Source organism: Gallinula chloropus (genome assembly GCF_964237585.1).
Source record: "Gallinula chloropus genome assembly, chromosome: 16".
NCBI lineage: Eukaryota > Metazoa > Chordata > Aves > Gruiformes > Rallidae > Gallinula > Gallinula chloropus.
The window spans coordinates 6,714,372-6,786,460 of record NC_140101.1 but is presented as its reverse complement, the minus strand read 5'-3'; the positions used below and the strand labels follow the sequence as shown (position 1 = coordinate 6,786,460).

Here is a 72,089-nt window from a genome sequence, read left to right as displayed (position 1 = left end):
TGCTCTGGACTCGGTGAGAGGAGTTTTTGTCAGTCCTTGTCAGGAGTAGCCTGGTGCAGATATTTAGGAAAACAGCTACACTTCATTTTTTTTACTGACAAAGCAGTTTTACAGAAATACCGATTTTTGACAGCGATATGTGCCCAAGGTTAAGGGCATCCTGAAAGGCACTTGAGGTACCAACAATGGGAAAGGCAGCTTTGGGATTAGAGGCAGAACAAAAACCACACACCATTTCTGGGTAGAACAGGAAAAAAACCCTTTAGGTACAAAACTGCTGGGTCAGGGAAGGTCTGTCTGTCGCTTGGGGAAGGATGTGGTTACATGATCGGCCTGAGCCTGTTCTTCAGTGACCTGCTAAAGCAAGGCCTGATGCACCATGGCCAGCAAGAAGGATGTTTAGCTGTGTCTAGCTGTGCAAAACCAGGTGCATACACTGGCCTCCCACAGAGGCAGGGCTTTCCTTTGACTCCTTCCAGTGATTTACCACTGTTTGATGCCTTGGTACTACAGCCATTGTATTTTTATCTGTATTTTTATTTGATTTCTCCTGAAATGTTATTGCCTGTGACTCTGCAGCTCCCATAAGAACTTTTCCACTCTTAGTTATTCCCCAATGATAAGTACAAACTGGTCTAGAAAGACCTTTCCAGAAATATACTGAAGGCATTAAAACCCCCCAAGGTGTTAGTGAGGCCGGTGAGTAATAGCACCAGGAGAACCACTGTCTGATGTATCTTTTAATAGCATTGTCACCAGGTCTGTCTTTCCTAAGTTTAGGGCTTTCCAGCATGAAATCTTGCCTTTCTATGAGAATTTGGCACTAGAAACAAAAGACCAAAGAAACCCATGGTGTGTTATGTATCTAGCAATGGAGGGATGTCCATGAGGTTGATCCAGTTCATCTCTGCAGCTGAGGAGGTTGTATAGAGTGGTTGGTATTTTAAAGTCCTCCTTGAAACAGGATAAATTGAAGCTCCCCAATTTCAGACATAATACTTACCTAGGAATAGGTATTTTGTAAAATACCAGGAGTTCTGAAGTCAACTTTTTTTGTTCTGTGGGAGAATGATAGTCAGATCTTTTGCAATTGTTCAGGGAAGAATGTGAGACCTGCCCCAGATACCCAGAGCTGTGCAATTAGGGCATTCATCTGGACACCATCAGTCAGGGTGGGACACGACCTCAGATTTTCTATGTCTTACGTAAGTTCCTTCCCTCTCGTGCTTTGATTAGAAATTTTGCTTTGAACTTGGAACAATGTTCCTGTTTCAATGAATCAACATGTTCTGATGGAGGGGAAGAAGAGACTGTTTCCCTTTCTCATCTTTAGCTCCTGGGTGAACTAGCCTAGCTACATCAAGTGTGATTTTTCCAGAACCAAGGCCCCATCTTTCCATGCTTATACTTACTACGTGTCTGTTTGACCTATGTTTCCCTGGAAAAAATGGCTTAGCATCAAGTCTGTGCTCTGCTCCTTGTAGGCATCACATGAGGCTTTCAGGGACTTGTGTAGGGTGTAAGCTGGAAACTGTGGGTTTTTTGATAGGAACACTTTGTGCTGCCACACAAAGACCCTCACTCCCATTACTCCAAGTACTTAAAGCAGAGCTTAAATGAGTCCTGGAATGGTTTTTGCAGATTTTCTGTCTCAAGATGAATTTTACAATAAGACGGAGAGGACACAGGTTTCCTGTTTGCTTGCCACGTTTCTTTTTAACTCTTGAAATAAATCATTAAGTACTTGTGTAATACTAGAACTGTGAATAAGCCTAGAAGTGTCTCGGTGTCCCCTCTAAAGAATAAAACCAGGCTTCAGACTTTATAAATATGTTCTCTATAAATCCATGGTCTTTGCTAAGGCATTAATCTTCCAGTGGGGATGGGAAACCATTATCCACCATATGAGTCACACTGACACTATCTGATAAAAATAGTAAAGGAATTGGAATTGGCTTTTATCGGTTTAGTGTAAGTGAGAACTCAGATGGGATCCATTGTTACCCTATTCATTTGTTGTCTATTATTAGCAAAAAAATCCATTACTTCAATGGAAACATCAGCAGCAATGTATGTAATTACATTTCTTTTCTCCTTTTTATGCATGCATGAAAGGGAGAGACTTTATATTAAAGAACAGTGAAACCTGCAAATAGGAAGGGAAGGTGATTCTGCAGGGAGAAGCCCAAGTGTCCACACCCCCTAAATTTGTGGGAGCTGTTAAAGAGAAAAAAAAAAAAAACAACCAACATTTAAAGCTGGGAGAATAAGTGGATGAAACATTTCCAACAGAGGATCCAAGACCTTTCTAAACCATAGCAGAGATCTCACTGATGTTTTTATGAACCTGGATGGGGAAGCCATGGGGAAAAAGGCTGGGAAAAGCAGCTGTTGGAAGCTGTAGGCTCCCCCGGTGATTGTGTGTGTCCACTTGCTCTTCTGCACTGGTGAGGAACCAGTTGCCAACATCTGTTTTCAAGTCCAAGTACTATCAATCCCACTGCCTAGGGACATTTTTGCAGCTGCATGGGCAAAAGTGAGTGCCAGAAGGGTGACCAGGCTTTTAGATGTACTGCATTTCACAGTAATTAATATATTTGTGCAGAAGTCTGGGTCAAGGTCAACTTGGCCCATCAGAAATGGTTCTCCAAAACAGATGATTGAGACCTGCTTTTGCTGTAGGAAGGACCTCTGAGAGGGATTTTTGTCTAAGGAACAAAAGAAATGGAGGAAGATACCTACCAATATCTCTCAGTAGGGAACTGTGGTCCAAAGTTTAAGGTTGAAGACCTGTCTGCTTTTCAAACAGATCATTGAAGCAGTCAACCAATGCATCATTTTTTCAGCATCTAGAGTTGCAGAAAATAAAAAAAAACCCAATGAAAAGCATCTTCTTTTATCATAGAAAGTACAAATTTTCTGTCAACCTTGCAAATAGAAGAAAAGGGCTTAAGTTCTTTCTTTCGGACATTATTCACAGAATAATAACAGATGAATTTCCTCCCAAAGTAAAGATATATTATTTCAAATTGGTCCTATATTTAAGTATGAAATGAGCTGGCATTTTGTCATGTCAGCTAATGAAACTGCTGGGAAAAATCTGAGGATGAAAAATAGACAATTAAATGGTTTCTTTGAAAACAAAAGAAGGATTTGCATATCTCCTTATAATGATGAGTTTGCAGTTCTTTTCATCCAGTGTACCAACAAAGTGTAAATGTAAATCTGCACTGTGTCAGAGATCCAGAGCACTTCAGGTTACTGGGATAAGAGTGCTTTGTGTTATTGCTGTCATCTGCAAAGACAGACGCCCCAGGCCGGGAAAGACTGAAAAAGTAACAGATAACCATTCCCTTTCATGATGCCAGAACTATAATTCCATCAAATATCTGGCTTGCAAAAAAGGACTATAGGAAGTGAATACAATGGGTGAAGCTAAGAGCTCAGGATTCATTGCCTGAGGCACTTGTGGTAATTGTAACACATTCCTATACTTAAAAAAGGAGATACAGCAACTTGGGAGATTTTAACAGCTCCTGTGGTGTGGTTCAGTATAGGCAAGTCTAGGATGAGGCAGAGGAACTGGCATTTTGGGATGGACCCCGGTCTGTCTGTGCAGCAATGGAGCTCAGTGGGGCTGGGAGGCTGTGAGATGGGCTGTCATATATGTGACATTATGCCTATGGTGTGTGTGTGTGGAGGTTTAAGGGAATTGGTAGGTATGAGAGCTGTGTGTGTATATATATATATCTCATGTGTAAGGATGATGTAGCAGCTTGCCGTGGCAAACGTGGTAGGAGCGTGGCTAGGAACAAAGACCAGATCCAAGGACCCCTGCTCTGAACCACTCACATTCCCAGGTTCAGAAGAGATTTGCTGACACCTTTGTGTGCTGGGTATAAAAACCTACTGCCTTATTGGCAGAGCAGTCTTAATACCTGAGATACATTTTCATACAGCCATACGGATGATGGATATTATGTGTCTTCACAAGTTTGCCTTGCTAATCTTTCATGGTTTCCTAGGCAATGAAAAGGGAATGTACAATGGACCACAGATTTTCATTTAGTTTGTATTCAATGGTAATGGAAGTGTCTATATTGGCAATAAAAGAAAGAATGTAGAATCAGAAAAATAAATAAGATACATAAGAAAGTCAGCCAGTACTGATGGCCAGAAAACATAACTTTTATCTCATTTTAAACATGGGCTTGAAAACAACCAAGCACAAAAACAAAACACAAAGTAACCCCTTCCCAAACAAACAGAAATCTCTCCAATTTTCTAGCTTTAAAAAAAGGCATTTCAAGAGACTTCAAATGCACATTTCAGCTTCTGGTTTTCCCATTTCCCTGGAAGAGATTTGGTTGCCAGATGCATCATTGAACTCTTTTGATGAAAATTATATTTTCTCAGAGAAAATGCTGGGTTTTAAACAATCATTGTCACTGAAAATTCCCGTCTGCCTTCATCTTCTTTCTCCCTCTTCTTCCATAAACTTCCCTGGAATGAGACACTGGCTGCATCTTTTAGGATCCTTTTAAAGCATTAGATTTACCTAATATTTTTTTTGACCCACCCCTCTCAGATCTATAGAAAAAATATTACCAGGAGTGAACTAACCTCCAAGGGACACTGTTGGTGTCACCTGGGGAGTTAGCTGGTACCCCAAGCCCACCAAGGGGAAGCAAGTAAGCAGCTGCATGGGGCTTTGGTTGCTGACACAGTTGTTTGACTCTCACAGTGTGTTTTATGGAGGCATTTGTCTCAAATTAATGTTACATTTGCCATCAAGAACGGACTTCCATGCAACCTCACAGTCCTTAGTCTGCTTCCAAACCATTGCTATTCTACTGGCCTCAGCAGCATCATTTCTGATTTATCCAGGAGAAAATAAAGTAAATTCAAACCCAATGTACATGACCCTGGGATTTTGGAAATTGCCTAAAATCAAAGTGTTTGAAAATCTGTCTGTATCATGTGTAGTTTTGCACAGGATTTGAGTCCTTTCAAGTATTTGACTGTTGGGTGCTCATAAAATAAAGTCCAGATCCCTCTATTTAGTCCCTAGGCAGGAAAAAGTGACTGACTTTGAAGAGAGAACAGAACTGAGAGGCACAAGGGCATTTATGTAACTAAGGATACACACATTGGGATGGGCAAACATTGGTTGCTAGCAGAGTAGGAAGCTAATTCCCAGTGAAGTGGCCTGGATGACAGACCCTGGCACTTCTAAAAGCCTGATGATGAGGGTACCTGCTCTGTGGTGTTGTGGACTTACCTATAGCAATAGGTGACAGCTAGCAAAATACAGCCCCTGTGCTTGAGGCAGCTTAAAGGGAGCACAAGTGGCTCACAGGCAGGGAACGAGAGCTTCTTGTGATGCCACAAGGGATGAGAATGGGGCAGAGTGATAGCTGGGTCCCAGACAGTGTCAGCAGCAGCACTCTGCCCAGTGAGTGGACTCCAGGCAGTGCATCGTGGTCTCCCAAACACAGGTGCTAGAGTTGAAATGACAACTTTATGCAAACAAATCGTTGTTAAAAGTTAGGGTGATATGTCAGGGTTCCAGCTGTCTGTTCCTGTCTGGTTGGTCCATGCCTGGGGCCTCTCTTCAGCCTTTAACATTCAGTACTTGGGGAACACTGCATCCAGCAAACAGATCAGTTTTCTTTTTTCAGATGTGATGTATCCTCTCTGATTTTGCAAAAGAAGGGAAGTTAATTGTAGTTTGCCAGGTTGTGTCACAGTTGGCATTTTTTTTTTTTGGTGCTTTGAGAAATGGCTGGTACCACAGTGTAAACCACTTTAATCTGACAGAAGGCAAAGAGTTTTCACATGGCTTTCCAAAAACCATTGCTTTGGGCTGATACTTTTTTTTAAAAAAACACCCTGGGCACTGACTACTGGGAATGCCTGTTTCATGTATGAAGCTGTGAAACCATACAGTTCTTTCTGTGACTCTTTTAGTGAAGTCCAGAGTACCCACAGCAGGTGAGACTGTTGGACTGGTAGCTGTAGCGATGTGCCAAGCTATCTGATCTGTGTGAAGAGCTGCAGATGCTAAGCCTCAGAGCTGCACAAAGGTCTTGTCCCACATGGTTTGCCCGGTGTCACATAGAGAACAAAAAGAATGCCTCTGAGCTCCCCCACCATAGTCCTCCCTGATCTGAAAAGGAAGCGTCACAAACTTGTTCATCAAGACCTCCCAGGCTTAATTATTAAGCTCTACAGCGCAGGCACCCTGTGCCATCTTTATCCATGCCAGCTTCCTGGGGAGTGCAGCCACGTTCCCTCTGAACCGACTCTGCAGAGGCTGTGATCTCCAGCTAATTTGCTGCCAGTGCTGTAGAGAGGAGGCTTTTTGCCCACTGCCAACTGTGCCTGCTGGCATGAAAACCCTTTTCCCTGAAAAAAAATGCAGACGCATCAAGAGAGGGAACGAGATGGTAGAGCGGTAGTATTGTCAGGAGTTTTCCTTGTACGTTTGGCCATGAGAGTCAATCAACCTTTACTGATGCTTGGGAAACTCCAGGTGAGCACAGAACCGATGGTACTCAGGTAGGTGAGCCCCAACCATCTGTGTGAGCTGGGGAGGAGATGCTCTCCAGTTTCAGAAGCAGGTTTCTGTAGTGTGGTCTCAGCAGGACCTTCTTTAAGTGCTGGCAGAGATTCAGGCTGTGTCTGAGTATGCAAAAGGCATCGCTGCACCTGGCACATCGAATCAGCCCCTTCTCAACATGGAAACAAAAGAAAGACTGGCTGTACAATTTGAAACCAGTGTGTAAAGCAGATTAGCACAGGCTAGCTTAATAAAAACTGGAAGATATATATATATTTTTTGCTGCTGCTGACATTTGCTAAAGGATTGTTCTGCTCTCCAATGGCTTTTACAGCAGAAATAGAAAAGCTCATTCTGCCAGAAATGCTTGAATGTTGTATTGAGCTGGATAACTACTACAAATTCCTTCACTGTACGTTATACCTTTAAATCTCTAAGGAATCCTCTGGCTTTCGAGGGAGACATCCATTTTGTATTCAAGGCAGCACAGTCTCGCAGAGATGTACAAACACTGGGAGTTTTCTTAGGGGTGTTTTCTCTCATTTTTAGCCTGGTTCCCGAAGGAAATCCTCATGTCTTGGGGCTGGGTGGGAGGTTTGTGCATATACATCTGTCCTTCTTTGTTGCCTTCTAAAAATTCCCATTGTTTGATCTCAGTTTTCTCAGGCAAACAAGCAAGTAAGATAAGCTGCAGTGGGAGTTTGCAGCTTATTAGGCACCAGATAATCTCCACCACCCAGTAGAACCATAAATGGTTAAGGAGCCCAAATACTGGAAAAGCTTTTTTTTTTTTTTTTTTCTGGGGGCAGACAACAGAGTGAGCTCCAAAAATCCATACTGGGGAATGTGCAACCTGGGAGCTTCCCAGCTCTAAGCACATCTATGAGGAGACAAACCAGAGGCTGTGTAAGGTCCTGTACCAGGGACACTGGGGACTGTTCGCTGCTTGGGGCTGGTGGGATTGGAGGGAAAGAAGAGATGACAAGTTGCTGTAGTCCTTAGCATTCAGAAACCACTATTTATAGGGACTTGGGAGGGGCGGGCTAAAGCCAGGCTGCTCAGGGCTCCTCTGTAAGCTTAGCAACACCTGGCTCCTGGGGTTTGTCTATGCCAGAAAATATTGCAGGGAATCGATATATATCAATATAGCTAACTCGGGAGATGGAAACTACACGCAGAAACCGGTAGATGCAGATGACAGGAAACCTTAGCAGAATTCAGGCAGAATTAATTAACCAGGCAACACAAATCCATAGGAATCAGAATTCATTAGTGCTCATGCTCAGCAACCTGCCTGTTTTTCTCATTTTCTCTCATTCAGGCTGGATTTAAGAAGCTGCTTCTCATGAAGGCAAAAAATACAGATCCCCTATTCTAGATGTTGAGCACATCCCAAATCCTTTGAAGTTAGAATTTTGTTTGGCTCTTATAAAATGTATGTTCAGAGCCACAGCCTATTTCTCCAACTTATTCCCTGATCTTTCGAGAGGCCAGGCAATAATTACTTTCAAACAAGTTCCCTTACGTCACGATCATACCAGGCTCTGAGTTTCTGTGCCAGCATCGGGAAGGATGAAATCTACAGGTGGGGGGTTCTTTTCTTAGCATCACAGGAGTCAGATTCTTTCATTAATACCTACAAGTGCATCCACTGGCAGCTAAGCTTCAACCTGTGGTCTAGAGGGAGCCCTGCATTGTGCAGCCCTTCCTCAGCACAAAATCAAAGGGCAGGGAGGGCCCTTTAGTGTCCACCAGCACTTGAATGGCAGGGCGGGAGCACGATGCTACTGGCATGTAGCATTGGGCACCTTCTCGGGAGCAGTGCTGGGTCCTCAGCGTTAACCACAGGAGCTGTGTGAAACATGGGTGAAGCATCGCTTCACTATGTATTCCTAAAGCTGATGAGACAAATGGCTAGTAGGATCTTTTATAGGAGTTTTTAAGGACAATTAATTGCAAATCATTGTTTTTATGTGTCTTTTCCCTAATGAAACAGAGCAAAAAGTGAATTCCTAAAGTGTCAGGGAGAAGACATGAGAGCTTTTTTTTGATTCCCTATTATCCCTTCTGCTTTTACAGGTCTGACTTCACCAGTGATTCTGATTTCTTTTCCTGGTGTCTCTCATTGCCTTCATCCCAGGGCACCAATCCCTGATTATTGGCAGATTGTGAGATAAAAACTCAATAATCTCTCTTGATACATCCCCCCTTCCTCTCCCATCTGCTTCAATATTAGTACTTTCTCTCAAGAAAATACCAAGCCCTCCTCCTGTGCCTGTGAGGAGTTTCACTTACGAGAGAGTCAATTGGAATTGCATGCATGGCAGCATATAAAGGGATTTAGAAGGTGGTCGGCATCGATTGGTGCTACCCAGGGCTTCATCTAAGCTTACCAAATCCGTGCTCACAGCAGCCTCCTCACGCTGTCCGGAACAGCTTTAGTATCTCCCCTTGTAAGAGCCTTTGGCCCTGGTGAGGTAGTAAATACATACCAAAGAGTATCTGAGGCAGGATTACTGGGTTTAGTCATCAATGGTCCACTCCTGTCCACATAACTCTGAGGGGAACCTCTGTGCGGAGACTGAGGGAAGGTCAGATAAGCAACACCAGCACACTGGGAGTAAACTCATTGTATCCCTCTGGGGTTACCCATTTGTGACCTGGAAATAGCAGTAAGAACAGAAGTTGGTATTAACCACCATAGAGTCGTTGAATGTGTTCAGAATTACCCTTGTTTTCTGTAAATGTATTGGATACTTACTTTTAAATATATTTACATTGTAACAGTTACTTATATTTAAATCTATCTATCTTTTTATTCTGGAGTCCAAGGCACAGAAGCTATAAAAGCAGACCTCTTACCCTGTTATGTTCTCCACTACCTGTGGAAGCTGGATTCTAGGCTTCTTGGGACTAGTGAGGAGGTAGCAATATTTCAATTATTTTTTATAAAAACTGCACAATAACAAAAGCTATTGTAGGCTGATGAAAAACTTCAAACTAATTATCAATCTGAATATGATATGAACAAAGGCTTTTCAGAGCTTAATCAGAATAAAACTGAATAGGACTGAAAATTAAAGGAAAATTATAAGAAAAAGAGACTAAAACAATTTTTGGAAGAAGCCAGAAAAAAAGAACTTGGGAAGGATTAAGGTGTCTTGAATTGAATTATAAGATTCTGGGTTATATCCAAGTATTCCTTTAATTTAAAGGATATTCTGAAATAAAATACCACTTTTTACATACTGGGGGAAAAAAATGCTGTGGTTTTACTATCAGGCCCAGGTCTGCATTGCACTGAACCTCTGCATGAGAAGCTAGGACAGCTTGTATACACTTTCTTTGTCTTTTCACTACCCAAACTTTCTGTTCAAACAGTATTTTAGAGAGAGAACATCAGGGGCAGGCTCTGAAGAGTCCCTGTCTTCAGTGAGATATGCCCTAATAAACTCAATCCTGCAAACTTTGCGTATAGGACTTCACCTCCTGGTCCTCTTTCTGGTTCTCTGAGCTGGTTCTCAGCTTCATCAGAATTTTAACCACCTGTAAGAAGTACTCTCCTATTCCAGTACCAGTAGCCTACTAGCCTGGCCAGTATGATGAACCAGGCATCCACTCGTAACACATGCAGTGCAGAGCTAGGAGAGCAGCAGCATCCGATACGTGCTTGTTGAGCAGCGTGTGCGCCTTGTGTCTAAGCGTACTGCTGAGCTCTGTGCTCAGTGAACTCAGAGTGAGATTGGCAGGGAGACTGTGGGAAGCCCTCTAATTCAGCAAGGCTGTGAATCACACCTCTTAGGTGGTGCTAAAGTCCATCTTTATCCAGAAAGCCATGCATATGCACTTAGCACCCACAGGATGCGAAGTCGAGGGTATTCTTAAAATTATTCATATTGGAATAATTGGCTTTTTTAAAATCAGGGAATTAGGTCACAAGGAGAAGTTGGGTTCAGCTTTTCTTCCTTTGTTTTGGACCTAAAGAGACTGGTTTGTGGGCAAAGCAGGAGGAAGTTTGGTTCTTATCTCTAGGTGCTGGCATATCAGAGCACAGTGGGCTCAGTGGGCTTCTTCCTGCTTCTTATTGCCTGCAGCATGGCCTGAGCTACTACCCCAGCACTGAAAACCAGCAGACCCTGGCTCTGCTACCTACTGAATCACAGCCAAGGAAGTTTAATCTCTAAGCCAGCATGAAACTTTCATACTGACTTGAGAAAAGTGCAAAAAAAAATGAGTTTTGCTGACTGAAATACTTTCTGAATTAGCAGAGGCAGAAGATGAGGGAGTGCTGGATGCTCCTCTGGGTGTTATGATCCCGGGCCCTTTCCCAGTTCTGCCTAATAGCCTGCTGAAACCAAGGGGAGAAAATAGTTTCAGGGTGATCTTTTTTAATGTCTTCAAACTTGATACTGAAAATAGCACCTCTGAAGTCAATAGCATTGCTGCTGGAGAAAATACCTATTCAGCAAGGATAAGGGTATGAGAGTCCATCCCAAGGTACGGGGAAAAGGCTGCTCAATACAGTGTTTGTATCTAGTGTGTAATTTGAAAAATATCAGTGCTTCGACAGTACCACAGGAGTGCAAATGTTTCAATAGACTTGTTATAATTGCCTGGAGTTGCAAAAGGCAGTTTTCACACAGTCAAAATTGCATTTCCTGTTGATTAGCAACATGGGTTGTTTTTTTTTCCTCTGTAGCTGAAAAAGTGGAACAGGACATCAGGGCTGTCACTGATTCTCTTCAGCACAACTTCTGCCTCTCCCTGTTAAACCCAGTGCTGTGTGTTAGAAATGCAAAGCAGAAAAATCCATTACAGGTCACCTTGATTTCAGATGGACTGAATTATTCGAATTAATCACCAAATAATTCTTGAAGTAATTAAAGTTCTAGTGAATTGTCAGAGCTGCAGTCAGATTCCTCTCTGGATGCTAAGCAGGCAGTGCTGGCTGGTTACACGGTCTGGTTCCTTGTCCAATTAAACATCTGCTGGTCTGAGGGGCTTTGCCTCTCCTGTCTCTCTGGCTCGTGTCCTGGAGACAGGCCCTGCCCAGCACTCCCAGAACCGCAGCCTTCATCCCACTGCATTCCCATTCCTCTCCCATCGAGGCCACTGGGAGCTCCAGTTAATCCCTGGGATGCATGGCAATAAGAGCACCTACTGAGGCATCACCAGTGGGACCCCAGTGTACCTATAACTCATGAAATATGAACTAGGCAGTGTAGGGCTATGCAGGTGCAATCAAGGCCATATGATGCTAATACTGTCTCCCTGCTTCAGCCACACTCCATGACTTTATTTAGGCTTAGATCAAGCGACATAGACATGTCCTGTTCTCTCCTCCTACCTGAAATGTTCATGAAGCAGTGAGACCCACTGGGGACACAGGCAATGTTTGCCCAAGTGTGCCAGACTCTCAACACCCGCTCTGGGATGTTGCTGCTGCCAAAGCCACAGCAGGCAAATACACAATGTCAAAGTCAATAAAAAAGGATTTTCAGGAGTTTTTTTTAAAATTGAAAAGTTTGAGAACTTTTGGGTGGGGCGTGTGTATGTGTAATTCTGTAGTACTAGCGCAGTAGTTTTAGCTCATCAGGTGACAGCTCTGTGATGCTTGCGTCTAACTTGACAAGGTTTAAAAAGAGCTTTTTTGATCAGATTTGTCCAATGAAAAATACCAGTTTCGGTCCTGATCAGGACCTTTTGTGCATATTGAAAGGCTTCCTATTTACATCACTGAGAGCAGCATTTTGCCTCAGGCTTGTGAGCACAGTGAAAGTTATTTTATTATAATATAATTCAGAGTTACTGAGGTCTTGTTTTATTTATATTTACTTCTCTTTGTATGAGATTCAGGGAAGTTTTAAAGTTTAGTAGTTTAATTTTTAAAAATCTTTTATTTCCCTTCAATCTGTTCCATGGAATTGATCCCAAGTAGATTTCATATAAATATCTTCTCTGTGAGAAGCTGCTTTATACTACACAGGTACAATTTGGATTGGCTCTTCACTTCAGTGGGGCCAGAATTTCATCCTGAAGATTTAGGACTCAATCCAGAAAGCCTTTACTCATATGAGTGATCTTCGCTTCTGTGTCCCAATGACTTATGTCAGCTTGTCGCTAATTCTAATAGAAGTACTATTTTCTCTGCCTCTGTCTATCTAATGACAGCTGAGCTGCAAGGGATTCTCAGGCTGGTTCATATCTGAACCTGAAAAGCAGTTATGACCGCACATCATCTGGAATTTGCTGTGATTGTTCAAGCCATAAATAATAAAATTAGATGAATCTCATTAAAATTATATTCCACCTTTGCCATCACTGGTTAGTCGTAGTATGTAATGATAGACTTAGCCTTGAGAAAGGCACAGTGCAGTGCTGTCTCCTGGAAAAATAAGATGCTGTAGATTTTCATACCTCAGAAAATATATGAAACGGCCTAAATTTCTCATAATTACAGCAGGTAATAAAGATGCATTTTAATAGAAGAAACTAATAGTGGGTGATGTTTTTGCAGTTGATATATAGCTGTGCTCTGCGTAGCTTTTGTAAAGCAGTAGGGTAAAGGATTTGATTTGAGGCATTAATAAGTTATGAGAATGCAATAAAATACTGACTGTGGCTTTAAAAATATTTGTCCTTTTAAAATACCTCCTACAAATGATACAGAAATAAATGGATTGTATACAACAAGAAATGCTGGCTCTCCACTCCAGCAGGCATTCGTTTCTCTTTCTTTCTTTAGTAGCCCCACAGAATGAACCACATTTGGATTCTGGTTGCTCATAAAACAGTCGGGCTGGTACTCCCAGTCGTGTTATAACTTCTCTGACAAGCAAATCCACAGCGCAGGCTGGCAATAAAGCATGCTCCAAACAGTGAGTGTATCAAAGGCATGTTCATCTTGTGTTGCTGGAGACACAGAATCCCAACAGTGGTTCCTGGCAGGGCTCTGCTCCTGAGCATCGCCAGCGGCACCGGAGGAGGAGGAATGTAGAAATTATTTCCTATCTCTGCATATAAAATCTTGTAGCTAAACACTAGATGTTAGGGGTGAAAAAAAAAAAAAAACCCAAACCAAAAACCCAGGAGGTCGTTAAGGCTGTATTTTTTCCCTCAAAAACATTAGATAACTGTTAAACCCTCTAAGATGCCCAGCTGTATTCTGATACGTACTTTGAATATGACCTCAAAGAAAAGTAGCCTCTGAGTCTAGAGAAGAGACAATTTGACTTGCAGGAAGAAGTGGCAGCATTCAGCACTGGCAGTGACAAGTCCAAGGCTGCATTAGAAAGGCAGAGTTTGAAATTCCATTTATTTCTCCACGTTTGACAAAGTCTCGGTCTGATTTGAACCTCATTCAAAGAGCTGGAGGTTGATAGCATGTCACAGAATACAGAAATATTTCATCTGGAAGGAGCTAGCTCTGGGCTTGGCAGGCTGTGGCAAGGCTGAATCAAATGCTTTAGCGGGGAATGTATTTTCTTCGGTGGCACTTGATGCTTCCAGATGTCATCAGTGTTTCAGAAGAGCAAAATTGTTATTCTCGTTCAGCAGTGTCTGAATCAATTAACACAGGCCACATTACTGGTTTTAAGTTTGTAGAACTCTGAACAAGGAGCAATACCTCTGAAGAGTCTGCATAATGTGGAGTTTCGCAGTTTGGTATGAATAAATTAATTACAACAGGACCTTTTCACCCTAAAGACTCTAATTAATATAGAAAAATGGTGTCATTTCTTTGGTTTGAAAACATAAGCTGGACACCAGAGTTATTTTGCTGACAGACGTTTCAATATGCCATCCAGAAATAGTTCTAGAGGGTGGAGGATCACTGGCATGGGTTGCCCAGAGAGGTGGGGGAGACCCCATCCCTGGAGACATTCAAGGTCAGGCTTGATGGGGCTCCGAACCACATGACCTAGTGGAGATGTCCCTGCTCACTGCAGGGGGTTGGACTAGATGGCCTCTAAAGGCCCCTTCCAACCTTTCACGTTCTATGGTTCTAAGAGCTTGCAAGCTGTAGGCTGAGCCAGATGAATAGTTCTGTGGGTCATGACTTGTGCCCTTCTAACATTTTTCCCAGCAACTGCTGGGAAACCAGGAGAAACTGTAGGTCCAGTGGCTAAGCAAGCTACAAAAAAGTATTTTTAAAAAATGTTTCCATGGTCTTCCCAGAGTCTTTCTTCTACCAGGCTGTGTGAACCAGATTGCACTATGGACACAGGCCAGATGCTGAGGTTAACTCCATCTCCATGCTCTGGGCCCTGGTGGCAAATAATGTTTGATGTATGAATCCATGCAGAACCTTTGGCTGGACCTACCATCTCTGAATTTTTACTAACCATCACTGTAGGCATACTGAAAACTCCAGCTTTTCAACAGACATTAGTGTAGGGTGGGATATCAGCAACCTGTTTGGGCCAGTGTGTGCGCTGGTGTCTGCTGCTGGTCACTGGATCTGAAGCATGTTGTCAGTTGTTCATGTAAGGGACTCTCTATGGTTCAAAAGGACTCGTAAGAATCATAGATTCATACTATGGGATATGGCTGTGGAGACAGTTCGAGGCTGCTATCAATTACGAAGTCCCTGCTCCTCTTGCCCTGGCTTGAGAAGTTTCCGCCCCACATGCAGCTCCCTGATGCTACTGCAGCTAGGTCTTTAATTCTTCTTGGGTTTGTGTTAATTTTGGGTGAAATAAGTTATTTTCAATGAAACAGACCTTTGCAAATCTGTAAATATCATCCATAAGAGCTTTTCTGTCCAAAGAACACTCACGACAGTAGTGACTTGCAAAGCTTGTTTTGAGCAGTCTTAATTCCAGTGATTAAAGAATCTTTTATCCTTTTACTGCAAAAGGTTACTTTCTTGCGAAAATGGTGAGGAAATACGTGCATTTTTAACAAATATGGAAAAAAGTTATACTCTCATATTGACTATATTTAATCTTACCTCTGCTCTTATAAAGAGACAGATTGCCTTAAGGAATGAATTGGCACCACTCTGTAGAAGTTAACGCAGCTTTTGTCAGTTCATACCTTCTCAGAGTTTAATCCATAAAAATATAGCATCATTTCTGAGATCATTAAAAACTGAAAAAAACATTTCTGGCTCTGCAAACCATTGTAGTCAGGGGAACTGCCAGCACTGTTCTTATTCAAAGAGATTTCTATGTTTAAGTGATGATTAACAGCATTTAATGTGTTTATTCTGCTATGCATGCATGCACGCTACTTCCATTAACACTAATGTAGCTTATGCCTTTCCTATCTTGGAGATACAGACACCCCCCCTTTTAAAGATAATGTTAGTTGTTTTTTCCAATCCATAAAGTCTGATGTGGTATGATTAGGAATGTATAAAAATCTCCTGCAGCTTTGACTGATGTTAGTTTAGGTTTGTGTATCAGGCTGATGATAGAAAGGGTGGGGACCTGATTCCTGCCTATGCGTATGAAGGGTGATGCTAAAGCTCAGTAACACCCACAGCACTTGAACAACACTTTTGAATCAGGATCTCAAATCTGGATCTTTTCCTAGAGGCTGGAAAACATGGAGTCATTTTTATCTGCATCTTGACCTACCTAAATAATTTCAGAGGAAAGCTTTTGAAAAGGCAGAACCCATGATCATCCACACTGGGCACTGCCAGCACGCAGCATCTCAGCATTGAAGCTGCCAGAGGCTGACCCGTGTACATCCCTCTGCAAAGCAGGAGAGATACCAAGAGGCTCAGTACCTCTCAGAAAGTGCAGTTCGTTAGTGAGGAGGTGCCAGCACGAGCTGGGGAGGGAGCAACCAGCCCTTAAATATCTTGATATTGCTTTGTCATCAGCTGAGGGATAGTCCTATAAAATTCCCTTTCCTTTTTTCTTCTTTTTTTCTTAAAATTAAGTGAGGGTCACTTTTCATGCAGTAGTGAACAAGGCGAGCAGGGCCACAGATCATTTTGGATGGACTCTTCCCACCCTCTGCCCGGGGAGCCAAGCTAGAGCCCCCGGCAGTTCCCAGGCCCCTCACCCGGCTGAAGCTATTCATGGTTCAAAATAAGATAAAGATTTAATGCTTTACAAGGGATGGAGAAAAATCTTACCTTGAGGGGAAGAGTTCTGCTTCCAAATCATGTTCCAAAACCACCTCCTCTTTTTTTTGTCCGCGAGCACTTTGGGGCAGGTGTGGTTGAGGCCTTAGGTGGTAAAGCAAACAGATAATTAATTATTAATTCAGTAAAAGAAAAACAAAAAAAAAGGAATCTGACAAAACCAATAAAAGAATGCAGTAGAGGAAGAGAAACTGAGAGACATGAGAAGAATGAGCAACAAGGAAAGTTGTATCCTATTATTTTTCTATTGATTTCCCCTTAAATATTCAATTCTCCATACAAACTTTATATTTTACTGTTATCAATGGTGGATGAGAAGTAACTGGAACAGTGGGTGTTCTTTTAGCTTTATTAATTACATGAGATACTTATCTAAAATCCCTCCAGAAACTGATTCTTTATCTCAGTTTACAGTGAAAAAACTTCTTAGTTCTGAATGAGGAATGGCCAACACCCCCTTTGAATACAGCACCACAGAATGTATTACCAAAGTTAGATAAGGAAAACGCCTGGAGGTCTGATTCCCAAGCTGTTAGGATGTAAAATAGCGCTCTCTTAGTTCCCATGCACGGTAATTGTATATGCCAACTGGGTGACAGAAAAGATGCAAATGGGTATTTAGGTCTGCAATTACCTGATTGGGATGCACAGACATGGGAATTGCTTAATCAGTTTGGTTCAGTTACACGTGCATTTTATGACCTGCATAGCTTAACTTCACAGACATCAGTCTCCTGCGTTATTGAGGCTGGGCCCAGTGACTGCACTGTGATATGTGCAATATTAGTTCATGCCTTTCAGATTCCTGTATTTCCTTCTATGTATCTTATATCTTTCATCCCCAGAAAGTTTCCAGCTCTGCTTTTAAATATGAAAGAGCAAAGCTATGGGAAGGTGATCGTATCAACCACATTATTCTGTCTTGTAAATCTGAAATACGTGATTAGAAACTGGCTGGAGCTATTCCTGAAGTAAAAGCCAGCCCCGTGGTGGTCACTTATTCGGGCAATCAGAGCCAAAGCTGTGTCTTGCATTGCTCAGGGTGGAACCCATAAGATGTGGAAGAGTAGACATTTGTCATCCATAGATCAGCTGCTCACTCTAATTTGGATGCTGTTGCTATTTTCTAATTTTTTCAAGCCCTGTTTTCTCCCTGAGATTAGAGGGGTTCAGTGAACAGCTTTGTTCAAACCGACTCAGCTGACGTGGCTTCACAAGATAGCAAGGTAATGGTGTCAGTGAGTTACCCATCCACAGGAGGACCATTTCTGTCCACCATGGGAAATACAAAAGACAGAGCTTTTGTTCTTTGGGGCTTTTTTGAAATGGAAAGCATTAAAACTGTCTGAAGACACAGGAGTGAAGAAATCTCTGTTTAAATTCCACTTTCAAGTTTGAGTTGAGTACCTAAGGAATTAGAGACCCATAGACTCACACCTCCATGCATCCTACCTGTTCAAATTCCATCTAGGAATACTTTGTAATACTGATGGAATTACATTTCTATGTTTACTAATAGGGCAATGATGTATATTTGTGTGTCACTATGGCTTTGAGAATATAGATACTATCCAACAGCTACATAATTTTTTCTGATATAAAAGGAATGTGTGTCTGCTTACCTTTAGATACTTGGCTAGGTAGATCTGGGAAATGGTTTATATTCAAGCAAAATTATTAATAGAAAATAAGTCAGGCTACTGGAAAATGTTCATCTCTCTATTTACTATTTTTGCCTGTTTTTCAAAATGTATTGCCAACAAATCATGGTTATAAATAACTGTATTAATTAATGTATCAGTGTAAACAGATATAAACACTGAGTGGGAACCGCACTTCAAAGATTTATGTTATTCACTGAGCTTGATTCACCCTTGTTTAGTATGTGAGTTCATTTTACTTCTATTAAAGTGCAAACATATTGAACAGGGAGTATTTTCATTCAAAACAGAAAGATCTGTTCTCTGATTTATCCCAGTGGAAATTAGGAGCAATTCCAGCTCCACTGCAGGAATTCAAAGGACACAGCTCAGTTTGGGGCCAGGATCATCACACCTTTCTTGGGCTGGGTTAAAGAAAGTTGTAGAACCCTATCATCAGTATTAATCTTCTTGCCAGAGCAGAACGATGGTTGTTTAAGAACCTTTCTGAATACTTTGCTGGTACTTCAGGAGATGAGTGTTCATCTACCCTCCAAAAATACTAAAATAGATCAGTAGCTGAGTTTTTGTAGGTTCATCTTCTCTCTGGACTCTAGCAGTTTAATAAATTTTCTGGCACCAGCCTGAACTGTCCTTCCAGCTACAGCTGATACCACACCAAGAGCTCTTCTTATTTTCTTTTAATGGCTAAATCAATTTCTTTGAGTCTTTGCAATACTGCTAGATCACTCTGCAAGACAGCCTAGAGAAGGAAACCTGAAGAGCATGTGCCACATGGAAACCCAGTCCTTCCCCTTCTCCCTGGCATTCTCTGCTTGCAAATATAATTGATTTGGCAACGCTTGTTGATGCAGGTTACCTGGGTCTTCCCACAGAACTGAAGACATGTCTGGGAGCCTTGCCAAATGCCTCTCCCAGCACTGCTCAATGTCTGGGAAAGTGTGAGGAATTTCTCCATAGCCTAGTGCAGCTCAGGCACCTCTTGACAGCCCTGTGCAGGCTAGCATGGCTCAGGGACCTACACAGCTTCCAGAACTGTTAGACTACAATACGATGGGTTTAGGCAAAAATCACCCAAATTTAAAATGTGCTCGCAGTGATCCCAGAGTATGTCTTTGATATGTTCTGGTTTTCCTTACGAAAGCATGTCTTCCTCCTTGTCCCCAGCAGTTGCACCCCATGCCCTGTCCAAAGCTATTACCATAAACACAATAGAAAACCAGAGACTTCTTGGGAAAGTTGATGAGAAAATCTGCTTTCTACCTTTTGGTGAGCACAAATGAAAGTGCTTCCTCTCTCACATTGTGATGCCCTTACATAATATTATTCTTACAGAGCTCACGTGAAATGTGAAGCCCTGTTCAACATACCACATCTGCTATGTTGCCTACCAGAACACCCTCTGCACAGCAAGAAGGCAACGCTTCTCATGAAGGGATTCCTGCTGCTGGCCTTGGAACCTCTGCTGATCAACCTGTGAGACAGGATGTTTTTCTCCATCATAAGAGGCAGTAATTTATTTCCTTTCTAGAAGCTGGGTGACAGATCCTCAGGTGACAGAACTGCCCTGGTTCTGCTAAATCAGTTCAACAGTTCAAATCGAGATCATTTATTACAATCTGCTTCTGTCCTTAATCCAGGACACTCACCTGCTCAGCCAGGATAGAAGTTTGACTCAAGAGTAGGGGACCTCAGGATGAGTGAACCTCTGATTTATTAAGCTGAGAATCATTTATTTATTTTTCAGGTGTATGATTAAGGGCTGGACAAGACTATTCTGATACCCAAAACTTTCCTACTTGTCAGTTTGACTGCAAGAGGAAAGAATAAGAAGAGTTTCTCTGTTAATGTGTATTATATCACATATTTAATAACCATTTCTTGGAAACTGGCATGTAAAACAGAACCGTTGATCTTGGATCAAATGGTTTGTATTATTAGATTACCAGTGAAATCCACAAATGGCAAAAAATATGCTTAAATAACAGGGAAATTTATGTAGCAATTGCTGTATAATGAGGAGGCTCAATAGCAGTAATTGCATATAAAGTACTCTAATGCTAACTACCTACTTTAAAAATGGTTGCAAAATTGGGCTCATAATTAAATTATAATTATAAGCAAACACGAAACGGTGCTTATTCACAGAAATCTGAATGGTTTATTTTCAAAGTTCTGTAGCTTCTTTTTTCTGTGTGACTCATCTTGGTGTGGGTTCCTGTGTTCCTTGTCTTGCTCAGAGGATGCTACCTCTTATATCGATGTGTAATCTAGTGTTTCTATAACATATTATACGTTTCTGCTGAATTATCATTCATGAATATGGACATTTTTAGCTGCATCTAATTTGCAAGAAAGAAAAGGAAAAGAAAAAAAAGGATGGAAAAAATCTATTCCCTTTAGATGTGCTTAAAGTCAATGACCTCTGTTTAAGGAAAATCAGGTTCAGATATTCCACAAATGTAAAATGAGGTGACTTGGAGCTGCACAGCCTGGCAATGGTAAACCTCTGCTCGTCTACCTCCAAATGAAATATTAGCTGTTGGTCTCAGGGCAGCAATTCCAGAAATATACCTGCTCTGCATGGAGGGGAGAGGTGGCAAAGTTGCTCCCCTCGGAGGTGGGAGGATGATGTGTTTGATAATGAGGATGATGCTGAGCCTCAGAGGAAGATCCATGAGAGGGGAAAGACGGCATGTCTGGTACCTTCTTTTATGCAGTGCAAAAATCCAGCTGACTTGGGATCAAGATCACAAGGAAAATCCTCTTTCCTTCTTCCTTGACTTCGGATGAAAAGCCCCGGACAGTGTCTGGATCTGACCTACGCTGCTTGGCTTTTACAGAAGGAGCTGCTTTGTAACAAGCCTGTTTTAGAGCTGTGACTCACAAGGAGCTGCTGCTCCTTGGGTTTGGCTTTTTGTGAGGACTGAAACACCAGAGGAAAGTGATCACTTTGAAGTGAGCCCTAAAAGACTTACAGCCAGGCTGCAGGAGTTTTGCTTCCTTGCCTGAATTGGAAAAATTCCTCCACCCCACTTTTCCTTTTCCCCTTCCAACAGAGCTTGTTTGGGACTAAAGCATTCCTGGAACCACAAAGAAAATTCCCACTGAAAATGGGACCCTTCATTCCTTTCTGTTATTTGGAACTGTGGCACCAGTAACAGGAGAGCTTTCTTCCTTTTGCCATCTCCCACCTCATCTGTGTGCACAGCACATCCAGGTCCAACAGCCCTGAGCTTTATTCTGCTTCCTGTTTTATAAATGTTACCCAATGTATTTCCACAATGTCTGGGGTGGTGTTACATGCCAAGACACGATGGAAAGCTGCAATAGAGGAGAGGAACAGACCACTGAGTAAGGGCTTGTTTCCCTCTCCTCTCTAGCAGCCCTGGACTCTCTGTTGACACTTGCATACCTACGTGCTCTCACAGTGGGGGAACTGCAGCTACAACTCCCTTGTTTTAAGTAGTCTGCAGTCCTCACTCGCCTTTAGAGAGCTAATACAGCACATCATTGCTAGCCACACAGAAGCTGAAGGGTTCTGCTGAACCTAAAAGCTTGTCTCAGATTATTTATATTCCTCCAATAAGCTTCGCTGCTTTTACTCAGCAAAAACGAACCTCATCCCTTGAGCTGTGCTCAACATGAATTAAACCTACCACATTAATGTCAATAGGAGTTAGTCACACCCATGAAGAGATAAATAGCCTTTTCGGTTCCTTTCATGCACACAGAAATCTCTAAGTATTGTTGTAATGCTGCAATCTGATGAAAAGATCTCATCTGCATTATCAGACCTGGTCCTCTCCTTTCTCCCCTTTCAGGTGACACAAACCTGACCCATAGCTGCTTTTTGAAACAGCCGCGTAGCCAGCAATGTACCACTGGATATGTGGATGTGTCCTCCTCCTTTTTCCTTCTCTTATTTTTCCCACAGTACAATACCAAAGATTTCTCATGTGGAGGTAAAACATCAGTTCTGCAATTCCAGGGCCTAAATCAAGTGTCTATAGCCAGCAGTGATGTGAAAGCTCCCTTCCCTACATGTCCTCAAACACAGAGGATAATATTTTACCTAATGCATGTATCACGTGTTCCAGTAGTTAGAATTAATATTGGGTTTTACCTGTGGTCACTTGGGTGGGAAGTACCGAGAGCTCCAGGACTGCATCAGTTCTCCTTTACTGTGGGAAGTTCAAGTAGTCCCGGTTGCTTCGTGCAAACCCTGTCTTTGGGAGGCAGGGTCCTCTATGGACCCTCACCAGCTGATCACATCAGCTGTCACCCTGAAAATACGAGTGAAAGCACCAGTTTGGTACTAACATTGCCATGTCCCACTTCTGCCACAAACCCAGGAACAGGTAGCCCTGCTATAGCTATCAGCTCTCTCTGTTTTATTTATAGATAATCTGGTTTATTCATTTATTATCCCTGTTAAAACATTTTTGGTTGTGAAAGAGTACAAGCACAATCCCTTGTAGAAGACAATAAATGTAATAAAATGAATCAGTGTGCAAGTAAAACATTTTTGCTGAGATGCTCTTGGATTTGCATTCCTGCGATATGAATCTTTTTCTGCTCTGATGAAAGATGATTTCATTTTCTCTCTCTCTCTCTTCTTCCTCCTGCACACTCTCCATTAGCCCCAAATCGCTCACGTTGCATTAGAGGCTCGTTTTATTTATAATTAAGCAGTGATGCAGTCATATGTATTGTTGCATTTGAAAGATGCTCTTGGCTATGTTGGAAAGCTGGAGATTCTGAGCAGGGTGCATTAAGGTTAATTACCTAATAATTTACAGTATAAAATGCAGCTGCAGATGCTTTGATTTTCTCTAATTGTGGCACTGAACAAAGTAAATAAGAATTTGCTCATATTCCAGCACTGCGACTGTGGAAGTACAGAACCAAAACCAAACCCAAACTTTTGTGGCCTTTTGTGCTGCCCTTCCTTTCTCCTTGGCTTCAGTGGCACATGAGTGGCTTTCAGTAGGGCATCATCCAGCCAGCTGGGATCTCACCATATTTATTTTCTAATGATTTTCCTTTCTTAATACAATTCAGATGTCAAATGTAGACCGGCTGCCTTTCATCACACTATAGGATATCAAACATGTTATGCTACAAAGGCAATGCTAATAGGGTTTGATGTTGTCACAAAGGCAATTTTGAGGGTGTCAGGACAAAGTGGAAAGACGTGCAGCCACAGGCATGAATTGAGAGCTAGAGAAACTCCCAACTACAGCATCTTGCTCTCTCTTCTGAGACTGCATATGGTCCTGGGTCTCCAGGTGGTATAAATCTGTGCAGCTTCACTGCAAAAATATTCAGCAATTCACCTTGCCATCACAATTTGCTAGTATTTTACTCTGAAGTTTTGGTTCATTTGGGGATTTTTTATTTTAGAAGTAGTATTTGCAGTTTAAAAGTTCCATGACGTGTAAGTGTGATCTCCTATATATTAGTTCACATCATGCTTTATTTAGTTTTACTCTTATTTCTCCTATCATGAATTCTACCCTTCCACATCGCACCAGGGCCAGGATTTCATGTGTCTGCATTCCCACTGACACACCCCCTCACACAGGAGCTGCATTCACAAGTTTGGGAAGGGGCTTCTTGGTTCCTAACAGCTTTTTTCTGGCACTGACTCTGGAGAGTAGCTGAGTAACAAATTAGGATATTTTTGGATACTATAAATAAATGCATTTCACACTTTGTGGCAAACTGGTGGCTCTTTTCTGTTAGGTGTAAACAATGTGTGAAAGCATTAATTGTATTTAATAAATATTAATGTTTAAAGAATGAGGCTAGTCTGCTTCCCAGCTTCCTGTGCTCTGGTACAAGCAGCACAGGGAAGCAGCGAGCACAGAAACACCTCGCTTGGGGGACGCCAGCCTTCCTTTGCAGAGGGGATAAGATCACACTTCAACATTTCACGCTGCAGATGGTCAAATGCTTCACTTTCTTTTTTTCCTATAATGCTTTTTTTGGTGTTGAGAAATCCATTCAGAAATTTTCCATTAATGGTTTCTCAAAAGTTTCAATCCAGAAGGAAATAGGCCGCCTTCTTTCAACTGGATTCCAGTCTAATAATTTGAATTTAAAACTCGGGTCCTTTCAATTTCTTACGTTGGAAAATGGGAGCGAGTGGGGGAACAGCCTCCCCTCACCACTGCCACTATCTAACATTTCTTATGTCCATTTAAAGAAAGTTCTAACAAAGTCAAACAAGGTGAGTGTAAGGATTTTTAATTTTTTTCTCTTTCTTTTGTGGCAGGAAAAACTTGGAAGAAAGCAAAAATGGGATGAGGAGCCAGGGCCAGGTAAGAATACATTCTATTTAATATTTTTTTAATACTTTGAATGAAAACACTTAACAGATAGTAGGAGAACAGCTTTGGAGGTTTTTGCTTTAGATCTTCTCCAATATTTTCTGTGAAAAGGCTTAAAAAAGCGAGGCAAGGAGGAGCTCGTAATTGTTCTAACTTGTTCGTAGGTTGTTAATTGTTCATGATTCCATCAAGAATAGAAAGAGAGACTATTTTAAAAGAATAGAGGAAGCAAATCCCAAGAAGCCCAGCATAGATGACAGCTTTTGTAAAACAACCCCAAGAAAATCCCCGAAACCCCCGTGACAGAACGCAATGCATCTTCCTCGAATGACCAGGGAAAGGCAGGATCAGAGCAAAAGCTTCAAACTCATTGTTTATTGTCAAAAAGTCGTTGTTCTAAGAGCATTGTCTTGTGTTCTACCTGTTATCACAACCCCGTGCCCCTGGCAGCCTGCATTCCCACCCTGAGATCTGCTCCCCGGAGGAGGATGCTGGTGCACAGTGCTGGGTCCAGCCTGGCCACGCTGCCTCATCCCATTGACTGATCCTAGGATGGAGTCCAACACCCTTCACCCCTCTAAGAAAGTGTCAAATGCTCCTCAGGGTAAAGAGGTGAAGGTTAGGGTTTAGCACATGGAATTACATCATTCTGATGGTATTTTACTTAAATAAAAATTAATTATTAAAAATAATCCAGAATGTATATAGGGAGGCTTAAAAAACTGATAAAACCTTTGGTTTAATATTTGATGAAGCTTCTGCTATTAAGTATCAAAAGCCAGTAATTCATGAAGATTTATGCTAAACAAAACTGTTAAACAAAGGGTGATTTATTGAGAAGAGACCTTAACAAACCAGGCAGGCGCTTCATCTTTAAAATACTGCTGTTGCATCCAGTGTTGAATTGTGCAATCTTTATATTTAAAGGGAAATCAATATCATTGATTAAACAAAATAAAAGCCGCTCCATAAGAAACTATTACTAAATCTGGCTGTTGGAAAAACACATTGTTTTTAAATCAAACTGATGAAAATCAGCGTGAGTGTCTTATCGCTGGACATGAGGACTAAAATGCACAAAGAGAAGCAGGGAATTACACATTTTAACAAGAAAACATATGCCACGAGTTCAAAAAAGCTCCTTACATCATTGCTTCTGCTTCATGCAAACAGCTCTCTGTGGTTTGCTGGGGGCTTTTATTAAAGTGTAGCATTCTAATGGATTTTTTTTTCCCCCCTCTTCCAGAAGATGCGTACAGCAGTCAACCAAATTAGTGTCAAAATCCTAACAGCAATGAAATAGCCAGCTTAGTACGAGTCTTGAAGGCACAGCCCTCAGATTTAGCTCTTCATAGTGTGGTCGTGGGTTTCCTTTCAGCGATACTTACACCAAGCACCTTTTCTCTTGGTAGGAAATGTAGCGCTGCCAGGATCGCTGACAGAGCTAAAGGGCTATTTGTCAGTTTTAGTAGTGCCATTCCAGCCCAGCACCGAATTTCTGCTTTAATAGTTTTATCAGTCTTACAGAAGCTGACATTAGATAATTAAACTGGCATCCAGATCACCAATGTAAATGTACAATGGTGTATTTAAAGGCACAGTGTAAAGTAAATTATGGCCTAGGCTGACATAAACCAAAATTTTGTATGCAAAGTAGTTTCTCATAAATTTGTTTAAGGAGTTTCTTCATTAAAGCAACACAGTTCCTTAAAAAAACAACCTGTCTGTCAAAGATACTTCAATTATCTTTATTTTACATTGTTTTCCTTCTAGAAATATTAGCAAAGAAGGTGCTCTGAATGCTTTTATCTGAAGCAATAAACCTCCAGGATGTTCAAGTATAATTAATTGCATTGCTTAAAAGTAAGGGCTTCTAGCAGAATATACGGGCCTTGACATTTTTGTTATGCATAAACTCTACCAGGCTTATGCCATAATTAAGCATCAGGATTATATTTTCATTACATTCTTAAAATTTTCATTAAAACTAGAATAAGGAAAACTTACAACAAAAGCTAACACTTGAATAAAAGTGATGACACATTCCACAACTGAGGAATATAAGAACAGCGATGATAATGTCATAAATACCTTCCTTCCACATTTGTCAGAAGAGCTATTAACTTGAATTTTTTTTTAAAAAGACAATAAATGCTCCAAAAAAGCAAGCCAGGGCTTTGCACTTTGCAAGGAATAATAGCAGAGCCTTCTTTTAGAACACAGTTAAATCAACACAATTTGCTTCTGAGTTATAAAGTAATTAAATGTTATTAGGCAGTGGTGGAGATGGGCTTGGTTAGGGCACTGCCAGGCAGCAGAGACCTCATCGGGTTTTTGTGGGAGACTTCACATGTTAACAAACCTCTGTCTGCATCTGGCAGAGGGGTGAGATGGCACCACGGGAACAAGCTGCAACCTAATGCCCACTGGTGTCTGTGTTGCCAGATGTTGCTGCTCCTGCTCTGCTACATAAAAGATGTGAAGATGTACAATATGATGTGGTTTATTTTTTACCCAGATCGAGAGAGGCTGTGGCTTTGAATGGGGGCTGAATCCTGAAGACCTCTGCGCAGCTGAATCCGTAGGCATTGGTGAGGACAGGAAGAAGACAGGTGGGAATTTCAGCATTTAACTGAACAAATGACTTCCACGGGACTCAGGTTTATGGATTCTCCCTGTCTGGTATTTCTCTAACACAGGCTGGAGGATTTCTAGCAACCTGGGTTTCACCAGAGGTTTTTAGAGAAACTCTCTGCAATGTTGGGCTGCTCTTAATAAAGGGGTTTAGCTGCACAACCCTGAAATGTCATTTTTCTACTTTTACTCTTCTGTTTCAACCTTTAATCTGTCTGTTTAGATCCCGACTACACGCAGGTTGTGATGTAACATCATGATTTCCATTAACAGCAGGATTTTTCCAGGTATTATTAGATCAGTATCAACTTTCCTTGTCACATGAGGTGTCTCTCTGTCTTATAGCCCTTACAACCCCTCTCAAATAAGAAAACATCTATTCCCATAAGTTGAGTCATTTGTAAACTACCTTAGCTTGGGTTACTTACTGTCCAGCACGTGGTAGCAGCTATGGCTCTGAACTCCGACACGTACCGATGTGGTTACCCACATTTAGCTTTGGCTGTTGAAGACACTGGGCGATGAGCTGATGAGGACAGGGAAATAATCTGGATTCCTAATTGTAGCCAATTTTCCATAAGCCCTTTCCTGTCCTGTACAGCACACTCTTTGCCTTGTCCCACTCTTCACCCCAGCTCCTTCCTTCAGCGTGCAGCTCTTAGCAGATAGGCTGAAGATTATCACAGCAATCTGCTGTTTATTTAAGACTGACTTGTCTGCGCACACACAGCACGTTCAGAAAACCTTGGCAGACGGCAGTGAGTAGAACTTTATGAAAGCAGTCAGCAGGATGCAAGGGGGATGCTGAGCTCATCAGTGACTTGATATATCTTTGTTAGTGACTTGATATATCTTTGTTAACAATCATGACTAATTTTATTCTGGTGTTTCCTTTGTGTTGGAGAATGACGAATTATCAACCAAGTCCCTCCAAGTGTGACTTTTCTAAGCTGTGTCCCCACACCAAATGCCTCCATTATCCAAAAAAGGACAAGGCGAACAACATTATCACCACGTAAGGAAAGCAAGTGCCAATCTCACCAGACAGAAACACCCCATTAGAAGATATGTCTCTATATCCTTGTTTTCAAGTCTGTTAATTTGACTTCTGTTGTATAGATCTCTGCATTCCTTCTCATTAAGAAAAAGTATTAGCTGTGATGGTGAAATGTCATCAAATCTAGGGTTGGAAAAAGTAAATCCAGGTCAGTGCCAGGTTAGGAATAGGCTGAGTGTATATAGGTTTCAGATCCAAATTCAATAGAACATATCTCACGCTCTTGCTGAGAAATTGCAGACCCAGTAGAGGCTTTTACCAAAATCTCCTGAGAGCAAGTAAGGCGATTTTAGCCATGTCAAATGGAAAGCAGAAATAAGCCGAGCTGGCCCTGTTCACAGATCAGCAAGTTCAACTCATGAGAACCAGCCTCTGTATTTGCAACTACATCTTGTGTTTAAGAGGGTTGAGCTGCTATCATGAGCACACTAGCTGTGGGTCTGGAAAGGAGCTGAATACCTGAACCAGGTTATAAGTACTTTGAGCTCTGACCCTCACTTAGTGTATTAATATTTTTATGTGGCTTACAGGTGTTTCAGTAGCCTACAGAACCGTATTAATGAGCACGGAGCTGAGAAAAACTTTGCTGAAATGCAACCTTAAATTCTGTAACGGTTTTGTAAAACAGTAGCTGGGAAGAAAGCTGGGAGCAAAGAAATGTCCCTGTGCTGTCTGGTTCCTGTCTCTCTGTGACCAATTCCAAAATTCCCCAACTTCAAAGAGGAAAAAAGAAACCCCAATGTTGATGTACTGCTTTTTGCATTGCCTTTAACCACGTTACTCAGTGCTTAAGGGGCAGACATTGTTTTACTACAACTCTTACAGATGTGGAGATTCGAATTTAGAGTCTGGACATACCTTAAGATGACTTAATCCTGTTTTCATTTCAGGTCCTTAGTTCCAGTTTGCACTTAGCAAGGATATCCAGCCTCCTCCCATCAAAAACTCGTGTTGCAGGAGAATTAAATGCAGCCATATGACCAACGCTGAACACCAGCTGGAATTGTTTCTGAAGTACTGTTTTAACTACCTCTCAACCAGTGCGATGTTCAAGGCCAGTGACCTGGCAGCTCAGGTAAATTCATCTTGCTTACAGAAGAATTCTTAGCATGGTAGCCATTCTCATTACAGCTTCACCCAGGCTTACATTTATATGTCTAAAGGGGGACTCCTTATCGCTTGGTAAAAAAAAATAAGCATCTAGAAACCATGCTGCATAAATACATAAATAATCCAGTTCCAAACCATTTCAAAGATAAACGCCAAATGCTTGCCTCAATCTGTGTAGACAACATCAGACAGAATGCCAAAGGGAATTTGTGTATTCCCAATGCCAGGATGAATTTTGAGAAAGCATCGTTAATGCATTAAGGGATAGTATATTTTGTAACCCATTCCATGCTGCTAATTCTGCATTGACAATAACCTTGGTTATTTGGGAGAATAAAAATGTGTGAAATGCTTAGAGATGATAAAACAAGGACAGATTTCCAAAACCTATGTAGTGTCTCAGATGTATCATATCTAGCCTGTCTCTATACAAAATACAGGACTAGGTTGTAGACTCACCCTTGCAGAGCCTCCAGTCCCAGATGTACATGACCACGCTCTGCTTCATCACCTGGATCATGATCCATCCACAAATGATATTAAAATCCCATCTTGGTGAATTCACATGTCAGATTCAGCTGATCAAGCAGACTTTGTGCTCCTTTGTCTCTGGATGTTTTCCCCATGCTTCTCTGTGATGGAAATGCTTTCTTTTTCCCCCAAGCCATGACCCTGCTCAGCTCTCGGCTGCATTTTGGCACCTATGGGACTGCGTAACTCCTAATGTAAGTTGAGCTTTCCCTTCTTTACACCAAGCTTTGTGAAGACAATCAGTTAAAACAGTTATAATTACTGGAGACAAAGGAGTTGGTTAGAGCTAGGGGCAGATTTTGGGAAACTGAATTCCATTTCTGATAGTGGCTCCCTGGGTGATCTGAGACAAACCAAGCGCATAAATTGTCTATGACTCAGTTTCCCTGTCTTCACAGCTGCAATAAGGGTCTCTCTGCTGTGTTATACTATTTTGAGATAAGAGAGGTTCCACAGATGGAGAAAGAAGTATAAAATGTCGTATTATTACCATGAGTCATTCAAAGAATAGGAAGACTCTTTTGTAAAACTTCTCCACCTTTTTACAATAATACGAAGGAAGAAATAATAGTAAATTCCACTTGTAGGAAATCTTTCTGAATCTTTGCTTTCACCCTTTCTTTTTTTCTTTGAACAAAATAATTTGGCTTTTAGAAATCGTTAGGGGTCCATTGCATAATGCTTTGTCAGAGTATGCTTTCTTGTCACAGAGAAAAGCAGGGTGACAGCTGTCAGCTGGAGCTCTCTGCTTACCCAGGCCAATGGATCCTGTTGCTGTAGGAACATGCACCAGGATCAAACCCAGCTCTTAGACCACCTAGAAATTGGTCTTTTCATGACCACCCAAAGTGATTTAGGAACATCCCAGGAAAAGTCACTGGGCTTGGTACCTCTGAGACCAAGTGATCTGGAAAAAAATTCTCACAGCAGTCTTCTTGAAAACTGGAAGAGGGATTGAATGGCCTCAAGATAAAGCAAAGAGAAGTTCTGTGGGGCACATCTTCCACTGGGTGGGCAGTGAGGAGTAGTCCCAAGTGAGGGAGGGGATCACCAGAGCTGGCTGAAGGACTGTGGCTCTGGAGAGTGGATGCTCTGGTGTTCTCAAGAAACACCACCCTGTGCCATGAGCTTTGGGTGACTTGACACTGTCTTCAGTCCCACGAAAGGGCAGGAAACCACTGCAAGTCCCATCCTGGCATTGTGCCTCTTCCCAGCCAAAGTGGGGCTGGGAGGTGGGTGGCTGTGGCCCAGCAGCTAGTACAACATCTGCTCCCATTGCCCCACCCGGGGAACAGGGGGTGATTAAAAAGTTTCTTATCTTGTCATGTCCCTTCCTTTGCTAGAAGACAGTGGATTTTTTATGAATACTGATGTGAGTCATCTTGACTTTGTCCTCCTCTGAAGGCAGAGCCCACCCACACTATTACAGTTCAGCAACAGGTTTCAGAAAGAGGGGAGGGGCTTTCATCTCTGAGCAGTGTCCCTCCTTTAGCAGAGCAAGAGAAATCTGGTTGGCTTATTGCACATCAAATTACTTCTCACAGAACCGCCTGTCCTTGCAAAGTCTTTTCTGTGGGCACAACGAAGAATTAAGCAGGTGCATAACTTCAGACACGGGAGCGGGTGTATCAGAATCCCTGAAATCACTTCAGCTTTTGGCTTTATACTAGTGCTTAACTGTCTGCTGGATCTCCTCCTGCTACCATGTGTAGCATTATGTAAAGCCTATTCAAGATCTGACTAACAATTATATATAGCTGTGGGATCTTTTTTAGAGTCTTTATTTTTCAGTACCAGAAAGATTACGACTCTCAAGCATTTCTGCAGCAGACTGGTTTGCCTTGCACTGCTCAAAAGGCATAAATGGTGCCTATGCTTTCCAAGTTAATTTAAGTTGGATTCAGTATGCCATCAGTTTAAATCTCACTCCAAAATTGAATCAATCTTTATTCAGCTTGAAAATGTGTTAAATTGTTCAGATATTCTAAAAGTCTTCTTCCTTAAGGCTTCTGAGTGAAATTCTACATTTATTAAATAAAGCAGCCAGGATTTACTACACCAGTAGTGGTAAGCACTTTTTACTTTCCTCAAGATAGATTAGAGTTGACTGTATACTTTTTTTGCTACAACTGCACAAGTTTACAAGTCACAATTGAATTACCAAACTGAGGAAAAGAAAGATTATTCCTCTGGGTGCAGTGCAGGTTGCAGACTTGTTTTCTTTTAAAGAAGGGTTTAAAGAATTAGCAATAAATGTTATCAACTGCAGCTAGAAAATGATGCTGACTTATTACTTTGTGGGGACCCTAAGGGGCATCATGAAAACCAAATTCCTTAGCTGAGCTTTCAGGAAGAAAACGAGGGGGGGGAAATTCTAACAATGCCTTTTCAACACCTTAAACTCAGATTTACTATAGAGAAAAAGACCAAGCTCACAGGCATCCTGAGCTCGCCCCTGCAGTCACACGACTCTACAGTGCTTAAACGGTTACTGATTTATTTATTACTTAAACAATATTTCCCCACTGCCACTGACAATGTATGAGATGAAAGCCTTTCCATTGATGTTCATCCATACCAGGGGAAGGCAGTCGGCTTTCTCGCCTTCGGTGGAAACCTGCAGCAAAGCATCTGCTCTAATAGCTGAGAGGAGCACCAAGGAAGGCTCTGACTGTATTTCATGCCATGCTGGGGTCAACGCTCTGCTGATCTGGACGGACATCACTCCTGTGAAGATTTTCCCCCTGTTACCTACCACCAAATAACCTCATAGCTTTGAGGGTGTATTTGAGGTCTGGAAGAGACAAATTCAGGGCAAAGCAAAAATTTTCACCTGACTCCTTTCATATATCAGGTGGGTGGCCCTAACTTCTGGCAATATCACGGTGTTCTGAGAGACAGAGGTGTTTCTTAAAAGGCTCTTTGAATGTTATATTTCAAGTTTTGCAGGTTCTGTTGCACATCAGGGTGTGTTTTTTTTTTTCCTGTGTCTAAAGGAAAACAATATTGTGAGCCATCAATTTTTTTCCTCCATAAAAATGTACTTGCTACAATTTGTCCAGCTCCACTGAGCAGTCTTTCATCTTGAAACCCTTAGACTCTATGTGCTCAGTAAAATTTCTCATCTCAGGGTGAGTTTTTGACAAATCATCAGAGTTTAGAAATGTTCACAATTGTTATCTTGTATGCCATCATTACTGGAAACCCCGTTTAAGACAGCTCTATGTCCTAGCCAGGATTGACACTGACAAGAACACAAAAAAAGCCCTCACAGCCTTTTCCACCAAATGTATGTGCATAATATTCAATAAATTGGGGCCTTGGATTTCAGTCTGCAAGCCAGAATTTTAAACTCGACGTATTTTCTGTTTCTAACATTGTTATTCAATCAAAGTTATATACCCTCAGCTGTCTCTCAGCGACCTGAAGTGAAATATCTTCCATACTCATTCAGTTAGGTAATTCCTGTACAAAAAAGTCCATGACAGCTGAGACCTGCCTGGTGAATCACTGTTTACAGCAGAGGAAACCTAGACTAGATTACTTAACCTATATTGAATTCCAGGCAACTAAGAGAGACAGAGTTAGTTACCTTCTTCAGAAGACTGCTATTTTTGTAGGAACCCAAATCATAGAACCATCAACTGGGTTGGGATGGAAGGGACCTCGGAACCCATCTAGTTCCATCCTCCTACCCTGGGCAGCAACACCCTCTGCTAGCCCAGGTTGCCCGAAGCCCCATCCAACCTGCCCTTGAACCCTGCCAGTGGTTTAAAAAGTCTACAAAAATTAAGACACGTTATGGCAATGCAGAATTAATTTATTTTATACAGCAGTGATGTTCCTTAATATTTCTGTGGTTTGGGTATTCGTTCTTCAGGTGTTTTCATTATGTGGATCACAGTTTTGCTTTCTAGAAATGAACAAAAAATGAAAAAACAAAAAAAAATAAAAGCATGGTTTGTGAAATCTTTGTGCAGACCTCTCAGCAGATTAATATGCCTTAGGAAGGAAATTCATTTAATGAAAATAAAGCTCATGGGAAAATGTTTCCTTTTTGGGCATTCATTCTTCAGGTGTTTTCATTATGTGGATCACAGTTTTGCTTTCTAGAAATGAACAAAAAATGAAAAAAATGAAAAAAATCATAAAAAATAAAAGCATGGTTGGTGAAATCTTTGTGCAGACTTCTCACCAGACAGATTAATATGCTTTATGAAATAAATTAATTGAATGAAAAAAAGCTCATGGGAAAATGTTTCCTTTTATTTTTCATTCTTCAGGTGTTTTCATTATGTGGATCACAGTTTTGCTTTCTAGAAATGAACAAAAAATGAAAAAAATGAATAAAAAATAATAAAAATAAAAGCATGGTTTGTGAAATCTTTGTGCAGACCTCTCAACAGACTGTTTAATATGCTTTAGGAAATAAATTAATTGAATGAAAATAAAGCTCATGGGAAAATGTTTCCTTTTTGTTGAAAACATAAGAGAGATTTGGTAACGAAGTCATCAAAAACATCTGAATGAATGCCCAAAATTGAATAAATTTTATCCAAATTAAATCCTGGTGATTAAAAATCATTTTCAAGCAGTCTAAATGTTTCATTTCCAAATATTTATTTCAACAGTTCAAATGTTTTCTTTCAGGTTTAATTCTTTCCCTGTTCTATTTGAACCACTGTAATCTCACAAATAAAAAGTGAGTTTACAATTAAATAGAAAAGGGGTTTTGAACCAAAACAATTCTCTCCTTTTATTTGGGAGGGAAAAAAAATCCTTTCTTCTAACGCATCTGCTCTGTGCAAACAGTAATTGAATTCAAATGGCATTTCCATGCCCAAAAGGGAGTTTCTTCAAGTGAAATTTTGCAACCTGCTGTAGGTTGGAGCATTGCAGGTCAGGCCTGACAGGGTGCAGAGGCTCAGCAGGAGCTGTATCGAGCCCAGTTGTTCCAGGAAGATGCTCCAACACCAGTACTAACCTTGCTCCTGTGGAAATGCCTCTCACTAGCAGGAGCTGCACCACCACTGCCAGCTGAGGCTGCCCACTGGCTGTTCCTGCTACCGCTCAGTGGGAATAGCTGGAATAACTTTGTATAAAGCTTCTGAGCTGTTTTGCAGGTATGTGGGATAGATGCCAGAATCAATTTAGCTCCTTTATGTTTAGTTGTGTGGCAGAGCACAGATGCATCTTTATTTTTATTTGCTTTGCTACTTAATTGCATGCCTTCAACTTAAGAGAAATTTAGCCTTGCTATGTACTTAGAAGAAATTTCTCTTAAATTTATTTTCAGACAGTGCTAAAGACTGCCTTTGTCTGGGAATCCCATATGTTCACTGTAAATAGACCTTTGTTTGCAAAGAAAGGGATAAAATAAAACCCCCAAACATTGATTTTTAAATTGAGTAAAACTCCAGGATGGCAAACAGCATGCCTGCTTGCTGTAACACTGCTCTAAGGCTTCCACAGAGGCCCCAGCGCTTGGGTCAATACAGACCCTCCATCCCCAGGCATGTCTTGTCCCTCACGCAGAGCGTTGGCCACCCTGCCATGGAGATCCGCCTCCTTTCAGCATTAGGACCCCACAATGAGGTCAGGGTAAGGTTTTCCCCTATGTCAGCAGTAACTCAGACATATCTGTGCTCTCAGCTTGTTCTGGAGCGTGCCGATGTTCACACACACACCTGCCCTTCGCACCACAACGCCCTGGGGACCACAGACCTGCTTCATAGGAGTAAATTCAGGCACACGTGTGGGTACAGAGATAACGCTGGTTTATTTGCCAACCTCCAGTGCTCTGTGCTACACTTCTACATCTCTTTTTCCTCCAGCAGGATTAAAAACCATCAGATTACAATATGGTGGCCTCAGCAGGACGGGTTATATCATGCACTGTGGAAAAGTATTACGTGAATACGCAGACCATCTTTAGGGAATGCACAGAACCAGACAATAGGTCAAAGATGTATTTAGGTTAAGTCAAGTTTGTTATTTTTACCTCCTCTCCTGCTTGTTGGTTCCCCCCGATATGAGATACCTTATGAGAAAAAAAACCAAAAAACCCCAAGAAAACAAACCTTCCCCATCCCTCTTCAGACATTAACTTTTCTTACATCATTGCTGGTCACAGGGGTTTTTTTCAGCTAAGCTGAACCACAAGGCAGAAGAAAAAAATGGGGAGAAAAGGAAAAGAATTTGTTAAAAATGATGCAACTGGCTTTTTCCCTTCCCCCAAACTGCAAAGATTAAAATAGTGATTGCTTCCATCAAACGCCTTAGATCACAGCTTTCACTAAACAGACTATTCAAGCCACATTTCCATTATTCTCATCATCACTTATATAATGGTGACTGATTTTATCATTATTCTTTGTACCCATTCCCCTTAGTGCTCTAGGATAGGAAAAGGTGTCTGACCACCCCCCCTCATTCCCAACCAGCAACAGATAAATAACTTCAGCTCAGTCTCTCAGACAGTGCCTTTTCTCAAAGGAGCTTTTTCTGTCCAGACAGCAATAGTAGAAAAAATATGTTGTTGTGGCATGTGCCAGCCAATAAATTCTGTCACTGGGGATCTTCATTTACTTACATCGAGTCATCTGGTTAACATTGGCTTCACAAAGACAAAGAGTTTGAATATTATAAAGAGCTCTTAGAATATGAAGGGCAACTCTAATGAATTGCTAAGGTAAAACATGCTGCTACCAACTCAGAAACCCTTACAAAAGGAGGAGAACATATATCTGCTTCTCTGCTTCAGCCCGTATTTCATGTTAATGGCTTGGCTTCCTTGTGATTATGACATACTGCTTTTTGCATTTATCTTCTCTAGCCTAAAACCTGCTTTAAAAAATAATACTATACGTGCTGCAGCTGTGTTCCTGGGGGGGGAGGGGTGTGCCAAAAAAAAAATCCCACCAAAAAAAGCCAGAGTTGATTGCTAATTGTATCTTAAGTCATCTAAAACTGTCCTGCTTCGCTGCATTCATCTTCCTAGAAATAGACACCTAAATCACACGGAAGAGGAAGTACAGCAAGATGCCATCCACTCAAAAAACAGCCTTTGTTTTAAAGAAAAAGTCTTACATCAGTAAAAGGAACAATCCAGCAAACCAAACAGGACCGAGCACCAATAACAGGTAAGACAGCACTGGTGGTTTCCATCCCTGTCTCTTATTTTCTCAGTAGTATCACCAACATTTCGCTATTTATTCTGCCTTGGCTCAGCAATTAATTCTCAGAAAATGTTCAGATGCTACTAGAAAAGGACATAACACAACCCAAAAGTTTCTTTAAAAAAGGAGAACTGTGACATTTTCCTTCTCTGTGCTTCAAAGTTAGCACTTCCTTCTCATGCAGAGACAAAAACTGCTCATGGGATTTCCAAAGCCACCTCCATACCCTTCCCAAAGCCTCTCCTGCTACACAGGCTCTTTTAAACAGGATAAGACTCCATAGTCTTTTGGGATACGCAGCCTAAACTCTCCATGGCAAATCAGACTCCACAGAACCAAGGAGCTTTCTGCACAGAATGAATCCAGGACCCAGCCCCACCAAAAACATTCACATCACCCCAGAAGGACATTAGGCTGCTTCTTTTTTTTTCTTAGTTTTATAGTATAATATGAATAAAATATAACTATGAACAAATATAGATTAGATGGTCAAAATACTGATCTCCTTTTAAAGAGGCAAGTGATAATAACAATATACAAGTTATTCTCAGAAAGCAGCTGCTTTTTAACCTCTACCATGTGCAGTCAGAAAGTTTTCTCGCACATTCAGCCTTCCCTGTGAGCTCCAAAGCTGACTGCAAAGTGGCTGTGAGCTGAAGGACGTTGGTATAGATCCTCGGCATGTCCTGTAGCAGGGATATGCACAGAGTGGGAAATTCTCTGCTCCTAAAAATCAATAAGACCAGCGTCATCGAATTCAGCAGGCTCAGAAATTCAGCTCTAACCTTTACAGAGCAGCTCAATGGAGTTTAAAGTTCTCTAAGAGGAAAAAGTCAAGCCTCTAATCATAAATACCTTGTGAAACCTGAAGTGTCTCCTAGGCTGTGGGTTCTGAAGAAGAAAACTACTGTGGCAGTAGGAATGAGGAAAGAGAGAGAAGATGAACAGTCGGTCCCAGTCCCCACGCCGGCTAGGCTAGCTGATCTGCTTGGAACAGCTCTGCCAGGAGAGACTCCACCAACAGCAGTGGAGGGGCACATCCAATGAAGAGCTCAAGAGCTGGAAAGGCGCTAAAGCTGTGGGATAAAAACATGTATTTCATTCTTATTACCGTATCTAAATGTGAGCTAAGAGAAGGGGTGTGCATTGCCCATCTCCAGAGGCTGCTCCAAGCGGAGTCGGTGCTTAGCATTGGGAGGAGGTAACACAAGCTGCTCTACAGGGACCTTGTGTAGACTTTTTTTCCCTTTAACTAGGAAAATAATTAATTAGTAATTCTAATATTTAGAGACTGAGAAGAATAATTTAGGACACTCCCATCAGAACACATCTCCTTAATTTAATAACTTCCTAGGCTCTCTAGTTAAAGTTTAAATAACTGTTAATGACTCTGAGGCAATCAGAAATGTTTTGCCAAGGGGAAATCAACCGTGTATGAATATAGTTCAGTATTACTGCTGAGGGCAGATTTAAAGATCGTATGTTTACACACTAAAGAAGTTAAGATACATTTGGTCATTCTGAAAAGTATACTGACACCTTTAATGCCATTCTTCTGTGTAGGAACGGTATTTCCTTTACATATGTAACAATGGGCAAGGTAAGCTTCACATTTTTATCAATTTTATACAAAATACTCATGTTCCTCTCCGAAATAAACCCTTAGGACAAACACCCTCTTTGTAATATCATGCATATTATGTGCTGCAATCCCAGGGGTTTTTACATATACACATATATACACAGACACACATGTATTTTTGGGGTACAGCGGGGAGGTACATTTTCGTTAGTCATAATGGAAAGGGGTTTTTTATTATTGTTATTTTTCAGGGATGTAAATCCTTTGCCTTCTCACTGTGTCCTTCTGCTTCCTCCTAAACCACAGTGAAACAATACTGTGTCAAACAAATTACCTCCTTGTTTGACTTATCCCAGAGGGGTGCAAACACACCCACCTATCTCCCTGAAATTCAGCCAAAAATCCCCTATACTGGGTCCAGAAAAATAAGGAATTTGGGCATAGTTCTGTGCTGCTGATTCACTGACATTGTTATCGGGAGCATCAACCAGCTGTGCATTAGGCTTTAAATCAGCAAAATATCCATTTACAGGGGTTAGGGCAATATGGAACGCTGCACTTCACTAACAAGGGAAGGAATTGGCACTAGATTAGCTAAAACTGCAAATCCAAGCCCAAGCTGGCTTTTAGGTCCTGACTGCCGGGTATTCTTCTATCCCAAACATTTCTTAAGTGTTTTAGTTGAGAATTATATCCCTTGTGGTATTGCAAGGCACAAACATCCATTGAATTCAGTGTACATTTTGGGCGGGAGGGATGGAGGTTTCATTAGTTGTTCACGTGAAAATCGTTCTTAATTGATAGTCAATTTGATTGCCCTGCAGTTTAATGCTGATGGCAAAGCCTAAAGCACAGGTCTCGCCCCAAATCCTTTGGAATCAATGTGATTCTTAATGCGAACTTCAGTGAAGCCAGGATTTCTGCCTAAATGCTTTTTTTTAAATAAAATGCATAGGTTATTTCTAGGCCATTCTGATCAGCTCCAGGATCCTGCCAGACTAAAGTACACCGGTTTGCCTGCCTCCCAGGACCGTTCCTGTGAATCCCAAAAGCTTACACTTCGCATATAATAATTATATCCAATAAAAAAATAGCATGAAGTGACTTCCAAAATCCAAAGGTCAAAAAATTCAGCTAACATATATTCATCTTTATTATGTAGCAACGATGTAATAAATAAGTTGAGGAATTTGTATGACCTGTACAAAAAGCCAAAAAGATATTGCACCAGGTTAGGTACCGGCTATTTGGATTTCATATTCATTAAACACGTGCTCTAAAATTATGTGCAGTTGTGGAGTTAAGGCAAAACCAGATGATACCTATAACACAAGAGGTGGTTTGAAAAACAGACGTAATTACAAACAAGGGGATCTCATCTCCAGCTAATAAAGTGGTTGTGTCTAAGGAAGGAATCCCTTAGGTTTTTAGTAAAGCAGTTATTATCAATCACGTTAATTAAACTTGAAGAACAAGCATGAGGTTTCCTGCAGGGTGAAGCTCTTTTGCAAAGTTGTGCCTGAATGATCACCTTTAACCCTGGCAAGGATATTTTTCTTGATGGTTATAACCTGCTCTTCTTTTTCAAAAACAGCACGTGGAAAAGAGGAATACCTTACATATCCACCTAAAACACACCCATAACCTCTCAGCTTTAAGGAAGCCAGACTTGTGACCGGTGACAGAATATGTGGGTGAACCATCCAACACACAACACGCAGAGGAGAATTAAAGTCAACCACTTATCAATAATAATAATTACCTTTCTCAAGACAATGGAATAGGTCATGTCACTTAAGTCCCAATGACAAAAACATGTATGAGCAATATATCAATATACAGTTCTTTGGCAGCAACACACTAACTCTTGATTGAAGTCTGAACTCAAACTCTCCTAAATTATAGACCCAGTTGCCAGTCTTTTTATATTTAAAGAAAATCCACTTCTCCCATGAATCCAGTAAGTCCAGTAAATGAAATCTGAATAAATCTTGCAGGCATCTTTAGACTGTAACATTAAGCATAGATACTTATTGTCCGCTTTAGTCTCGATCCAAATATATTGTATTTAAACACACAAAATTCTGTGAAACTTCTGAGCAGTTCAGATGGGGCCAAAATCCATAAAGAGAATCCATATTCACCCATGAAAAAACCAATAAAGAAACATCAATCCCATGATGACAAAACGCTCTTCATGTAACAGAGGCAATGATGAGTCCACACCTGGATGAATGTCACAGGAAAATTGACTTTACAGGGGAAAGACCAGAAAGCCAGAAAACGTAGAATACTGCCATCCACCGACCAGATTACCTTTCTCCAACTTCAGGTAAACCTTGTCCTCCTTGTCTAAATAGAGCAGGACTCCATTAGTGGCAGCTTCACGTGTGACGTCCTTGTCCCCAGCAAAAGCAGAAATGACTGGCTTTCCGTTTAGCATCAAATTAACCTACAAGAGAAAAACCACTGAAAAGCCCTAATTAAACAGAAAAACATCGAGAGGCATCACTGAGCATTAGCTATGGTGTAAGAGGTCTGCTAAGGTCCCAAGCTTTTTCTTTCTTTCTTTGATTTTAAGCTAATAAGGACATTTTTTGGCATAAGTGCGTGATGGGCTCGACCCGCAGCTGTGTCAGGTCACTGGGATGCTGGCCACTGTGTGCCATGGTCCAACACAAACAGCATGGAAGTTCACACGCCATCACTCGTACACATTCATTTCCTGCAGCCCTGTCCACACTTACTGGACTGTGGAGCTGTTTTACCCCAGTTTTTGCTTCACTTTCCCAGCTTCAGGGGTGATTTAGAGACATTCTAGCAAAAAAGGCATTTTCAAGAAACTTAGGCACCCAGGGATGCGATATAGGCACCTAATGAGATGTCAAAGCTGGGAGCTTACACTTCATTGAGAGCCAAATATATGTCCCTTCCCTTACTGACGGTAGCTTCGAGTCTAGAACAGACCTGTAGCTTTATGAACCACAGCTCTGCGTTTTGGTACCAAACCTATTTTTCTATAAAACACTCCTGAAGGTGAGCACAGCCTCTGCTCTGAAAGCACCATCCCACAGACACCGTAAATAAAGACGGGCAGGGGCTGAGGGAACGGACAGATCCTGGCATTTTTCATTTCCCCAGCGGCAAACTATTAGCTTTCTTCTGCTTTTCCTTTTTAAGCAGCTATAATGCAGTCACAGAGGGGTGAATTATGAAACGCTTATTCATATCAAGTCTGCTGGCCCTTACATAGGCTCCCATCAATTTTAACGGGAGCTGCCATGGAATAAATTAGTGCTCTGCCCAAGTCAGGGTAGCAGAATCTGGCCCTGATTTGGGATTCGCCTATCTGGGAAATCCACTTAATCAGATGTCCCCAGGGAACCAATTTCAGTTTAATGATATTTAATGGCACTAACAGATGTTCCAGGGGCACGGTAAGATCACTTATGCAGGAAGCCTTCAGGTGATGTAGTGGTGTTTAAGTCTGCGTGTGGCTGAGACTCAAGCTGGTTTGCACCACTGCAAGGGCTTTTGGTCTTCCCCCCATAGTTACCATAGGTGCAAAAAAAAGGGCACTGAGAGTTTACTTTATCGCTTGGTTTTGGTTTACCTGCACCATCTCTCTGGGTCAGGTTTCCCTGCCAATCATCCTATGGCTATTATTTCAATCACAGCAGAAGACACATCACAAGTTTGCACCAGATGGTCTCACGTTAACAGTGCCAAACAGGAGCAAACACAACCCATCCATCACTTCAGAAACTCTGCATCTATGAAAGATTTCAGGTCACGTGGCAGGTTGTAACATTCCTCACCAGGAGCCTCAAACTCCCAGGTTTGGATACCTGGCACGTGACACACCAAGGCCTGCGCTGGACTGCCACAATCCAAGCCTTGACAACCTCCTTGGCAATAGGGATTTTAAATCCAACGAAGCTGGCTGACAGTTATTCTAGGCCATTTCAACCTTCAGCGTTGAAATGCTGAAATTCAGAGATTGAAAGGAACAAAGTTTGAGCATATTAAATAGCTTATAAGCTTATTATAGAGATCTTCATGAGGTCAGTATTTCATCTAAGACTTCTGTCATTGACCTGATGGGAACCAAGAAGTCCCATTGTAAACTGAAGGTGAATTTCACCAGGGATGGGGACATGTCTCATGCCACCTTTCTCTGCCATCTTTCCTCAGGAGCTTTACTGGCAACCCGACACCATAGCTGCTGCAAGGAAAAGGCTGATCCCTCTTCTGCAGAAACCGGTTTCAGCTCAGCCTCGTGCCCTGCAAACCCCAGTCAGGAGCAAGACGGGTCAGGGGAAAAGCCTCAGACTCTTCCGTGAACCTGGTGGTCTCCAGGGTGGAAGCGAGGGAAGCCAGAGATGCTATTCCAATTCCAGAAAGGCACTTTGTGTGTCACAGCAATCATACAGCCTGGCACGAAGATTAAGGAATGTACTTTAAGGAATTTACTGTTGGCTCAGCGAGAGGATGTTCAGGAACTCAGAGGCTTCTCCACTAAGCTAGTACATACTTGTATTTAATTAGGTAGTTCAGCTGCCATTAAGCTACAGAAGAAAGTGCAGAATCACACTCTTTTTTTTTTAATTTATGGCAGATCTTTTATGTATTACATGGTGAAAAAAACCTGCTATAAATGTTCCCCAGAAGACAGACAACCCTGCAGAGGCAGAACATTTCAGTGCAGTGACAGAAGGAGAAGACCACCTTAACTACCTGGGTGCAGAGCAGACTGGGGTCACAGACAGATACCTGGCAGCCAGGCCACAACATGTCACAGAAGTAAATCGAACCTGGTTGGTAGCCCCAGAACCAGTAGCATAATCAGGCTCTCCAACAGTATTTATGTAATGGAATGAAACTTAGAGCTCTGTTTTACTCTCAGGTGATTTCATTCTATTCAGTATTTTCTATCACCCCAGATACCCAGTTCCTGCGGTATGGAAGTGAAGCCATAGCAATTCATCTGGGCTGAGGATCTTGTCTTACTAGAGCTATTCAGTTTAAATGTATTCACCCCACTGTTGGGAACTCCACACCACAGGTTGCTTTACACTAAGCTATTTTTCCTTGCAAGTGTCTTAAATACTCCTGTGTTCAGCCAAGATCCTATTCTAAACAAACAGTTGAAGTAAAAGAGTTTACAGTCATACTTGATCAACGTACCTGAATTGTTTGGCTCTGATAGACTTTAATTACGTGAAAACTGAAACTGTAAATTCCTTTTCTTGGTGCTACAAAGACAGACTCCAACGTGAAAAAATTGCCCACATTTACTAGGATCTACAAACAAAAAATATAGCATGGGAATTAGTACAGGAATTCAGTGCTACATAAAAAATACAGACTATTAACTTGAGAAACCATTCAGCCAGGGAAATTTTTTAATCTACATCTATGCTCTTATATTAATTGTTCTCTCAATTAAGTTGGAATATTACTCATAAAAACGGATATTTAATTATACTTCTAGCACAACTTTACTATGAAGAAACTTGGGTGGAAAATACTTCTTACTTTGCTACCACATTACACTTTCAAGTCCTTTCTTCTAATACCTGCTTAGAGGAGATAAAGACAAGGTGTTCTTGTTCATCGCCTCCCTCGAAATAAAATCAAAACCCTGATTTGGGGAGTGGCATACTGGTTTTGGCTAAAAAACAATGGCCAGGTCAACACCATCTTCCAGAGATACTCAAGCTGCGAGAGGGAGGATGTACATGAATGATATCATTCACTCACCAGCTCACAGCCAGAACGAGTTACTGAAATACCTGGCACATCTGAGCAAAGACTGTCTGGGAGCTGTCACTGCCTTCCATGGCTTTGTAAGCACTAATAACAATTTGGGTTTGATTAAACAGAGACAAGCACCAGAGGGGAACATATTATATGTGCTGTCCATATGCTAAGCATCTTCTTTAATGCCTTTTGGGATTTTTTTTCTTTCCACTTAGTTATCCTTTCTTTTTAATTGATATTTTCAGGCTCCTTTATGCCAGACGCAGCCCTGGAAAGCCACGAAGTTAGGGCCAGCTACACTGCCAGCACTGAGCTGTGTGACATACCCAGCTTCGGCTGTCACAATAATCTCCTGTTCGTTATGACACATACAAGAAGAAAAATAACCATCAGTCTCAATTACCTCGGACTTGCACTAGGACAGGAGCTGGTGTATGAAATGCGTGCTGGCATCTGTGTGTTACTATTAGTGACTGAGGGAGGGAGGGGGCTGTGCTACCAACCTGGCATGATTATGGAAAAGTTAAACGGTTTTTCCCTAAAATTCGTTCTTCTTTCCCCTCTCAAAGCCCGCACAAGCCGCCTAAGATCTGCGTGGGCTTCCCGCACCCGAGAACACCCCGTCCCCACGCCCCCCGAGGCTCGGCAAGGGCTGCGTCTGGGGTGCCCACACAGCCCCGGCCGCTGCCCCAGCCACCGCCACGCAGTCCCGCGGAGGCCGCTCGGGGACCCGCGGGTGCCGCTGGGCACCGCTAAGCCCCGATGACTTCCTTGGACCCATAACCGCGGAGCCGGGCGGGGCCGGAGCTTGCGGCCCCTGGGGGAGCTGTGCGGAGGGGCCGGCAGCGCACGGCCCCCCGCGGCCCCGACGGCGGCTGCCCCGCACGGTGCCCAGCGCTCCGCCCGCCCTCGCCGTTGGCTCCATCCCCCCGGGGAAACTACTGCGGGCCGTGACGTGCCCTCCGCGGGGGCGGCCGCCCCGGCTCCCCCCGAGCCTCCACCTGCGACCTGCTCGGACCCTCCATTCCTCCAGCTGTGGGGTGCGGGGGCTTCGTGGGGGCTCCCCGCAGGCAACCGCCCCCCGAACCCTAACTTTTTGCCGGGATTAAGGAAATAGGTGGAGGAGGAGGAGGGCGACGGGGACGCGGAGGGGACCCCGCGGGGCGAGCAGGCACCAGTTGATCGTGTCCCGGCGGGGGAGGTAGGAAGGGGGTGCGGGGGAACCGGCTCCCCTTCCCGCGGGGATCCCCCCCGCCCCGTCCCCGCCGCCCGGCACTTACCTGGTCGAAGTAGATGATGCGCGTCTTGTTGCTCATCTCGGAGGGTTCGTGGTTGGTGCTCCTCACGGCCGAGAACGCGACCTTGGAGTTGGCCGCCCGCACGGAGATGCCCAGCGGGGAAGAGGACGAGCCCTTGGCATCGGTGGCCGGGTTGGAGTCGCAGACCACCAGGCACTTGCCCTCCAGGACGATGGGCTCCGTGTCGTTCTGCGCCCGCGCCGCGGGGCCGCCCAGCGCCAGGGCCAGCAGCACGGCGGGCAGCAGCCGCCAGCCCATGGTCGGCACCCGCGGCCGCCCGCGCCGCCGCTCCGCGCCCCGCTCCGGCCACCGCGCAGCAGCGGGAGGCACCGGCGGCAGCAGCGGCAGCCGCTCCCCGCACACACACACACGCACACGCACTGGCACACGCACCCGCACCGCCCGGCAACGCCGCGCCGAAAGTCTTCTTTCCTCCGGCTCCTTGCCTCTGGCTCTTCTCTCCTTCTTTCCTTGTCTTCTCCTCCTCCCTCCCGCCACCACTTTGTGGGGTCTGGGGTGGGTTTTTTCCTCTTTTTTTCTTTCTTCTTTCCCCGGGTCCTTTCGCCAGCTCTTTAAAACACGCTGCAAAAAGCTGCTGAACAAAATAAACACTTTCCAGTGGCCCCTTTTCTCCCTTCTCTCCACATATAAAAAAAAAAAAAAAAAAAGAGTGAGAAGGAGGGGGCTGGGTGGGAAAGAAAGAACCCTCAGGTGAATTATTGATGTGAGAGAGGAGAAGAGAGAGGTCACGAAGAAATAAAACCATTTGACGTTGCCATGATTGCAGTTGCTGGCTCGCTCTCCCCTTCGAGCTGGAGATCCAGGGTGCGTTCTCTCAGTGGTGGAGAGGTGGTAGCTTACCCCAAAGCTGCCAGATCCTGCATCTGAGATCACTGCCGGGGTGCTGCAGACTCCACTTCACTCTCTCTTCCCCCCCTCTCTCTGCCTCACAACTCCCCCCCCCCCTCCAAAGAGTTATGTCATAACAAACCTGCCCAGCTCTTCTCACCTAGCTGGGCAGATGCGATGGTTTGTTACCAGCGACCCTCCTCTTGGAATTGCCCCTTACACAGACACACAGGCTTGGCTTCCCAGGCGACTTTCTGAGCATCTACAAAACCAAAGGGAAAGCAACAAAACATTGCAGCATCCCCTGTTTTCAAAAGGAGGAAAGAGCTGCAGCCTGGCTGAGAGGCAGCACTGAAGCCCAGAGGAGTCTCCCAGGGCACAGACCTGCTGTGCCTGTACTCGTGGCTTGGATTTGGGCACGACACCCCAACCCCGAGCATGCTGCTGGTGATTCCTAGTTACACCGTGAGGAGGGAAGCAGCCCTCTGCAATCACTCAGGCACTTGGATCACTGGGAGGACTTCCCTGACTGCTCGTGGAGGTTTAATGTTGTCAGGTACAAACTCATGGTGCTGCCAAATGGCAGCTGCTGGTAATGGTTTGGTTAGACACCCCTGTCTAATGTTAGTTCCTTTTTCTGATGTGTGCAGAAAGGATTGGAAGACTAAGCAGGTACCTTTGCTTAGTACTCCCACGGATTTTAAGATTATTAAAAAGGTGACTGGTTTGGTGCTGCTGATGACCTCTAGAGCAGGTCGCTCCTGCTTCCAGTGAAACATCCCCTGGTCCCACTGAAACAGTCTCATGGTGAAACCTAAACCCTCTTCAGGGACCAGTACAAAAAAGAAAGTGCTCCCAGAAGCAGAACTGGCCAAACAGATTTCCATCCAAAACAACAACAAAGTGCCAATACTTTGTAAGAAATGGAGCATATGATTTTTAAGTAGATACCTTCCAATGCCACCATTTTTTGTGCCTATAAATACCTTTGCAACAAATATGTCCTGTGTCAACCCCAAACCACCAGCAGCCTTCTTTCTCTTCTTGCCCAGAGGCATCTCTGTTCGGGTGCAGCTTTTCTACCTTTCAAACCCAGCTGGGAAAGGTGCTGACCTGTTTCAAAGCTGTGAGTGCCAGCACATCCTGTTGTCTCAGGTTCTGTAGAGGGTGAGGTTTGGGATATGGACGCCTCATGCAGCCCCTCGGCTCTGTGCACTAGCAAACACTGTCCATAAATCTGGACCCTGAGAGACAAAAGAAATGAAAGAAGCATCAGGAAGCTAAGAGGGGGAATGAAAAGCACCAAGACCTACTCTCTACTGAACACCGAGGCTTTCTGCAGGCAAACGGGAGAGGGGACTGGTTTTCAGATGATGTGGAAAAATGGGGGTGAAGAACAAAGTCTGCAGAACTCAGCAAAGTCCTCCAGAAGCCATAAAGCAGCCCAAAGTCCTCTTAGCTGGCAAAGAACACAACACCCCACAATTCAGGCAGCCAGGCACAAGTTTTAAGGAGTCCTATTGGCGAGACAAGAGGTAAAAAGAAATTTTAGAGTTTTCTAGAAATGTGTCAGTACCTTCTTACTGAGGGGCAGAGTTGTCAGGCTGAGAGGTGCCACTGCTGCAGACAAGGCAAGGAAACAAGAAACAAAGCAAAGACTTACTGCACAACTTTGTCCCTTTGGTAGAAATTGGCTCTGCCGATTAAAAGCTGTATGCCAACAGGCAGGAACACCTGTCTGGAGGATTCTTGCGAAGCCGAGCTGTGTGAAAACAGGAACAGATTTTGTGACACAATATTTTGCAAATAAATACAAATGCATAAATAATTCCACGTTATTTCCACATCTCTTGCTTAAAAATTCTTCGGTACCCCGTGCCGCTGAGTCGCCTTTTAACAGGGCACAAATAACAGCAAATATATTTATAACATGCACATAAATCTCAGCTGAGATTTGAAGCTGCTGACAATTTTGAAAGATCAATCATTTGTCAGAGATTTTAAATTCTGCAGTCATTTTGGACAGGTTTGTTTTAATGCCATTTCACTGTGGACGATGACAACTGTGTCTGTTGGGGGAGAGGGGGGAAGATGGGAAAACAAGAAAATAGCCCAACCTCAGGTGAAGAAATGGGGGAAAAAAAAAAAGGGAGAGTAATGGCAGGACCCAAACTGGTCAGCCAGACAGGGAATAAGCTGAATTAGCTGTTGGAGAAGTTTACTTGCGTGCAGGAGTGAGCATCTGCTACGTCTGGCCTGGTAGCATCATTTTCCTCTTCCACTTCTCTGACTTAAATTCCTTGGGGTTGCTGTGGGAAAGAGGCGTTGAAAAGTGAAGTTTGGGTTTAATTCATAAGCAGCGAGGTTAATGGTCATTCTTATTTCATCCAACAAAGAATTTCTTAGTATTGATCCAGCTCCTTCTAACAGGGATTATTATTCTTTTTTTCTGCCTTTGAAAGAAAAACAAGTAAATAAATAACACCAGGGCTCAAGGATGGAAATTCAGTTAGACTAAGCTCGTGGGTTCTTTCTCCATGGAAAGTCTGATACTGGCTCTCATTGGAAGTGATTTGCCCTTCTGCAGGGACCTTCTGCAGATATACCAGGTGTCTTTCTGACAAAGGGAAGAGTCGCCAGCAGAATAAGGAGAAAACACCATGCTTACATTTACATTTTCTTTTACCTCTTGGCTTGTAAACCTCCATCAAATCCAATTTTTATATCAATATTGCATGATGCGTTTCAAATCTCTTTGGAAAAAAAAAAACACCCAAACATCTTGCTTTGTATAATTAGTCATTTGCCTCACAAAAGGGAGAAATAATCTGCCTCAGACTTCCTCTCCTGCTTCTGAGCTTCCTGCTTGTGTCTAGAGGCCTCATGAATTCTCCTAACCCCTGGGTAACAAGAGCACTCCTTCCTCTCCATCTCTTTTTTCCTTTTATCCTAATTACACTTCCCTTCTGTCAAGCAGAGCTGTTTGCTGGATGAGTAGTGTGGATTTGTAGTGAGCAGGTCGAACCTCCACCAGCCTCCTCCCAGAAGGAAACCCCCAGCGCCAGTGCCGCTCCCCTTGGCTTTTGCCCAGCTCACCCCGATGAGGATGCACAGGAGGTGGAATGGGGCAGGAGAGAGGGCAGAGAGGCTGCATGATGCAAAGGCAAGATGCCTGTGACAATTCAGACCTGTGTTTACAGAGTGGTCAGGCTGTTTAACCATCTTTTGACATTCTTTCAGGCTGCACATTGCATTTCCTGAGTTGGCTGTCGTCTCCATCTGGCTGTTGGCTCCTGTACAGACCAACTTGTCTTCTAGACAGCTGGCTCTGTGGCTCTCAGCTAGTTACACATTTTGTTGGCCGAATCCAAAACGAATTCACCTGGCTAATGAGCTTAATGGTTCTTAAGAAGATTCTGTAAATATTTCATAAAGTAAATTTCACTTCATTTACTTAGGCATCAAATGTAAAGAGATCCTACAGGAATATAATGAGAAAATCTTCAGCCATAAGTATGTGCACGGCTGGAAGGGCTAAAATGAACAAAGGTTTTTGCTATTTAATTCAGACAAATGCAGAATCAAGCCTAGATTTTCCTTGCTTTATTTTAATCCAAAAGCCAACCTTGCTTGGCTTTCCAGGGAAGCTTTTTCTGCATGTTTGCCCATTTTTGATGTACCTCTCTTTGCTCCATGCTGTCTTCAAGTAGTTTTTTTAAACTTTATGCAGCAGGAGAACAGAGAAACCAATGAAAAACTACTGTCTAATTGTATTTCTTGGGCTGCTTTCATCTCCCTGACACCCTGCTATAAGAAATTTGTGTTTTGATGGCCATCTTAGGAAATAATTTAAAAATTCTCTGTGAATTTTAGAGGTGATTAAGAAAACAAAGTCAGCAGGATGTCTGCACATGTGTAAAGGTAAAGCCGTTCAGATATGCTGCCAGCATTGGCATTTGAGGTCTCCATTCAGCATTTCCTATGCAGCCAAACTTTTTATTTGGCCTCTACTGTGAACCTGAGCACACGTCAGGCTCGAGCACAAAGTGCAGGTCAAGGTTGGAAACACTCATGGCCAGATCCTGCCACTCCTTACAGCAGCATCATTAGGCATTCCAGTGGACTTAGTCTGGGTTTACATCCTGTAAAAATCAGAGCAAAACTTGACCCAATGGGTTCTTTTTACTCCTCCATAGATCCTAGGTAGGAGTCAATTGTTTGCAACACCAATAGGGCAGTAAATTGAGTCATTAACTTTGGCTGGGCTAGACACAAAAAGTTTAATATTTCTTGTGGGTTTGTTTTTTTCCAAGATATTTCAAGTAAATCTCTTTCTAATTTACATGTTTATCCCTCTTGTAAAAACAGAGCTTTGGAGGGCTATGACTGTAAAATCAACTAATATACATTAACTGCCTTTATTGGAGCTACTTGCAGCTGTATTACTTGCTATAAAGTAAAATTTAATTCTTGGTTGATGATTGTATTTCAGTTCTTGTCTAGAGAAAAACCCTCCGTTGTTTTTTGTCTTTTTAACTAATTTACCTGATACATTTGTTCGATTTTAGGAAATAAATAATTTTGCAAAGCCCTGTGCTGACCTATGCAATGATCTTAGATTTTTCAATTGCATTTTAAACAAGGCAAGAAGTGTTATTTTTGCCCAAATGGAATAAAGTCAGATGATACAGCCAGAAAACCAGAAAAATAGCCTTGCAAGAAAATCGTTCCCTTTTAACAGGAGGGAAGGGAAAGGAATACGGTTTGTTACTTGCCCTGAGCTTCAGATCCCATTTCACTGAGCAAGATGGTAATGGTGAACTCAGGATGGAGTTTGCAAAGGCTTCAGCAATCAGCTGGCAGTCAATTTAGCTTAAACTGTTGAATATAATTTGCTAATTTAGTGTCAAGGAAACCACAGAAAAATTAGATCCTGAAGTGGTGTGATTTAGTGCATCTCCTTTGACATCAATCGAGGTACACAGATTACCTCCCCTCAGGAGAACCTGTCCCCGATAAATTTCTCACCAAGTGGTTTTCATAGCAAGGGCCAATGAAAAACTAAAAATAGCATTGCTGGGGGAATAATTTGAGTTAAAAGAAGTGTCTAAGAGAGTGAATTAAGAGACTGTCCATTGGTTGGATTGCTTATTTGATATTTAAAGGGAGTGGATTGAGCGGAAGACTTGTGATGATATTCAGGGAGGAAGCCACAGGGAATGGCTTTGCATTCAGATTTTTAGTGCCATCTGTTGAGATGTGCCAACTTTAACAGAAGGGGAAAAAAAAACCCAACCCCAAACCCACATTATTTTTTTATATATTGCAGCTTTCAGTTTTTAACTCACCAACTTTCACTGCATCTGTTTGCTGCTCAGACCCCTTCCCAGGCTCCTTGCGGCATAGGTCACATCAGATGGTTCTGCAACATCCACACACTATGGGGAAACACATAAAAATCCCACTGTGGTACCTTCAGGAAGCTGGTTTCTTTCCTCTAATTTTAGAACAAATATCATAAAAGCAAATCTCCAAAGCTGGGCACAGCCATACAAATCTCTGAGAAACAACTCGACAACTGGGACAGAAACATGCCTGGGCATCTGTTTTGCTGCTTCTCCACAGTGTATCACTTCCAACAACTGTTCTCCCCTTTTACAACAGTTTTTTTTAAGGTTTATGCAGCAGCCAAGCTGCTTGCAGGGTCTGGTGTCAAGGCAAGTTGGGATGACCTAGTAGTGCAGCATCCCTGGGAGAGCTCCATACAGAGACACAGAAGTGAGCAAAGCTGAGAGAATAAATTAGCACTTTAAAATTAATTAACCAAGGAAAAGGTTTAAATGAGCAAAATTATCTGTGGACCAGCCCCCAAAAAATGTACTTTCCACTTCAACAAAAGAAGTAGTCTATGTCCAAATGAATCCCTTCTCTGAGAAAAGTAGAGGTTGGTTTTGTCCACAGACTGTTCACAATTAAATGCTGAGTAATTTTCAAAAAACAAACTTCCCCAGAAAAATCCTGACATTTGTTTTGTAATGGCAGTTTCAACCTTTTTACTTTTTTTTATTTCTTTCTTTTCCAGTTGTTTTGCTGGGGATCAGCAGGGCCAGAGGGACAGGAGACAATTTTACTCCAAATTTTCTAGAAATTTTCTCTAAAATTTTTTCAGACTTTTTTCAGAATTTTCAAAAAATGGGAAAAAAAACCTCAAAGTTTTACTTCAGTCTTTCAGAGGCACAACACAGCATCTCAGACCTTGTTTCTACTGTTTTCCCAAAAGCTGACATCTTTTAAAACCAGCATGCAATTTTCCCCACTTAACATTTTAGCTAACAGATTATTCAGATAGCAAATATTGTTATCTCAACAAATATTTTCTTCTTCAAAATGTGGGGCTAACATAGGGAACCTGGAGTTTGTGTAACAAATCTGTAAAATATTTAACACCAAGTGTCAATTCAGTTCTAATATTTGCAGTTCACAATCAGTAGTGGGTTAGAAAATTAGTAAATGAGTCTTTCAATCAGACAAAGGGAATGATACCATGTGACTTACCCAACTATTCGGGCAGCTGAAAAATGTACTGTACCAGTGTCTCTTGGTCACCTGCTTGAGGACTCAGGACCAGATTTCACCTTCCCTTGTATTTGTACCATTACCTGAAGCAGTCTGGAAGGAAAGCTTAATAGACAGCTTTAAAAGAAGGGATGCTTAGGTTTGTCTTTTAATTTGTCTCCAACATCATTAGCTGGTGTAATAATCACAGAATTGTAGGGGTTGGAAGGGACCTCCAGAGATCATTGGGTCCAACCCCCCTGCCATAGCAGGTTCCCTAGGACAGGTCACACAGCTCGGCGTCCAGAGAAGGAGACTCCACACCCCGCTGGGCAGCTTGTCCCAGGACTCTGTCACCCTCACCAGGAAGTTCTTCCACATATTGGTGCGGAACTCCCTGTGCTCCAACTTGAAGTCATTGCCCCTTGTCCTGTCCCTACAGACCACTGAGAAGAGGCTGGCCATTTACCCCTGTGTCTCACACAACTTTCCTAAACAGAAAGGATTTACAGACCTAAAACACATGCTCTGCATAACTTCTGTGCATTCAGTCCCTAGAACTGATCCAAACCCCACGTGGAGTCACCACATCCACAGAAATAGGGATTTAGGGGTTCTGCCTCCTCGGTCTACAGCCCATGGCCTTGTCTAGAAGAGAGGTAGATGGGAGCTCTGGCCTCTGTGCTGATGCCATAGAAAACTTGTTTTAACCAATGGCTCTTCAATATAAAAATATACAAACACATCTTGAAACAGTGGCTGGGACTTTGGTTTCCTAAGTTGTCGGGGCCTGGAACAGGCTGCCCAGGGTGGGGGTTGAATCACCCTCCCTGGTTGTGTTTAAAAAAAGGGGAGATGAGGTACTTACGGGGTCTTCTCCAACCTTGTGATTCCGTGATTCCTCCTCCCAACTGTCTGTCCCGATCTTGAGACTGTCGATAACTCTACGCGCTGCTCAATAACCCCTGACAGATTTTGCATGGTGGCAAAGGGACAAGGGGGGGAGCAACCGAAATGAATCACAACCATCCTCTCAGTTTCATTCCCTGAAATGTTTTGCACAGCCCACCTGCATGGCTGTGCCTCTGAAGGAGACGTTGTGGGAGCAGAGGAGCGCCTGCCAGCTCAGCTCTTCCATCAAAGGCAGCCCGAGCTGCACTTTAACTCAGAGCAGAGTCATCACAGCCCGGTCGTCCTTTCACAGGGCAAGTTCAGTAAAAACATAATCAGAAGGATTTGGGTTGATGTTAATTTTCCTAATCAGCTTAATTCCTGACAACAAAGTGAGACATCACATTGTTTTAAACAGCAGGACTCCAAATAGCAAACATCAGTTTAAGCAGCAGTGGCAGCAACATAGAATATTGTCAGAGAATTATTTACCAGCTGAGAAAAGTTCCTGTTTTGAAATTGAGTTGAGCAAATTTCTATTTATAATTACATCATTTCAGGCCAAGTCCTGTAGAGCTTGTTCAGGAAAATTTCTGGGAGCCACAAGAAGAGTTTTGGTATAAATATGCTCATCAGTACTTGATCTTTACAAAAAAGAACCTTTGGGGTCATTTGCTTTTTTTTAGTTCAGTGCTCATGGGCAAATGATATCACCCTAGCATACATCCCCAGTTAGTTATCCTTGTGCAAGCAAAAGAGTGTCAGTTATTTATGCTTCAAAACACATTGCGGCATTTCTAAATTGCATCCAGAGACTTAAAATCTGCATCTGAAACCTTTTGTTTCAAATGTCTTCACTGTAAAAGAGGCTTAAAGCAATATTTACCTACTTTGTAGTTTTCTGTTGTCTAATTAGTGCTGACTGTCCTTGACCAAACTATTCTCAATGGGTAAAATTCATCCCTGGGTAAACAGGCAGCAAGTGTAAAGCTTAAGCACATTTAGCAGCCCTGCAATCGTGTTGCTGTGTGCCCAAGGAAGGACAGCCTGCTGCGTAGATGTATCACACAAGCTGCAGCAATATGCTATGACCTGAAATACTTGTGTTAACACTAAATAAAATCTCATTTGCATGAAGTATCCATACCTGCACGAGCCCAAGTTAGAGTTTCCATTAAAAGGGGCTCACCTGCTCTTTGGTGCGCCGGGAATGAAGCTGCTGGGGGCACCCTCAGCTTGGACAGCCAGCAGCAACAGTTCATGGTTAGTTTAGTGAGAAAACTTCATAGCTGAGCATTTTGGCGGTCAGAAAATGCCTTTCCAATCAGGGAGTGAAATCTTGGCTCTGTGAATATCCACCGCAAAACTTCTGTGAGTGATGCAGGGAAGCATCTCACCAAGAGCCTTTTGAGCCCCTGCTTGAGTCAGAACACCTCAGCGCTTCGTCAAAGCAGCCCCTCGGTTTGGATTTTTTAACACGCTCTTCTTAAAGACGATCAGCTTGAAATTTGTTTGTGGTTCTTCTGAGTCATCATTAGCAGCGACTTCTTAAGCACAGGAGCAGGTATTTTCTAAGAATACGTTCAGGCTTTAGTTGCTGTACAGCGAGTGCCCAACAGGTTCCCTTTTACAGACCCCATGTCTTCATTCACTTTCTCTTAAGGCAATTTTTTTCTTCTACAATTGGCGTTTGCATGTGAAAGGAATTAATTCAAGCTAGAAGGCCAGCATATATAAGAGACTTCAAAGCTTTCATGCACAGAACACTTTCCGAGTGACCACGGCGTTTAGTTTTGCTTTACTGATCATTTATCCAAATTAGCAGGTGCACTCCGCTCCTCTTTCTCAGGCAGGTTTGAATACAGAGAGACACGGGGCAGGCGGATGGAGTCAGAGCTTCCTGCGATCCCAGAGCGTGGGACTTCTCAGCCACATTGTTACTGGAGACAACCAACATTTAATATCGAGATCCAGAAGTTACCTTTCCTTTCTTGCTGAAGTACCACAGATACTTGCAGGTTACTACTTGCCCGAGTGCTCACAATCGTATTAGTTCCCAAACACTGATGGCTCACCCGACACTTTGACGTTGCAACTACAGGTTGGCAGGATAGTGCTGTCGGCAGCTGAGGAAGGACTCACAGACATTATCCACACAGACACTTAGAGCTTGCCTATATAATTCCAAATAGACATTCAGGCATGGCAACTGTTATTCTTTATACCACTAAAACTTAGTGATACAGTTGACTTGAAAAGCATTGACTTCTTTGAGACTGAAAAACCCTGTTTTGAAAAACCCAGTGTTATACAAAATAACACGTGAGAGGAAATAACAAGGTAGGGAACGAGATCTAATTGTTTATTTTTACATACAAAGCAGGACGTCCCTGGAACTCTCAGGCACCAGAGTAGCAGCTTGTTTGAGAAAACTGAAACACATCTCCTCAATAAGCATCCCCCACCACAGGAGAGCTTCATGCTCTCAGAAGGGGCTAGAATTTCTTGCCAAGAAGGTATTTGGACATTAATTTTTTAAATTAATGCTCCAGGATATTCACACAGACACAGATATCGACTACTGTGTAGAATATATTTTTAATTGGAAGAGGCCATGCCAGCTGAGCTATAAAACAAGTACAAGCTGTTAGGTATAATAATAGAGAAAAAAGACTAGGGGGAGACAAGTGAGTCATGGAAATAAAAAAAAAAAAAAAAAAAGAGAAAGAAGTATTTCGTTAAAAGAGACTTCCCAGGACTCCTGAGCTAAGGTAATGGTAGAAAAACATGAAACTTATCATGACCATCACGAATGCTGTTCAGGGATGCAGGGATCTTGATACCATGGAAATGGCACTTGTACTCAGGATTATCTTACATGATTCACATATAAATGAAGATGGTTCAGATTTTGGAGCAGTAACAACACACATCAAAACCTGCAAGTGTTGTTTACAGTGCACGTGCGTGTACCTTGCAGGGCACTGTGGTACAGAGCCACAAGAAATTAAAAAGGAATTTAATTTTCCTCTTTCTATCAGAAACAAGTGTTGTGAAGTGTAGCTCCTGATACATAGATCGATGCTACTGACTTCAGTGTCAACCAGATGTCACTGCTCTGATGCTGACTTGAGGCAAATATACCCAATATGTTTTCCATAAAATTAAATCCCTTTATTTGCTTCTGTAAATAATTCTCTGTGAAATAAGCATCAGGGGTACTAATTTTGCTATTTGCATTTTATTTATTCCTTTTGCCTCTGAGAAACATGGCTGCATGTTCTTAACTGGAAGCCCAGTCCTGACAAGACTGCTGAGAAGCCAAAATGCTGCAGTGTGTCAGCACGACAATGCAAGCACAGGTTGCTCAGAGTTTCATCAAGCCTGACCTTGAATGTCTCCAGGGATGGGGCCTCCACCACCTCTCTGGGCAACCTGTTCCAGTGATCCACCACCGTCATATTGAAGAACTTCCTCCTAATGTCTCATCTAAACCCACCCTGCTCTAGTTTAAAACCATCATCACCACTCATCCTATCACTCCATGCGCATACAAACAGTCCTGCCCAGCTTTCCTGTAGGTCCCCCCAGGGACTGGAAGGGGCTCAGAGGTCTCCCCACAGCCTTCTCTTCTCCAGGCTGAACCAGCCCAACTCTCTCAGCCTGGCTTTGTAGCAGAGCTGCTCCAGTCCTCAGATCATCCTCATGAGCTCCTCTGGATCTGCTCCGAGAGGTCCATATGTCCTTTTTGTGCTGAGGGCTCCAGAGCTGGATGCTCTCCCCCCACCAGAGCAGAGGGGGAGAATCCCCTCTCAATCTACTAACCTGTCTCACTTTGCTTCTCACAGAAATGGAAGAGCAGTTTCTTCGTTGCCCATCAGCCCACTTGCTCAGCACCACGTGCCCCTGGAGATCTTGTCCTCTGCTCAGGAGTGGCATGCTGACAGCTCAGCATGCCTTTTGAGCACTCCTTCAAGAGCAGGATTGTAGGGATGTGAATCCTTCAGGGCAGGATTCCTCTTACTTGGAAGAAAACTATCGTTTTAAGAGAGCACTTACGACCCCTGCTCAGTTCTCAGGAACAGAAGTTGTGGGCCTTAGGGACCAGATTCAGCTTCCCAAGAGAGGCACCAGTAGGGTCTGGGGGCTCGGCTGCACCACCTTCCCTCAGCAAATTTATCAAGGCTGATGTGAAATGAAGCCCCTGCCTTTGGTGATGGGCACATCAGCTGCAGGAATGCTTTTCTGCCTTTCACATCAGGATGTGCTGCCAGTCACGGCACATCAGAAGCCACAAGCTCCCAGGAACAGCAGCCTGTGATGCTCTTCAAAGTACTGAGGCCAAGGCAAGAAAAAAAATCCTTGGGCTTCTTTTATCTCTGCTTTCCAGACAGTACCCAAGTACCTCCACGTTGCTGGTGACTGTCCTTTGCTGCCTGACATGGCCAGCAGTAAAACTACACACTGCAGCACCTCGCTGGTAAGTGCCCGGGCTCTTTGCTGGAACTTTCCCTCACTGCCTAGATGCTCAGCAGTGGTCACATCAAGAAGAGCAAATGAAATGCTGGGTACAGTGAAATTTTAGATGCCAGCAGAGTGAGGGCTGGGATAATGTAATTTTTCCATGTAAGTGCATGGAAGGCTTTCTGAGGGCTTCGCCCTACAAAGCCGTGGAGAGTGCTCAGCACTTCTCTCAAAGCCCAAACGCTGCGAGACCCAGACAGTCAGACCTAAAACAACTCAGGTAACACTTTCTCAAGCAACACTGTTTGCAAAGCCAGTAGAGAAAATGCCAAATGTTATCAATGACCTTTTACAACTATTTTCAGCTTTCAATGTTAAACACATCCATTTTGTCTTTGCATTTATAAGCCTCCTTTTCTTCCCACCTATTTGAGCTCCAGGTAATTATTTTAATTAAAAATATGTAAAAGCCAACAAAAGCAATGGAAGTATTTTCTCTTTTGAAACCCCTGGATAATTACCTCCAATATCCATTACTAAGATGCCTCATGACACATTTTTATTTTGCTTCTTTGATATTTTTCTCTTTCCACCAATGAAAACCTCACTTATTTATTGAATTCTATAGCATTTCACCTGAATGCATGACATTAGCCAGAAAAAGCACTATTTTATTGTACTACTTTGGGACAAAAAAAAAACCCCTCACAAAACCAACAAGACACAGCCTGACACTTTCTCCATTACACACTAGAGCTGCAATGCTTTAATAGCAGAAAGACAGACAGGAAATTTTGCTAAATATTCTCCTCTGTAGGTAACAGTTCCCCATTTCATTATAAAACTTGTAAAGTACATTTAGAAAGCTACAAAAAATTAAAATTTGATCACATAAAGGAACTTATCCACTGAAAGTAACAGGTAAAACTCAGCCAGAACACTGGGTATAAAAGGAAAAGCGGAAAAGCAGAAATTATAAAGAGTCAGAAGTGTCTCCTTTCTAAATGTACAGGCATTTCATGGTACAAAAGCAAGAACATCAGAGAAAATGAGGGAGTGGCTCAGAAGTGATCTGTGATCCTACAAGGGGAATACCAGTACAAGTGACACACTGCAAAAGGAGTATTTCTCAAGATCAAGGTATGCTGCCTTTCCAACTACACACCACCTACTTATTAGCAGAGAAGCTTTCAAACCACTTCACTTCAACATCATTTCCTGGGTTCTCTTTCCCTCACCTCTTTGTAAGGTTTGTGCAGTCCTTACGGCCCGACTTCGGCACAGGCCTTCCTAAACTCACTAAGGAAGGAAGATATCCATCCAAACAGCTCCTGAGAGTCTAGGTCTTGCGGCTCCCCAAATTTTACCTGTCAATTCAAAAGAGAAGAATATTTAGATTATTTGGATATGCTAATGTTAAAGTGTGCCAGGATCTTAATGAAATCAAGAAAGAAGTTAAATATCTGCATTATTGTTATTAATAATAATAATAATTAGAAAACTTAGAGCTGGCTAATATCTCCAACAAGATGAGATCTAAAACTTCCTAAGTAAAAGCAGCCCTAGGAGTTGTCACTGCATCTCCTCAGCAACCTGGGTTTCTGTACAACCTGGTCTCTCTGCCTGGGCTATCAATCTCCAGCTGAAGAGGAGAAAAATCAGTAAATCATGAAGCTTCCCAGCTCGGCAGTTCGTTAGATGAACCCATTCATAAAAGGAAAACGCAGACATTAGGGAAATGGTTTACATCCCACAGTGAGCAAGGTAGCAGCTTGTTCAAGCCAAAAGTTTTCCTCTTCTGTCATTTTGCTTCTCAAACAAATACAAATATTCATGGAGAAGCAGACATCTTTGGGAGAAAACATAATTTATCAAAGAGCCACCTTTCCCTGCTCCCTTCTCCCCTTCACCTGAAAAAGCTGAACAGATGGGAAGTTTTTGAAGATGTGAACAGTATCAGCATTGTGGCTGCTCTGCTGTAGAACAAGAGGTGAAAGGCAGTCATACTGCAACGATCAGTACTAGGAGAGCAATTCCTGCAGTATTTAAAGTCACTTCCACATACGTTCTCCAGTTCTAGGATGGGGAAGGATAAAGTTTCATTCAAGAGGTTTGTCATCATTTTCAAAGGTTTCTCATTAATAGGAACAATGTGTTAAAGAACAAAACTGTGCCTGCAACAGCTTTCTAACTGAGAAGAATATAGAGAACGTGCTTCAAAGGCTTCATATCAAAGCATTTAAGAAAGCATCTTGTGTTGCTGCAAGTTCTTCTCTCGGCTGGAAGGGAGAGCTGCTCTCTAACTGGGGGTGGAGTGCTCCCAAGGCTGAGCAGCAATGCGGTTCTATTTCAGGATTTCAAGCTGAGTATACAAGATACTGCAGAAATATATTCAACTGAAACACGGGGAAAGGCTTGGACAGGTATCCATCAACTACACATGGTCACCTGGACACCATCTAATGTGCTCTGAGGAGCAAACCCTGTGCATGGAAATGAGAAACACAGTAAAAGAAACACCTCACGTATATCCCAGTCACAAAAACTTTAACATCAACCTGTGACACCTGATTAATAGTTTTGCCTGTTGTGTTCCTAATTGCACCCCCTGGGTGCTCCAAGCCCTTGATCTTTGGCACGCCTTGCCACTCACCCATGGTGTGCCATCAGTTAAATAGTAATGAGAGAGGCCTCTCCTGGAGCTAATGACCATCTGTGAGAAGTGGATAACCCACAGCTATACCACAGGCAGTTATCCCCAATTTATCGCTCATCCCATAGAAGTGTCACATGCCAAGGTCACTATTGATTTTATAAGCAGAATATAAAATCATAAAGGTAGGCCTGTGGATTTTTGTTTTATGTGCAAGCCAATTTCCATGGCTACCTACAGCACATTTCCAGATCAGATATCCCCCCAGGTAAGCTGGACTATTCCTTCCTGGTGCTGTTGAGATGATAGACCTGTCTTTGATCACCTACCCTATTTTATATTTACTTTATACCTTCGCTGCTTTATAAATATGTAAAAAGATCTGCCTAGCAATAACATTATTCAGAAGGAAAAAAATCCATTCTAAGTGAGAGAAATATATCTAATGCCTAACCTTAGAGAATGGGGCGGGGGGGTAGGGAGGGAGGCAAAAAGCAGCTGGGTTGAAACTTGACGAAACTTCCAGCTACATGGAAAATGAAAACATCTTCAGATGCAAATAAAGAGTCTGAGATGAGCATTTCCAATCCAGGAAAGGAAAGAAAAGAGCCTCGCATGTGATGCTGCACTGCGGAGATACATTTGCAATGCCTCCCAGACAAACACACACACGGGGTACACCAGCAGTGTGCAAGGGTGGGAGGGCATGGCCAGCCCTCACCGAGCATGGCACAGCTCCGAGCAGGACTGGCCTCTCAGCACTCGTTCCTTTGGAAGATGACCTTTAGGTAAGCAGGTCAGATTCTTCCATGCCACGTGCAAGAAGCATTCCCCAAAGGTTTTACAGCAAAACTCTCCCCACTTCTGGAATGTGATGACTACTTCTCAACCATTTCCACTCGTGTAACTCCAGTGTTAATTTTCTCATTTACACTGTTTTCCCACCCTCTTTTTCCTCTTGCTTTATCCCAATCCTTCAACATTCCTGCAAGTTTGGGGCTTGGTTCTTTGTCTAGCTACCATCCAAATTTGGCTTGTTACCCTAAGCTGAATCATCTTTCCCATTTGCATAAGGCTGCAAGAGACACAAAGAAACCCTTGCACGTCGTTACAGGGTTATTTTCAGTAAAACTTCACTAATTAAAATTCCTTGGTCAAACATCTTGCTAATATTCAATGTTTGTTCAGACTGGTCTTCGCTGTCTTTCTGGCTGCATCTTCTGTGTAACATTTGCCTATCATTAAACCTATTACTTCCCCTTCATTAAAAAAATGCCAACAAGAAAACAAACCCAAAACCAACCAACCAAAAACACCCACTACACTTAAAGCTGCCCCCTAATCCCAGGAGCAGGAAACTATTCCAGTCTCAGGGATTAGCACTGCATTTCAGCAAGCCTGTCCCTTTCCTTAAACCTCCTCGTGTGACCATCCATTCCACCAAGCGCTGTTACTGTAGCAGAGGCCTCATGAATTTCTACCACACTTCGAGATCATAGTAAATTAGTAAATGAGAAATCTACATGCAATATTGATAAGAACTGCAACATGGAGCTTTTATCATTCCTTCTAATGCAACCCTCTGACCCCCAAAAAACAACTTTACTAGTGTATTGGGCATAGATGGGTTGCTTCTGTTCAGAAGCGAAAATGAGGTGCTTCACCAGTGCAAGTGTGGGTGAATATAATGGGAATAAACAAGAACAGACAGTTTCTTTATCAGAAATCTTCTGCCCACGGAGCTTCCTTTCTTCTCGGCTCATTTTTAGATCTGTTCTACTCCTAACATCTTTATCTTGGTCTCCCTCTCACTCGAATAACAGTAGGTAAATCAATGCCCTGGACTATAAGCTTGTCACTAGGAAAAAACCCCTCAGCCAAGTAACATAAGATTTGCAGCTGCCCACCTGCCAAAGACACAATAGCTGGTTAAACTCACTGAATTTACAAAGTTGCCAAATATCTACTTTCCTTTTTGATATCTGGGCTGTGAAACCTCCAAAAATTGGGCTGCAAGACCTCAAGAAAAATAAAAGCCAGTTTTATTCAGAACATTCCACCACTGTTAGATGTGATTTTTAATTTTTTTTTTCTTTCTGTGGACAATATTACTACAAAGCATGTGGAAGTATGGGAACCTCTTGCACTTCTTCTCTCCGCCCCTTTTTTTAAGTTAAAGAAATGTAGATTTACTTTCTTTGCATTTTAATATGATACATACCAGTATGTTGCTATAAAGCTTCTTCATTTCATCACATCTTTTTGACAGCTGCGATAGATCCCCTTCATATTTCTGAATTAAATCCTGTAATAAAATAAAACTTCTTAATTTGGTGTAGAAGCATAGTATTAAAGCAGGAATTAAACAGCAGCAAAAACAAGATAATTCAAGCCAAAATTTTCATGTCACAAAAATTTCACATTTCACAAAAGATAAGCAGACATCAAGCACACACATTTCCTGGCAAGTATTAAGACATCAAAGACAAAAAAAACCCCATCAATGTTAAAGAACTTTTTACTGCATCATCCAATGACAGCACCTAAATCTAGCAGAACTGACAGAAGCAGATACACATCGTAAGGTCCTGATTTCCACCTGCATTTGGTCTGGTCTGGCCTGTTTGCCCATGAAGCAAACACCCCCATCCCTAGTTCTTAAGGAGGCAGAAACAGGGCTTCACAAGCTTCATTTTTGAAAGAAATTTCCTGAACTGTGGGTCCTTTGTACCACACACGTTTCGGGAACTTCATACGCATCGAGGAAGCGCAGCTGTGCCACAGGAGAGGGAAACACATGGGTTGAGGTGACACTGCCACTGCACAGTGAAGCGCAGCACGGAGGTATCTGGGACAGCAGAGAGGAGCGTGGCTACACCACAGAGTGGGGGACACCTTCATTGCAAGCAGCCCTGTTCACAACTCTTGGTTAATTAACTTCTTTGTGCCTGAGCTAATAAGCCCTGTGTTTGGCTTTGCTGACTCCTGGCTCCCAGCAGCCTCCTCAGCTGTCTCTCCATTGTGTCCTCTGACCCAGCTTGCTCTCCACTAGCATGGGCAGAATCATCTCAGATCAACCTCTACTCACAGCTTAGGCATGGTCTTGAATGGTGTTTCTTGGGGTGGTGGCTTTTCCCAAGTAAAAAGCAATAGGATGAGGGAGGAAACAGCCTCAAGTTGCACCAGGGGAGGTTTAGATAAGATATTACCAAAACTTTCTTCCCTGAAAGAATTGTCAAGCATCAGAACAGGCTGTCCAGGGAACTGGTGGAGTCACCATCCCTGGAGGGATTTACAAGACATGGAGACATGGTGCTTGGGGACACGATCCAGTGGTGGCCTTAGCAGTGCTCAGTTAACAGCTGGACTCAATTTTCTCCAACCTAAATGACTCTCTGATTCTCTATGCTATTCCCTTCTGTCTCAGGGCAGAAGAAATTATTACAAATCCAGATATGCTCTAAAATAGCTATTATTCCAAAGTGCTTATCGTGGGCAGCCATGGAGCTACCTGTTCCTCATCGACTCCAGCCTGTGAAGCAAAAGCAGGAGATGAAGAAGCTCTAAAAAGCACTTCCCAGGCTGCAGCTTATAGTACAAGATGTTACCAAAGGGAATAAAAGGCCCCTTTCCCTCCCATGCTCCCGACCCTCCTGTCAGGGCAGGACTCTACACAAACTAAGCACATTACTCATCTGTTACCTCCAGCCCACAATAATGTTACCTTTAGTTCCTTGCAGAACTGTGACTCCTGGGGTGTTGCCTTGGTTGTTTTGGGTTTAATAAGCCTCCTGCACTGAATAACATTTTCCAATTCTTTTTTTAAAACTATCAAAAGAGAAAGAAAATGAGAAATTTCACTGGCACCGGTTGTGTCCCAAGGACTGCAAATGTCTAATTCAGCACACGTGGAAAATTTAGGAGACTATGGGTCTGTAATACCTTAATCTAAAAATATCAATATTCTGTTTTGAAACAGAAGCCCTGAAAGAGGCATGGGTTTATGGAAAAAATAGTATGTGATCACATCACAGCAACAGCAGAATAATGAAGAGGTCGATAGTATGGTTATGCAGCAGCCGTAAATCTGACCTTTCCCAGCTTTGAGCACTGGGATTAGCAATGAAAATAACATTCTTCAAACCTACGTTTTTGTGTAGAGAGTTCAGGGTTCCTCTAAAGATAAAAGAACAAAAATTCTACTCGATGTAACAGTAAGAAATCTTGGCAGTTGGCACTAAGCACTATGTCAGGGGGTACTGTGGGAGCTCTCACGCTGTGAAATGGGGGGAGAAGAGGACACAGCCTTGGCTCCAGGGGCTCAGTCCAACCCAGGCTGCACTCTAGCATCTTCCTTCCTTGTGCAATACTTGCAGCAGAGCCTCAGGACATGCCTTGAACTACACTGTGATAACAGCTGGTTCAGTGGCATTTGGCCCATCTCTTTCCCTCTCTGCCCTGAAGAACAGGACTCAGAAATTTAGATCAACTACACTGGAACCCATGGAGAGAAGAGGGCAGTTAACCTCCTCTACTTCCCATGATTCACCTCCCAACAGTTTCTGGTGCCATGTCCATTGTATCACTTCACCATGGCTTTCCAAAACTCTCTTTAAAATATTCAGTGATGTCGAAGTGCTACCAACATTGTCCACAAAGAATGCAAGTGACTGAAGGTAAATAGTGCTATTTTTAGTTACTTATGTCTCCTAAAATGTTGATTGGAATTTCTTGGAACAGAATAACACACGGGTTAGTCGTCTCGAGCTACGTGCCTGGCTGACTCCCAAAGCCCAGCAGAATAGGCTCAAGGGCTTTTCAAGCTGAAAGCTGAGAGCGACTGCTGTTCAGTGTGTTACCAAAGGCTGAAATAGGATATATTGGTCTGTAGTTACAGTCAACACCCATGCTGCATTTTCAAAAGACAGAATTTTATAAACTTTCTCCACAATACAAGTAATTTTCATCCACTCATACACCTCTCTCTCAGTTCTCAAAGGGTTCAATCCAAAACCCATTGAATTCACTGGTCACCTTACGATACCCTCCCACGGTAAGTTGTTAATGTCTCCCAAAGTCTATCTTACATTCAAACCACCTCATTCTGCTCCCTCCTGTCAGCTTCACTAGAGTTGGACACCTTTCCAGATGAGACCCATTTGGTTCAAAGAAGTTCTTGAACTTCAGGACTGAGCTGCAGGAAGTTTTCTCCTGCTGTGTTTCCTGCTCCTGGAGACTCCACTGTGACGGAGCACTCGTATCACATAACATCTGTAGTTTATGACCAACTCTATTTACCACGGGCAGTATATTCTTTATATTTCTAAACCACCTGGACACACTTTAATATGCCTTTTTTAAATCCTTCACAGTAACATGGCAGGTTAAGTATCACCATAGCAACACTTTACCTCAATGTTTTGAACCTTTACCTCTCTGCAAACTACAGAAGTGCAATGAAAACCTGTTCCAAATGACTGCACAACGTATGAGAAATCTTTCTCTGAATTTAGAAACCACATTTACATACCATCAACTTCAGCGCTGAGGCCCTTCATGGAAGCTGGAAAGGAAGAAAGAGGGCAAAACATGCTGATAAGTATCATTCATGTGGTGAGGAGTTTCCACAGAAGTTGAAAGACTTCATTTCTTATTTGTTGATTATTTCTTTCCCCCCTCCTCCCTCCTCTTACCATCAGGAACAGCTTCAAATTCTGTCAACTCCTGAGAAAATTTGGCCAAATCAGGCTCATGTAAGAAGATCTGCTCCACAAGGGCATGAAGCAAGGTGAATGTCCTCTCCTTACCCCGCAACAGAGGTAACTGCAAGTAGAATGGAGCAATAATTGACAGACTGAGCTATCACACCTCAAAAATAAAAATAAAATAGAAAGGAACAGCAGGAATGTTGATGCTCCCAGGTAAAACTGACAAGAATAGAAAAACACAATGAAATTAAACTCCTCCTTTCCAATCTGCCATTTCACAGACATTCTTGATTAAGATCAGCTTCACACTTTCATATCCCTTGATCTCCCTTCTTTTATGCCGCCTTATTCACACAGATATTTTTTAACTTAATGTATTCTAATTAATTGCAACTGGTTTTGAATCTCCAAACACAGCCATTATTCCTTTCCACTTCAAAGCAGTGTGTTGTGTACACAAAGATAGTAAAGTTCCTTAATAGAACCTGGGAAGATGCTCTGTGGCAGAAAATTATTTTGTTGGCATTTTTCATTATGATAGATGTGGTATTACAGCCATGAGATAGATATATATATATATAAATAATTTTTAAAAATATACATATATATATAAAAAAAAGCAAGCTGTGTGTCAGAACTGTCACTGTAGTTATAAATCACTCACTCATTTATTAAAGTCTCCAGGTGGGAAAGATACCTTACAAAATCAAAATAAAAGTCCTTCTCTATCTACAGATCAGACACAAACAAGTGTTAGAGCCATGAGGCAGCTGAGGAAACTCAGGTCTGTTCCTCAGTTTTTAGGCTAAGACTATGATGCTCTGCCACTGAGGGCTGCAGGGAGGGGAAAAGACTCTGTGCTCAGCAGCAGCATTTTCTGATGGCAAATTTCGATGAAGAGGGGAAAGCAGTTTCCTTAAAACTAATGGAAAATGCAGCCTAACGCCATGCATGTCAGTGGAGAGACAATCAGAGGGCTCAGAGCCAGGAGGAGCTTCTTGTACAGCAGATCTATCAGGGAAGAGGAAAGATCTCAACTTCATCCCCTGTTCAGCAGTGCAATGGAGGGGGGTTAAAATCACTGCATGCAAATTCCCTCCCATTGAATTTACTCATTTATTTACACTCTTCTTTGAAAGCTTTACCTTAAAATGGCATTGCACCACTAGTTGCAAAAGACCTTGGCATTGGAGTAAAATGAAGCACTAAGAAATGACTTCAGTGCCACCAAAGTGTAACTACCAGGGAAGAAGTGCTGCAGCTGCCACCTCCGACCACAGTGAAACGAAGAGGCTGCCTACAACAGTGCTCAGCACAACCCCAAAAATCCAATTCATCTAAACCTGCAGCTAACCAGGGGCCTGCAGCTGGGATCCTCTCCTAGCCAGGGGAACTTAACACGAGGGCAGTCAGCATTTTGATGTTCTACCTCAATAGAAACAGGGTGTTCCACACCTCAGTGTCCCCATCTAGCCCCATCTAACCAGTGCCAGTCTGAAATGGGGAAATGCATCCTGTTACAGCACACATTAAAGAATGTGTTCTTGAACTGGATTTTCTTTCTGGTGCAACCAAGAGCAGATGTTAAAATGTTAGGTGCTCATTAAAAAGGATTGCCTTTCGCCACATTCAGGGCAGAACTGAGTTAATATTAATGGCTGACATACCTTATAAAATGATGATTTTAATGGCAAGAAAAATATTTACTCACTTTGGTCAAAGATGACAAGCGAAATCCTTTAGCCTTCTCTTTTCCAGCCTTTTCATTTAAATGGTTCCCAATAGCTAAAATGTACTCCAAGACAGCAACAAATTTCTGGCTGGATTGCAGCTGCTTAGTCGCTTGAATTTTCTGGTTTATTAGCTGAAAAACAGGGATCTTCCTTCAGTTCAAACTGAAACTCTGAGTGAACGAGTGGTGTTATACCTTCCCTTTGCCAAAAGCCTCCCTGGCCCCACCTGAGCAAGTCCCACTTTGGGTGATTGATTCCTTCCCCTTCAACTTCCCTGGGGAACCAGCCAGAGGAGGGGGGCGCCGAGGAAGGACCAGTTAAAACTGTCCCACCAAGATGAAGGTGGTGTGGACACAGTTATCCTGCCCCAGCGGAGGCCACAGCCATTCTGGCTGCCAAGCCAGCCCTGCCAAATCAACTTCAACCTCATCTCCTAAAAATGCTTCCAAAGAAAAAGTATTTCCCTGTGTGAGTGCACCAGATTGCACCAAATGTCAGGCATCAGGGGAAGCAGATAGCCTGGAGCACAGCGTAAGGGTCTCCATCCTTCACCTCCCTTCTGTTTATACCAGCTGAAGACTCTTATCAAAATCCTCAGCACAGTTTCCCCACAAGGAAGAATAATAATTTCCTGTAATCAAACTCAGTATCAATTTCTATTTTCCCAGGGAAGCCACCTCCCTTCCAGGGCTACAGACACAAGAGGTGGGTTTGTTTTAAGTGGATTTTTTGGCACCACACCTCTCGCCATTAGTCACCAATACACAAACCTCAGTGTGCAACACGGAGCTGAAAGCCACTGTTAAAACATACAGAGCATATTGCAGGGCCAGAGGGTGCTGAGAGCCAATATCCACATTGTCCCTGGGATTGTCAGGTGTACGATCTAGGGTTTACAAGCACGTGTGCATAAGCAAGAAAATACTTAGACAACTAATCAGCTCAACATTAAATATCCTGCAAAGCAAACAGCTCCCAAACATTCAAATATCTGGTTCCAGAGGAGGACAGCAGAGGTGAAACGTTGCGCCAGGCAGGTCAGAAATCTGTGCGTCTGCCCAGCGTGTTCCATCTGCTCCTCTTCGGAGTTTTGTTCACTGTTACTATGGTTTTAATCACAGCCAGACAAAGGATAACAGCTCAGACTTGCAGAACTTTCAGATTTTGTTTTCATTCTGTGCAGAATAAAAGCAAAACCTTTGAAACATTTTCATAGAAACAGAACCGTGTCAAAATACTTTGTTTTGAATCAAAGCATACACAATCCCTGGCAGGTAAGGCAGCGCTTTGGAACAGGAAGATCCAGCTCATGAGACTGGAATGGTGTTTATTTACTTCCCCCCCTGTCCTGGGTCATCCTGAAAATGCCAGGGAGGGACCTGAACTCTGGCTCACAGCATTTCAAGGCGCAGCTGTAATCCTTGGGGTGAACAGGCTTCTGCTGTCTTCTGAAAACAGCAAATGTCCGTGAGACACCGGTTGAATACACTTGCTCTGAGTAATTCTGTCAGCTTGTGGGGTGAGAACCTCCCCACAGAAGGAATTGAACTTTAGTGGTGAAATTCACTTCTCTCTTATCACTGGGCAAAGGAAGAGGAACGTAACGACCTCAAGTAAAAATTTTCTGCCTCCTTTGCCTATTGCACTGCCAGACCATCAGCAACTGCTTCTAGAACCTTGGTGGAATAAGGATGATTTTAAACACACATACATGTATATACATGCAGATAGATCACAGCCCTTATTTGTCATCTGGGGGGGGGGGGGGGGGGGGGCTTGTTTTGAGGTTTTGCTGTGTTTTGTTTTGGACCAGTACTGTGACATACAATCATTAGCAAAGCAATATGAAATTAACTGGATTCCCAAGAATATTCCAAATGCACCAGCCTATAGTGCCAATGTATTCCAAACATAAGTGTTTTAGGTCATTCACTTTTCCCTGGCTAGCAAAGCCATGACCTATAGATTTTTTTAATTTATTTTTATTTTTTAGCCTTTTTGTTGGTTACTCTTTAACAGTGCCATGAAACATGACCACCGGGGTGGTTAGACTATGAATTGCTCATGTCATGGGCTGCAAGATGTTTTGCCACAGGAGAAAAAAAAGTCAAAATGAACCTAAAACCTCCCCAACCACACAGCTTTGAAACCTGCATTGAGGCTACTGGGCCCTCTGCTATCTAACTGCTGGGTTTTGGCTGCAAACATGCCCCGAAGGAGACATGTTACTTACAGGCTCCAAATCTCGCATGCTCGCCGGGAGCTCACGTATGGTAAGGAGGAGGTCCAGCCTCTGGCCTAAATGGGGGATCTTGCACAGCTGCATAAAATTGAAATGACAAGGATTCAAGCCCTGTGTTTGTACCAAAGCATGCACACATCTCTTTCACAATTTATTAATTCAGCTGCACCATAAATTTCCTAATGTCTGTGCTCATTTATTAATTTTATTCCTGTCCTTAAGTCTGTAGATATACTGCAGCAAATAGAAAAAATCTTATACCAAAATATGCATCATTTTTCATATGCAGATTCTATAAAATACTGTATACTAGTAGAGCTACACACTACTGAAATCAATGACATTCATTTCTTGTGAACAAGAATAGTTAAACACACACACGTCCTTGCTTACAGATCTTGGCAGTCAAGATTAGAATAAATCAGCTCCTTCCTTGGAGGAAGGGCAGGGTGACTGGCTTGGAGACACAAAGGAATCCATACACTTCTCTTCATCATACCATAATACACTTCAGATAAATCCTCTTAACCCGATTCCAGCCAAGATGGTATATTTAAGTTTCAAACAACAGTTTCTGGTAGTGGTTTTGTCTAGAAGTGAGTCTCCTGGGAATATTGTGCAGTATGCCGGTGCCTTCTTACCTCTAACATAAACTGGTCGACCACATGCAGCTCTGAAGGAGACCCCTTGAAGGACTGGTACCTTTCTATGTCCTTTGGTGTTGGCATGTATCTGTGAAACCAGAGATGGAGGTTATACTGGTGTGACACAAAGCAATCCCTCCATTCCATGCATCAGAACTTCTCATTGGTTGATGTGGTTTATGTACAGATATTTGAGCTGACTATGCAGTGGAAAGGAAAAATGTTCTGCAGATACATCAGCATATTCAGAAATACTTGCATATACCTATACTTTGAGAATAACAGTCAGCAGCATTCACCTGCAGATGTACCTGCAAATCTTCACAATGTCTCAGGCTGTTCTAAGCCTGTGACGAAGGAGTTAAGGCCATAGTTTCTAAAGGGGTTAGTTAATTCTGTGTTTGATACATATCTGCCTTGTTTTCATTGATTGGAGCAACCTTTCAAAAGCAGCTAGGAACAGTACACGCTGCTTGGACAGTTGTGGCTGTGCTGACTCAGCAAGAACTTCTTTGGAAAACTAGTGCAAAAGCAGAG

At 42.6% G+C, this 72,089-nt stretch overlaps 1 protein-coding gene across 1 annotated transcript; it reads right to left on the bottom strand.

The window, feature by feature from the left end:
• Positions 1–41,006: 41,006 nt before the first annotated feature.
• CBLN4 (cerebellin 4 precursor) lies at positions 41,007–46,289 on the bottom strand (the record flags this gene model as incomplete). The annotated part of the gene is made up of 3 exons (XM_084271700.1): positions 45,796–46,289; positions 43,940–44,056; positions 41,007–41,204 (listed from the first exon to the last, which is right to left on the bottom strand). The coding sequence occupies exons 1-3, from the start codon at positions 46,069–46,071 to the stop codon at positions 41,007–41,009; spliced, it is 591 nt and encodes a 196-aa protein (XP_084127826.1). The 5' UTR covers positions 46,072–46,289.
• Between the last annotated feature and the right edge of the window lie 25,800 nt (positions 46,290–72,089).